General features: G+C 44.9%; 2 protein-coding genes across 3 annotated transcripts; both read right to left on the bottom strand.

Moving 5' to 3' along the window:
- Positions 1-1458: 1458 nt before the first annotated feature.
- On the bottom strand, positions 1459-29732 carry LOC141273493 (glutathione S-transferase kappa 1-like). 2 transcript variants are annotated; one of them, XM_073685392.1, is made up of 8 exons: positions 29645-29732; positions 16592-16673; positions 15263-15391; positions 13609-13709; positions 12848-12883; positions 8489-8605; positions 3228-3321; positions 1459-2140 (listed from the first exon to the last, which is right to left on the bottom strand). In XM_073685392.1, exons 1-8 carry the CDS (start codon positions 29729-29731, stop codon positions 2097-2099), a joined length of 690 nt encoding a protein of 229 aa, XP_073541493.1. In that variant the 5' UTR covers position 29732; the 3' UTR covers positions 1459-2096. The 2 variants fall into 2 exon arrangements, with proteins under 2 accessions (XP_073541493.1, XP_073541494.1); XM_073685393.1 differs by lacking the exon at positions 29645-29732 and adding an exon at positions 18750-18909.
- A 15204-nt stretch (positions 29733-44936) lies between these two features.
- LOC141271267 (glutathione S-transferase kappa 1-like) lies at positions 44937-62876 on the bottom strand. The gene is made up of 8 exons (XM_073681387.1): positions 62723-62876; positions 60083-60164; positions 56029-56157; positions 55553-55653; positions 54176-54211; positions 50652-50768; positions 49034-49127; positions 44937-45148 (listed from the first exon to the last, which is right to left on the bottom strand). The coding sequence occupies exons 1-8, from the start codon at positions 62789-62791 to the stop codon at positions 45105-45107; spliced, it is 672 nt and encodes a 223-aa protein (XP_073537488.1). The 5' UTR covers positions 62792-62876; the 3' UTR covers positions 44937-45104.
- Between the last annotated feature and the right edge of the window lie 9213 nt (positions 62877-72089).

The following is a 72089-nucleotide window of genomic DNA, read 5'->3' on the forward strand; positions in this document are numbered from 1 at the left end:
GGGAAAGGGCAAGGACCAGCCACTGAAGATCACCCTGAGGCACAGTGAGGTGATGGGATAAGGCTCTGCCCCTCACACAGAGTCGGTGACACCACACTGCTCTCTCGTGTGTGGTAAAACATGGTGAGAATTTACACCGTTACCCTGAAGAGAAGAATCTGAAAGAAAAAAAAAAGATTAATAAAGTACAACAGGGACCTGAAAAGGAAGAGACTGATTTGGGATCAGATCCAGGTCCGCCTCCTACTGACAAAGCTTAAACTGACCAGCTTTGTGCCAGTCAGTGGGTGTATACTGCTGAGGAGGAGCGAATTCTTTTTTTTTTTTTTGCCCGACGGCACAGTAATGGCCCATCAGCTGCCCGGGCATGTGCACTGAATCTGGGTGTATGTCCGCAGCTTTTCACATGTGCACATACTCCGGAGTGAAAAGAAGCTGGGTACATACACACATTCAGTGCGCATGCCCAGGGAGCTGATGGGTAGTGCACAAGTGCGGGATTTCCGAGGCTGTTGCTGTGACATCAGGCCAGTTACGGCAATCAATCACAACGCGGTGGGCACGAATAATTTGGACCAGGACTGAAGCGGTAAAAAGCACCACCCCTAAGACTGAAACTATAAAAGGTATGTGATGCAATCTACTAATGATATAAGGTATTATTACACATATACTGGGAGCTTTTCTTTGGGAAAACAGTGTTAGTGATGCACATTGCATCACTAGCATCACACTGGGCCAGTTTAAAAACACAAAAAGGACATGACAAGTTCCCTTTAAGATAGATGGGCCGGACACAGATTTTATGGAGAATCTGCCTCCAGAGCTTATTGTAAATGAAAGGAGGAGTTACCGGTGAGGCAGGCAGATCAGGAGAGCAGACTGTCAGTCATCACATAACACGATGGATGGCTCTTCTGAACTTCCGATCACGTGCAGTGCGCCTCTGAAGCCGGAAAACGTACACTCGGCTAGAGGCGCAGTAACACTGCCAAAATGAGTGGCGCACATGCGTGAGATTTGCATGAGCTGGCGATGACGCTGCCTCATGCAAATTATGTTATCACACCCACAGGGGCATAACATGGAAAAAGGACCGACTAGTCTGGGGAAACCAACCTGACAGGTTCCCTTTAAGTTCCAATGAGGAGTTTTTGATGCGGTGCATTTTCACGGAGCAAAAAAAAAAATCACAGAGTCTTACATTTCCAGCAAAGTGTTATGGATTTATAGAAATCTCATGATCATGGATTTTTTTTTTTACATACGCAGCATAAAACTGGCCTGCGCGGTGTGTTTGAAATCTGCAGCATGTCAATTCCTCTTGCAGGTGCGCTGAGTTTTAGTGCAGATTTTTCCCATAGAAAAATGGGAATCATATTAAATGGGAAGAATTTACATGGAAAAAATGCAACAACATGATTATATAAATAAAGGTTTGTCAAAGCCAAATACTAGGACGTTTCCAAAACAAAGCAACTTTATTTAGAAACAGGACATACCAAAAAGACAAAAACCGCAGTGTCAAAAGTGCACTCGAAAATGCAATGGAAAAAAACCCGCAAATAACCTAATAAGTGCAGAAATGCTGCAACATAAAAGGAAAAAAAAAAATCAAACACTCATCGGGGGGAACGGAGCCTGGTGATACATTCAGCCAACCCATTAGAGGTGCAGAGGAAATAATCATACATGCACAGCAGATCATGGAAATGTTGTCAGGTCTGACAGTGTGGAAAGACGCTGTGTAAACCGCTTAATACACGCAGTATCACAATCATCTTCTTTCATGAAAACACCCTTATGACAAACCCACATGAACTGTACTAATAGTTATGTAACCTTATAGACCTTTATATGCATAAAGAAGCCATGACACTGCAAATACATAAACTGACTTTATTAATTAAGGCAGAAATGGTGGCAGCTATAGGTCCTTACTCCATTATGGTCCATCTTTATAATAACATCCAGCTTTGGTGATGACTCCACCGTGTACAGTTTAGTTATACATTCACTATAGCAAGAGGTAATGTAGAAGCCAGTAATACAACATCGGTAACTCCACCTTTACTACTTCTGATCTGATGTGGTCCTCACAGCTGGGATTTTTGTGGCACAGGACCCAGCCATTTTTCACCTGCAAAAAAAAAAACTGAGTGTTTTCCAGTGTTAGGGCAAGTTCACACAACAGATATTGCCACTACAAATTTTGATGTGAATACATAGCAGAATTCCCTGGTATTACAAGCTGCGTATTCACCACAGATTTCTTCCTACAGTGATGTCTAACATTGCTCCTTGTGGAGAGTGACAAGCCAAGCCTGGCATGTCAGAGTGAGGAGACTTAGAAGCCATGCATGCTCCTCTGGGAAATTAAATATGCAAACTGTCTCTTCAGAAAGGAGGACGACTAGAACTCTAGTGCCACCTACTGGAAGCAGCAATCCTAAAAAAGTCAATATCGTCTCTTTAACGAGCCTTGTAATATGACTTCGCATAAACGCCAAACCAGAATCTCAATTTGCAGACACCATGTTTCGGTGGTGTCCAGAGCCTCTCACCATGCCAAATCAGATCTCACACTTTGCACTACGGAGAGGAAACATCCCGAAACACAGTTTCTGCAAATTGAGATTCTGAGTTGGCTTTTATCCCAAGTCATATTACAAGGCTCATTATAGGGTCGCTAGTGACTTGTAGGATTGCCGCTTCCAATAGATGATGCTAAAGTTCTAGTCCTCTTCCTCTCTGATGAAGATGCAATTTGCATATTTAATTTCCCTGCAGTGATAAAACCCATATTGAAAATCCAAAATAGAATTTCTACTATGGTGTAATTTTCCTTATTGCAAGTAGGGGGCGACATAACATCTTTACTTAGGTTTTATGTTACAGCAGTAGTTATATGTCCAATTTATATAAAGACTCTGCATGTACGGGAGTTTCTATATAACAAGGGACATAATTAGGATGTCTTCACATTTAAAGTGAACCCCTCACAAAACAAACAACAGTATTTACCTGCAGCCATAGTGGTAGTCTGCAGCAAAATAAGGTATATTTATATTGTAAAAAACTGCTATATATGGATGGAACAATGAGACTTAGCAGTGACAAATCTGCCAATAAAACATACATGTACAATATATTTAATCACACGGTACATTAACTACATCATGATAAAAAAAAAACTGAAATAAAAAAAAAGCTTAGATTATACTGACCCAGCTGATGAGCTAAAATTTCATACCGATCAGATCCAAAAAACAATTGTGGCTTTTGATTTATATGAGCCACTACGGTGGGCATGCCAAAAGCCTGCACAGCAATGAAAGGAAAAAAACACATTAATGGATGGAGGATAAAATATAAAGGTAATATATTAACAGGGCACATAATGCAATCACATAGGAGTTAATGCGCAGGTCTATAGTTCATTACACGAGGCCATGGCTAGCAGAGGAAAGCACTGAATTTATAACAGAGGTAGCAGAATTTGGTTACTGGATCTAAATCACTTTCATATTGTGGGATGGAAATAATATAACCTAAAGGGGGAAAAAGATGATTATAAAACTGTAACCAACAGCTCAGAAAAGTAAATAACTAGAGAAATCAGCCCCAAAAAGTAAATATGGTTGACAGCCCACTATCTCCTATACCAGAAATCACGGGAAGTCTACAAAAAAATAAAATAAAAAAATCTAGAATTAGACTTACCGGTAATCAATAACCCTCCACAACAGCACCAAAGGAGGATGTCACCCCACCCTAATAGGGACAGGACACACAAATAGGTTAAATATCCCCTCCCTCATCCTCCCTCCAGTGTTTTCTAAAGGACCACACAAGTATGGATGCTTCAAATTATATTTATTCTTACTCAAATTAGATGATTTCTTGGCTAACCAAGCCTGGGAGGGAATTACCAGTGCTGTCGTGGAGGGTTATTAGTAACCGAATTACCGGTAAGTCTAATTCTATTTTTTCCAGTAACCCCCCACGACAGCACCAAAAGGAGGAGTACCAAAGACTCATGTTTAGGGAGGGACAATGGCCTGAAGCACTTTCTGCCCAAAGGCCAAGTCTTTAATGGACATTAAATTAAGTTTGTAATGCTTGGTGAAGGTATGGACCGAGGACCATGTAGCTGCTCTACATATCTTCTCGAGGGAAGCGCTAGCCTTTTCTGCCCAGGAGACGGACATGGCTCTAGTAGAGTGTGTTTTCAGTTTTTCTGGTGGTGAGAAATTTTGGATCTGATATGATTCCACAATTGCTTTCTTGATCCTAGTAGCGATGGTAACCTTTGAGACTTTATTCAGCCATCTGGTCAGAACAGAGGAAAGAAAGAGGTTCTGATCCTTCCTCCAGGCCTCTGTCTTTTGGAGGTAGTGAAGAACAACCCACCTCACGTCCAAAGTATGGAATTCTTCTTTCCTTTTATTTCTTGGGTCTTGACAGAAGGAAGGCAGAATTATCTCCGGTGATCTATGAAAGTCTGAGACTACCTTTGGCAAGAAAGATGGGTCCAGTTGTAGAATAATCCTATCATCCAGGATTCTCAAATATGGGTCATTCACTGAGAAGGCCTGAATTTCTCCCACTCTCCTGGCAGTGGTAATCGCTACTAGAAAAGTTGTTTTCCAGGCTAATTTATCCAGCTCTATTGAGGCCAAAGGTTCAAACGGTGGTAGTGTCAGACCTTGAAGGATGATATTAAGTTCCCAGGAGGGAACGTGGTTGATTATTCTGGGACGCAGACGAGTAGCTGCTGTCAAGAACCTTTTTACCCATCGATGTTCGGCTAGGCTCCGGTCGAAATAGGCACTCAGCGCCGCAATCTGTACCTTGAGGGTGCTGGGTCTAAGGACTTTCTCCAGCACCTCTTGTAGAAAAATCCAAGATCTGGGTCATGTCAGGATGCCAAAGATCTGGTATATTTGGTTTATGCCATGTTAGGAAGGTCTTCCATATCTTGCTGCATATGGAGTTTGTGATTTGTTTCCTACTTTTTTGTAGGGTATGAATTACTCGGTCTGAGAGCCCCTTGGCTTTCAGGATTGTGAACTCAGAAGCCAGGCCGCTAGATGGAGGTTCTCTGGATCTGGATGGAGATGGAGAAGGTTTTTGATTGCTGGCAGAATGAGGGGGTCCTTCTATGCTTAGACTGTTTAGTAAACAGAAACACCTCCTTTTGGGCCAAAGTGGAGCTATCAAGATTATCTTGACCTCCTCGGTCCTTTCTGTAAGGTCTTGGGTAGCAATGGAATTGGGGGAAAAGCGCAAGCTAGACGGAAACGCCACGGGTGAGCAAATGCATCTATCCCCAGGCATACGTCGTTTGGATCTAGGGAGAAGTATTTTTCTGCCTTGGTGTTCTGGCGTCTTGCAAAGAGGTCCACCTCCGGACGACCCCACTGTCTGGTCAGCATGCGGAAAATGTCTAAGTCCAGCTCCCATTCCCCCAGATGGATATTCCTTCAGCTCAGAAAATCAGCCTGGATGTTGTCTGAGCCTTTTATGTGCAGACCTGATAAGGAACAAAGATGTCCTTCTGCCCAGAAGAATATTCTTGCCGAGATACTTTTTAGATTCTCGTACCTTGTACTCCCTTGATGGGACAGTAAGCTACGGTAGTCATGTTGTCTGAATAGAGTTTTACGTGTTTGTCCGTAATGATTGGAGCCGATATTTTGAGTGCCTCCTCCACTGCCTTTAAATCGCGGAAGTTGGCGGATCTCCTACTGGTCTCTTCTGTCCAGACCCCTTGGAAGGGGGTTTGAGCGACGACGGCTCCCCAACCCGTCTTGCTGGCGTCTACCGTGACTGTTATCAGAGGGAACTGAGACCATGGAACCCCTGTTCTTAGGTTTCTTGGGCTGAGCCACTATGACAGGGATGTCTTCACATAATGAGGGATCATGATCTTCCTGTTTAGGGAGTCTGGGGAATCCGTCCCACTGTGCGAGAATATGGGTTTGCAATACCCTGGTGTGAGCCTGAGCCCAGGCTACGGATTGAATGCAGGCTGTCATGGAGCCGAGGGCTGACATGGCAAATCTTAAGGACACCCTGTTCAGGGTCTTCAGATTCGATATCTTGGATCTCAAAAGTATCTCTGTCTGTCCTTTGGTAGGAAGGAGGTTTGACAGGCGGAGTCTAGTCGAACACCCAGGAACATTTTTTCTGTGGCAGGGACGAGGTTTGACTTTTGAGGATTTATCAACCACCCTAGGGTGGTCAGGATTTGGATTGTTCTTTGCAGATCTTCCTGGAGTGATGCCACCGAGGGACCTACTAGTAAGAAGTCGTCGAGGCAGGGAATGATGCAGATTTTCTCCTTTCTGATAGAAGCCACTACCCCGTACGGCAATACGTTGAATTGAAAATGTAACATTTGATCCTCTTGAACCACCGCAAACCTTAGAAATTTTCGGTATGTTGGATGTATAGGGACGTGATAGTATGCGTCCTGTAAGTCGATGGTTGCCATCACATATCCTTGTCCAATCAAGGGAACTGCTGATTTGATGGACTCCATTTTGAATCTTCGGTAGATGATGTATTGGTTTAAGGGTTTCAAATTTCTTATTATTCTGTAAGTGCCGTTTGGTTTTCTTATCAAACAGGCGTGAATAGTGGCCTGTGTGTCTTTCTGTTTTTGGGACCGGTGAAATAGCCCCCAATGATAGTAGGTCTCTTAGGCCGGACATCAGTGCGGTTTTTAATCTCAGGGAGGTTAGACGAGTTATCCTCACTTTTCTTGGAGGATATGAGGAGAATTCGATCTTCACCCCTTCTTGAATTACGTTCAAGACCCATTGACTGGAGCAGATCTTTTGCCATTGGGGAAGGTATTTCATGATTCGTCCCCCCACTGCTCTGGAGTCCTTTTGGGAAAAAAATATTCATATCTTTCCCTCCTTTGGGGTAGCTCCACCGACCAGACTTCCCTTTCCCCTTGTACTGGGGATTCTGCTCCCGAGGGTGGTCTTCTTGTAGTGTCTGGGTTCTAGCAAGGACTTCTTTTTATCAGCCGCCTTCTCCAGGAGGTCGTCAAGGGCCTGGCCAAACATATATTCTCCCCTGAAGTGAATGGAACAGAGTTTTATTTTGGAGGCCACATCACCGTTCCACGATTTCAGCCATAGTGCCCGCCTTGTGGAGTTCGATAGGACTGCTGCCCTGGCGGTTACTCTCACAGATTCAGCTGAAGCATCTGCCAGAAAGTCAGTGGCCTTCTGCAGCAAGGGTAGGGAAGCTTGTATCTCTTCTCTGGATGTACCCATAGCCAGATGCTCTTCAAGTTGGATGAGCCATCTCGACATGGATCGTGCAACACACGTGGAGACTACATTAGTGTTCAGAAGGGCTGCTGATGTCTCCCAGGATTTCCTGAGAAGGCTGTCCATCTTGCGGTCCAGAGGATATTTCAGTTGCGACGAATCCTCGAATGGCAATACTGTTTTTTTTTTAGAGACTCTTGCCACTTGAATGTCGATCTTAGGTATCTCGGTCCAACTCCTCCCCCTTGGACCTATTGGAGAAGCAGGAACACCTGCGATCACCTGCGGATTTTTTTTTTTTGCTTTTTATTATTTGTATTTTCACTTTCAGAGGCCCCCATTGTCCTAAACGGACCGGAAGTAACCTAAGGGACCCTGTTTAGGCATCCCCCATCACTTTCCGGACGTTTTTAGGTAACTGCGTTCCAGGGTGGAACGCAGACCGGAAGTGACGTCATCAGCGGTCCGCGTCACTTCCGGGATCCGGTGCGCGTCTCTCCCGCTATGGAGAACGCCAGAGGCTGCCTGAGAGGGGGAAGGAGCTGGGCTGGAGAGCTCGAGGAGGCCTCCAGCCCGACACCCACCGGACCTTACCTGCAGGCACGGACTCGGTGGGGATGGGGGTCCCGAGTCCCAGAGGAGACGGGAGCAGCATAAGGGGAGGAGGAGAACACACCTCGGTCCCAGCTGCCCGGCTTAAAAGGTATGCTGGGTCTCTGCCGCCGTCACAGAGCACCCAAGATGACCTCTTCATCCCAATAGGGACAGGAAAAACACTGGAGGGAGGATGAGGGAGGAGCTATTTAACCTCTTTGGGTTTCCTGTCCCTATTAGGGTGGGGTGACATCCTCCTTTGGTGCTGCCGTGGGGGGTTATTGGAGAAAAAAAAGAAAGCCAAGCTTACAAAATCCTGCACAGAACTCCTGTATAGTTAGAAATATATGCAACTAACTTCATTCATAGGCAAATCAAAACCACTCAACTTAAAAGTACAATCGGACCGCCCTACCTTCTTTTTATATATCACGTACAACCAGCAGTGCATAAAAATTATTTTTTACAACCAAGATAACGTTTATAGATAGAAATACTCCATATATAGATATAAATATAAACATAAACAAAATACTAATTTTGGACATTGTGGTATCTTTACAAAGAGGAAAAAAAACAACATTGATAATGCTCATAATTACCCCATATGTCAAAGCTTTGTCGGTTGTCTCCTTGAGCTTATTCTTGATTTCAGGTGAGGTGATTGTGGACAGTAATTTTTTAGCCAGGTCTTCAGGCACCCCAGCTTTCTTAGCAGCCTAAAAAAAGTTAGAAAATTTGACAAAAAAAAAAAAAGGATTAAAAAGAACCTATGTTAGTTAAAAGAGTAAAGTAGTTTCGGTTTTCTTTTAACTTTAAAGGTGCATTATTTTTGGAGCACTATGGTCAACCCTCCTAATTAATCAATCCGTCAGAGATCTTTTTCGGCTCATATGTATATGGGAATCAGGTTACAGATATCAGAGCATCATTTGACTCAACTTACTATGACCTGTATGCCCTTATGAGGATTGATCCTACTAAAAACCGCCCTTTAAAATCCTGTTGGACTGCACATACTAGAAAGACTTTGAAAAAAGTTGCATTTCAATGGCTAAATAAATCATACACCTTCTGAGAAGAAGCCTACAAAAGGTTTACTTTCTTTTGTGCTATGAATATAGAAGTATATCACAAGAACAAAGGGGGAAAAATGGCTTGGGATGGATATAATTTACATTAATGAGAAAAAGGGGAGAACCCCATAATTAAATCCCTCGCTAACAAGCCATAATACTTAGCTCTGGGCTATAGCATGCTATAGTCCCATCCCTTGATGATGCCGCATTTGCGGTAAAACATGTTGGGGGGACGTGTGCTTTCAATTATATGTCCAGTTCTGCCAGATAGCGATGACACCCTGGGGTGTCATCATCCGTTAACATAGTTTTATGGCTTGTTAACCCCTTTACAGCCCATGACGTATTAATACGCGTCAGTGCCCTGGGCTTTAAGAGCCTGACCCGTATTAGTACGTCATCGCGATCGCGAGCACACACAGGCTGTGCGGGTGCGATCGCCGCCGGGTGTCAGCTGTGACAATGTGCAGGGAGCGGTCCCGCACCGCTCCCGGCACATTAACCCCCGCAATGCTGCGATCGAAGTCGATCGCAACATTGCGGAGGTGATCGCAATACTCACCTCCTCTTCCGGCCTCTAGCGCTGTCTGCCGCAGCTTCCCGTGTGTTGCCATGACGACCCGATGTCGTCATGACAACATCCGGGTCACCAGGCAGCAGGAACATTGTTTGGTCATGCGCACTGCACGACCACACAATGTTCTCACTGTGCAGCGGTGACCGCCTGCATGGCACAGGGATGGTGCTCCATCCCTATGCTGTGCAGGCGATAAGAATAAAAAAAAGTTAAAGTCCCAGAGTGGGACAAAGTAAAAAAGTGTAAAAACTCTCAGAAAGTGAAAAAAAAAAAAAATAAATAAATAAAAAATAATTGTAAAAAAATTTTTAAAAAAAATAATCCACCAAAAATAAAAATATAATGTACCCATCAATAAATATTATTATGGAAAAAAAAGCAAAACAAACAATAAAAGTACACATATTTGGTATCGCCGCGTCCGGAACAACCTGACCTATAAAACTGTCCTACTAGTTAACCCCTTCAGTGAACACGGTAAAAAATAAAAATAAAAAACAATGCTGTATCATCATACAGCCAAACAAAAAATGGAATAAAAAAGGCGAATATAAATAAAAATGGTACCGCTGAAAACGTCATCTTGTCCTGCAAAAAACAAGCTGACATACATCTCCATCATCCGAAAAATCAAAAAGTTACAGCTCTCAGAATAAAGCAACGCAAAAAAATATTTTTTTCTATAAAATTGCTTTTATTATGTAAAAGTGCAAAACATAGAAATACGATATAAATGTGGTACCGCTGTAAATGTACTGACCCGAAGAATAAAGCTGCCTTATCAATTTTACCACACACGGAGTAGAATAAAAAAAAACAATTCCTGAATTGTTAGTTTTTGTTTATTCTGCCTCCCAAAAATCGGAATAGAAAGCGATCAAAAAAAATGTCACGTGCCTGAAAATGGCACCAATAACAACGTCAACTCATCCCGCAAAAAACAAGCCGTCACATGACTGTCTGCCAAAATATGGAAAAATTATAGCTCTCAAAATATGGCGATGCAAAAACTAGATTTTACAAAAAATGCGTCTTTTAGTGTGCGACAGTTGTCAATCATAAAAACCCGATATGATTCTGGTATCACTGTAATCGCACCGACCCGAAGAATAAAGTCGTCTAATCACTTATACCACACGAGGAACGGCGTAAAAAATAAACTCTCGGGTTAGGGTTGTGCTAGGGTTAGGGTTAGGGATAGTGTTGTGCTAGGGTTATGGTTGGGGTTGGGATTTTTTTCAAAAGTAAGAAAAAAAGATGACGATATGGCGACTAGTGTTGAGCGCAAGTGCTCGCTACTTGAGTTTGCATCGGGTGCTCTGGTATGCATTGAGTATCGTGGGTATTTGAGTGACATGCTCGAGTCTCTGCCCCATATGCTTCGCGGCCAAAAAACTTTACGGGGATTGCCTGCCATGCACGAGCGATCCCCGCATGTTTTTTTTTGGGTGTCTAATAACCGTGAAACATGCGGAGCAGGGACTCGAGCACACGCTGTACATGGTGCATACCCGAGTACCCGATGCAAACTCAAGTAGCGAGCACTTGCGCTCAAGACTAATGACAACTTATTCAATATGATGACCTAATGTTATCAAATTCTGTGTCGTACCTCTGCGTTCAAAATGTTCACTATACCCCTTAATAAAATCCTTGAGGGGTATAGTTTCCAAAATGGGGTCACTTGTGGGGGAGCTCCACTGTTTAGGCACATCAGGGGCTCTCCAAACGCGACATGGTGTCCGCTAACAAATTGAATGGAAAAATCGGCTCAAATTGTTAGCGGAGACCATGTTGCGTTTGGAGAGGCCCTGTGTGCCTAAACATTGGAGCTCCCCCACAAGTGACCCCATTTTGGAAACTAGACCCCCCAAGGCACCTATCTAGATGCATAGTGAGCACTTTGAACCCCCAGGTGCTTCACAAATTCATTCGTAAAAATGAAAAAGTGGGAAAAAAAACACTTTCATTTTTACAAATCAATTTGTGAAGCACCTGGGGGGGTTCCAAGTGCTCACTATGCATCTAGATAGGTGCCTTGGGGGAGGGGGGGGTCTAGTTTCCAAAATGGGGTCACTTGTGGGGGATTTCCACTGTTTAGGCACATCAGGGGCTCTCCAAACGCAACATGGCGTCCGCTAATTATTCAAGCAAATTTTACAATCAAAAAGTCAAATGGCGCTCCTTCCCTTCAGAGCCCTGCCGTGCGCCCAAACAGTGTTTTTTCCCCACATATGGGGTATATGCGTGCCCAGGGTAAATTGCACAACAAATTTTGGGGTCCATTTTTTCTTGTTACCCCTGTGAAAATAAAAAAAATTGGGTCTAATGTAACATTTTTGTGAAAAAAGTTAAATGTTCATTTTTTTCTTCCACATTCCAAAAATTCCTGTGAAGCACCTGAAGGGTTAATAAAGTTCTTGAATGTGGTTTTGAGCACCTTGAGGGGTGAAGTTTTTAGAATGGTGTCACATTTTTGTATTTTCTGTCATAAAGACCTCTCAAAGTGACTTCAAATGTGATGTGGTCCCTAAAAAAATGGTTTTGTAAATTTTGTTGGAAAAATGAGAAATCGCTGGTCAACTTTTAACCCTTATAGCTCCCTAACAAAAAAAAATTTTGGTTCCAAAATTGTGCTGATGTAAAGTAGACATGTGGGAAATGTTATTTATTAACTATTTTGTGTGACAAATCTCTCTGATTTAGGGGCATAAAAATTCAAATTTTGAAAATTGCTAAATTTTCAGTTTATTTTCACAAATAAACGCAAGTGATAGCGAAGAAATTTTACCACAATCATGAAGTACAATATGTCACGAAAAAACACTCTCAGAATCAGGGGGATCCGTTGAAGCGTTCCAGAGTAATTACCTCATAAAGTGACAGTGGTCAGAATTGTAAAAATTGGCCTGGTCATTAACGTGCAAACCACCCTCGGGGGTAAAGGGGTTAAAGAGGGATTTAATCCTGGGGTTTTCCCCTTTTGGTCATTAATATAGAAGTAATGAACACAAAGCGCAAAATCAGTAAAAGAAGAGTAAATGAAATCATTGACAGTTACATAATTCAACAACCAAATTTTACAAACAAGCAAAAATATACAGAGCTACAAAGACAACTGTATATTGCTGTATGACAGAATACCTCCATGGTATGGCATCTGGTGGATTATAAATTGCAATATAAATACAATAAAATAAAACAAAAATCCCTGTGTGTCTGTTAGAAATCAGAGGCATCTGGTGCAGTGAACCACATAGAAGTCGGGCTGTAACATTTCCAATTACAGGAGGCTTTATTCCTACCTGAAGTATGCTCTCTGGTTCTGTGATGTCTTTATCCTGTAACAAAAAAAATACAGTTAAATCAGACTGATCAAACAACACAAAGGAGAACGTGTGTGAATCCATGGAAAAAAAAAAAAAAAAGGTTGAAAACAGATGTTTCCTTTATAGGCTTTTCTATTAATTTAAAAATTGTTGCATTTTTTGTGTTAAAATATTTTTCCTATTAAAGGGAATCTGTCACCAGGTTTTTGCAACCTCATCTGAGAGCAGCATAATGCTGGAAAAGAGACCCTGAATCCAGCGATGTGTCACTTAGTTTACTGGGTGCAGCAGTTGTGACACAGAGGTCCTAGATGAAGCAAAGCTCAGAAAGCTGCCCCCACCACAGTTCTCCATGTACATTGTCTATCGACAGTGAGCTGCTTATCACAAGAGGGGGCGTGGTCAGTCTAGCAGGCATGTGAGCACCAGTCCAGGCAGTGATAATGTCCTGGTGATAAAACCTTCATTGTAAGTCAACAACAGCCTAATAAGTGACACATCGCTGAATTCAGTGCTTTTTTGTTCCCTAACTCATGCAGTCCTCAGATTACATAGCAAAAACCTGCTGACAAATTCCCTTTAAACAAAAGTGATTTTCTGACAATAAACCTGATAATTGATGACATCAGTTTAACTGGTATAAGACAAATACGTTTTTTTTCCTATTAACATCATAAAAGTAAAGTGATCAGAGCCCTATGGGCTGTATATTATAAAGCACATGATGTCACACCAACCTCAGACCAGATCCGCAGCCACAATTGCCGGGAGACCTCCTCGAGAAACTCTGGATGTGACATATCCACAGCTGTCACAAACCGCATGGCTGAAAGGCTCCCTGTAAATCGGACCCAACATTTGAAAAAGCTTAACTTTTGCAAGAGCAATATATATATTTCAAGTGGATTAAAGCTGTGCAGTGTATTGTATCAGTATAAGGCCACGGCCTCACTATCAGTATTTGGTCAGTATTTTTTCTCGGGAGTGGGAACCAAAACCAGGAGTGGGTGATAAATGCAGAATTGGTGACTTGTTTCTATTATACCTTTTCTCTGATTGTTTCTCATCTGGTTTTGGTTCCCACTGGCAAGAATAAAATACTGACCGAATACGGATAGTGGGGCCGTGGCCTAAAACCTTTTATAAAGCACCACTCCAGTGGAGTGGTACAACTAATCTAAGGTCCCAGACCCTAGTATTATTCTCACCAGCTGCAGTCTTCACCTTGTATCGGTTCTGCTCAAGTCCTGCAACACCATTTTGTGACCGCAACTTCTGACTAACCGAAAGTGAGAAATAATGGTCAAAAGCTGTCAATGTAAGTCTATGAGAGCCAGAACCAGGCCAGAACAAGGCTCTCATAGACATGCATTGAAAAGGGACCGCCGGCTCATCCAGAAAACACCGAAGCTGCCGGCAGGTCACAAACTACTAGCGAGCGACCTGAGGTTTACTGATAAAAGGAGAAGACGGCGGCAGGTAAGCATAAGACTAGGGTCAGGGACCTTAGATTAGAAGCACCACTCCAGCTTTAATAAACAGTTATTGTTTATGTATTGGTATTCTTGCATATGTAAAATTATTGATATTTGCCCAATTACTTTCATATGTAGAGGAAAGACACCGTGCTGGTCACAGTATGTACTAGTTTCTGGACACCAATCTTAGACCAAAAATTGGACCACTAGTTAAGAGAGGACTTCTGATATATGATTGAGGTATGCTTAGTGGGAGTCTGGGCACCAGGGCTAGAATAAAGGGGCTGCAAATATACTATGCCTCTTCACATCTAATTCGAGCCCAAATGACCTGAAGTTTAGGGCTGTGGAGTCGGTATAAAATGGGCCGACTCCTAAAATATATAATAAATTGGGTACAGTAGTACAATGCAGAATGTGCTGTAAATGTTTTCATAAGAATTTGGGAAAGTTGTGAAATGTCCTATAAATGTCTGTTCTGTTCCTGATCTAAGGATCTCTGCTTTTAGTTGAGATGAATCTGTGCGGCACTTTATGTACACGCTCAGTAGTGACCAGCTCTGTGGAGTTGGAAGTCAAGGAAATTGAGGAGTCAGTCGGTGGTTTGACTAACTGACTCCACAGCCCTGGTGAAGTCACATCATAGACTTTCATTAGAGTAAATAGCCCGTCATTGCCTCTCCTGTTACGGTCCCCATTTTCTACATTGCTAAAAACAAGATCCAAACCGAGCTCAGGACACCATTTACCCCATGAAACCTATGACAGAATTGTACAGGATTGCATATTAACAATGGAGCACAAGTCATAACCGGATGCAAAAATCGAATGAGAATCCATTATTACTGCAATCAAACGATGAGCCTTCATTTTGCACCGCACGGCCTATTTATTGGAGTGAAGTAACACTGACCTTTCTTAATAACAACGTTAAAGAAATCACTTGGCAGTCGTAAGGGAACTTGATAAAACTCAGCCACTCTTTCCAAGTCCTGAAACATGTACGCTCCTTTATTCGGAACCATAGCCGGTGCAGAGTTACCTGTTTGAGGGGAAAAAACAAAAACTAATTTCTGGTATTTTGATATTTCATCACATTTTAGTTTAATTATCAATGACTCTGTATCTGGGCATCACAAGCAGCAGTGTCATCAGCGCATGCCAGCCATTCATGGCTGTGACAGCTCTTCTGGCTCGTATAGAGTAGACTTTCCTCTCTGATGGGCATTTGGGCAGAATATGGCATTAGGTTACCTCCCATCTAACTGATCTACTGCCCCTTTAAAAATTCAGACTAGGATCAGATCTAATCCCATCCAGGATGGGAAAAGCTTTGGTAATTTCACAAAACCCAATTCCAACCCTGGCTTTACATGGAACTTTGATAAGATGATGGGTGTGCGCCATTTTTTTTTCATATATTGATGTAGTTCTTTGAGCCAAAAGCAAAAATGGATCCAGCAAGGAGAATGTCACGGGTGTGTCAGATGTATCAGACAGTCGTTTTGCAGCTGGTTGCAGAAGGTCACTTTGTTTGCCATTGCAGACACCTTCTTAAATCTGTCTTACTCTAGCACCCAGCGGCTACCTCCCTCCTGCTCTGATTGACACTCTGGCCAGGGTGTTTAAATACTTTCAGTTTGCTATACGGAGGCGCTGGTGATATTCACATGTTCCCTTGAGAAGGCTTGGAGCCATTGCAGTCGGCTTACTTCCTCTCTGGCACTTGGAGGACGTTTAGTGTTATTTCTCTGAAGTTGACTCAAGCTAAGTTGCTTCCCTCTGTGTTTGTCTCTCTTGTTGTCTTTAGTTGTTAGTGAGGACTGACCAGTGCATATTCTCCCTTCCCTATCCAGGGCCTAGGTTTCCTGTTCTGCGATTGGTGAGGAACCAATATAGGGACGGTAGAGGAGACAGGATGATATTAGATTAGCCTAGGAGGTCTCCACTCCCCCTTTCCCTAGTGTCTGGTCTCCCTTCCCTTCATCCCTTCATGTTGCACTTTGTCTTTCCTACACTGTTCATGACAGAGAATCCACATTCAATTTGACTCCAAAACATAAAAAACTGCATTGGTGTTCCCCTCTTTCTCCACCAAAAAAAACAATTTGGGAAACCACCATAATAAGGATAAACGCAACTACAAAACTCATTGTCTACCCCGTCAGGACCACTGAGCAATAAAGGAGTGGTTGTGTCGGGTACTTGTCCATTGCATGCTCTATTTTCCAGTATAACATACCAGATGCACTGATTACTCCTCCAAGGAACCCAGGGCGAAGACTAATGTCTACCTTCCATATGTTCTTGTAGCGTAGCAGTACCTGTAAAAAAAAAATAAAAAAAATTTATACACAAATTCTACATTTTTTTTTATTGTAATTTCATTTTTTCATTTCTGTTGATGGAGCTTCCTCATACATAAAAAACTTCAATACCTTTGAATTGCAATGTATTATGCAGAAGCATGATGCTGAAGTCACTTTATTAGGCCTTGCAACCACTGGGGCCATTGTTAGGCCCTCAGCTGCTGTGGCAATGCAATGTCACTAGAGACAGGTGAAGTGGGTGGAACACGGCGCCCCCTTCCTCTAACTGTAGATAGTTTCGCCTCGTGCAGACAGGTGCAGAGACTGTATGGCAGCGGGTGCATAAAGAGAGCACAGATATTTAGTAAGGAGTCATAATCATCCGTGAGCAGACTCCATAAACTCAGCAAGAAGGGACATGGAGGTCCAGGTCTCATGTAATTATGAAGTCCAATCACAGCTCTGTAGACAGTGGAGCTGTAACAGCAGAGTGCAGGAGCCATCACACATCTCTGACGTTTCTTTTTACCAATACATTATCCCAAAACATTACCCCAGCTTCAGAGAGCCTTATACAGACACACAGACGAAAAGCACAATCAACAATGCACAGAAATAACACCGCACTCCTCAGCTGTAATACTGACACACCATAGTGCACAGGACGAGGGAAATAAGTGACAGTTGCATTTGACAACTTTGTACTCCATTTCCAAAAAAGCACAGTATTATTACAGTGTGTAAATGTAGACACATCATGAGGAACAGCACTGCAAGCAATTCCCCAATACGTATTTTACCAGGATGGTGGATAGAAATAAACTAAATAAAATTCCAGCCTTCGTCACCCAGCCATGCTGTGAGATATAGCTATCACCACGTTTCCAGGAAGAGGCGCAAGACCCATAATTACAAGAGACTAAAAATAATGATAAGGGGCGCAGAGAGGGCGACAGGCCCCGCGCTACGCCGAGGGCCAAGGGGCGCAGAGAGGGCGACAGGCCCCGCGCTACGCCGAGGGCCATGGGGCGCAGAGAGGGCGACAGGCCCCGCGCTACGCCGAGGGCCATGGGGCGCAGAGAGGGCGACAGGCCCCGCGCTACGCCGAGGGCCATGGGGCGCAGAGAGGGCGACAGGCCCCGCGCTACGCCGAGGGCCATGGGGCGCAGAGAGGGCGACAGGCCCCGCGCTACGCCGAGGGCCATGGGGCGCAGAGAGGGCGACAGGCCCCGCGCTACGCCGAGGGCCATGGGGCGCAGAGAGGGCGACAGGCCCCGCGCTACGCCGAGGGCCATGGGGCGCAGAGAGGGCGACAGGCCCCGCGCTACGCCGAGGGCCATGGGGCGCAGAGAGGGCGACAGGCCCCGCGCTACGCCGAGGGCCATGGGGCGCAGAGAGGGCGACAGGCCCCGCGCTACGCCGAGGGCCAAGGGGCGCAGAGAGGGCGACAGGCCCCGCGCTACGCCGAGGGGCGCAGAGAGGGCGACAGGCCCCGCGCTACGCCAAGGGGCGCAGAGAGGGCGACAGGCCCCGCGCTACGCCGAGGGGCGCAGAGAGGGCGACAGGCCCCGCGCTACGCCGAGGGCCAAGGGGCGCAGAGAGGGCGACAGGCCCCGCACTACGCCGAGGGCCAAGGGGCGCAGAGAGGGCGACAGGCCCCGCACTACGCCGAGGGCCAAGGGGCGCAGAGAGGGCGACAGGCCCCGCACTACGCCGAGGGCCAAGGGGCGCAGAGAGGGCGACAGGCCCCGCACTACGCCGAGGGCCAAGGGGCGCAGAGAGGGCGACAGGCCCCGCACTACGCCGAGGGCCAAGGGGCGCAGAGAGGGCGACAGGCCCCGCGCTACGCCGAGGGCCATGGGGCGCAGAGAGGGCGACAGACCCTGCACTGCATGTGGGAGATGTTGATGGGTGGTATGTAACTTATACCCTTCAAGCAAAAAAAAGAGTCCCCATTTTCAGGAGACCTACTGCTGACAGATCACCTTATGAAGATCTCTCCCAGGCTGCATCTGCAGTAATAATGACGGCCCGTGCACATGTGTAATGTACAGGACAGGACGCACCTTGTGCTGCAGAAAAATCTCTCACCTCAAAGCCCAGCCAGGAATAAGGGGAGACCACATCGTAGAACAGCTCCAGCACCTTCTTCTTAGACATGTCTACTGCTTATACTGCAAGGAGCATTGTGGGAAGAGAGAATGTTCCTCCCGCCTCTTGTATTTGTCTGACCTTCGGAAGTCTACAGATAGTAAAGCTCATCACTGCCCTCTGCTGGCAGCTTTCACTATTGCACTAAGCTAGGAGCAGACAAAGGTCACAGCACAGTTTGAAGTTGTTTTTAAAGGGAACCTCTCATGTCCAAAATCATTGTTTACCTGCAGCTATAGGGATTCATCTGAAGGTAAACAGTGTTAAAATACAGCCTGGCCATCTTAATGAGAGCAAGCGTATAACACAGCTGAATACTATTCAATGTTTTATAGGATAGCACTCAGCCCAGTGTTATACTATGAGGCAGTGCGATTTTTTACTCATTCTGAGAGTGCATCCAATAATTTGATCACACACACCCATAACATCAGACTGCACTCGGAAGTCATCCAAGTGCAGTCTGATTTACAGAGACAGCGGAGAAGATGGAGAAATTAAGTTCTCCATCTTCTCCACACCTGTGCTGCGAATCTCTCATGCGAGAGAATCGGATCACACTGAGAGCACACTCAGGTCAGACTCTGACAGAGTTTGAGCCAAGTGTCATTAGCATAAGACAGGGATGGCGAACCTTTTACAGACCGAGTGCCCAAACTGCATCCCAAAACCCACTTATTTATCGCCAAGTGCCAACACAGCAAATCAACCTGAATACTGAGGTTGTAGTTTAGAGAAAACAACACAGTACAATACAATACAGAGAGCAGGCAGGTGGGGCAGAGAGCAGCCACAGGAAGGAGCAGGGTATGAGACTGCAGAAGTAAAGAATGTGACCACCCCCATCTTGGTATATGCCCCCAATCCTTGTATATATGCTGCCCCAATCCTTGTGTGGCGCCCCTGAGGGTTCAGTCGCCACAGAGGTACTACACCTCACCCAGAGGTGTGGTATCCCCTTCTCTCAGGTAAGGAGGGAGTGCTGCCCGGAACCCCAACACCTGCACCCAACACTACACTGCTCCAGGTCGGCTGGAGGGGCAACATGCAGAGCGCAGCTGCTGAGCTCTGACCCTGGCTGGAGTGGGGGGAACCCAAAGGTAGGGGGAACCAGTAGTGGGTGTGGGTGGAGGAAGTAGTTAGGGGAAGCACTTTGGTAGGAGTATAAGTAGGGAAGCCATCTTAGGGTGGCAGACTAGTAGAAGGAGAGCAGTTCTGAAGAACAGCTCGAGACAGTTCAGAAGAACAGTCCGGGAGCAGAGGCTCATTAGGAGCTCTGTTCCACAAGTAGGGCCAGGTCAGGAGGCCCAGGAGGGGAGCAGGGAGTAGGCTCCGTTCTAAGAAAGGATCCTTGGGGGTACGGCGTGTGCAGGACGGCACCTGTACGCCCTGCATCTGTCAGAAGACACAGGGATCGTAGCCGCATTCTAGTCCCCTGAGGGTCAAGCAAGTCTGTGTAACTCCGACGGACAGGAGGGACTTCAGAGTACCCGAACAAGACTCAGAGTGGGCAGCGCAGGGCAAGAGGGAGAAGGACCCAGTGTGAAGACGGTCAAAATAGGAACATGAGAAAGTGGGGTTCTGCCAGATATTCCCAAGCCGCCTGAGGAAGGATTGAACCCCTGCCCGGTGAACGCAGCGCGACGCGGGAGGCCTTTACCTGTACAGTGCACCTGTGAAGTGTCTTAAGAACTGTGAGTAAAATCTTGGATGACTGCACTGCCTCCGTCCATTCTTTCATCGGCGCCATTGTTCCCCCTGCACTACAAAGCCCAGTGCAACCCACGCTCTACCACTTCGCTGCCCTGAGGCCTGCTCCACCTGTGGGGAGCCGTCCCATCACAAGCTGCCCTAACATCTGCCTCAGACGACTGTTGCAGTGCTGGTGATCCTCACCAGGCACCACAGGTGGTGTCACAAACTTTCCCAAATCTCCCCTATTTAATATCCCCTTTTGACTGACCGCCCTGGGTCACGAACCGTGCCAGCCCCACCGTAATATCCCCTATACCGGCAACCAGAGGCCCGGCTGCCGAGTACCCCACGGCCCTGGGGGCACGTCAATTGTATATATGCTGCCCCCAATCATTGTATATATGCTCCTGTGGCACCCCAGGAGTCCGGTTGCCACAGTGGCATTGCCTCCCTCACAAGAGGTGATGCCATGCCTGGAAGCAAGCAGGGGTCCCCTAATTAGGTTCTGCTAAGCATGCAACACTGTCCTGGCTCCAGACCAGCAAGGGGAGTCCCTCCCCTTGGCAACTGGGATCTGAGGGCGGGGTTAGTTAGACTTAGTGTGAGGAGTTGAAGTGAGGACTTCGAGAGAGGAGCTGGGGAGTGGAGCTGCGCGGCAGTTCACCACAGAAGGAACCAACACAGAGGAACCGGACACGGGAGTCCGAGGCTGTGGGGCACTGAAGGCCCAGCAGCAGAAACCGGAGGTCAGGAGACTGCAGGTCTCCTGGCCCCATCAGATGTCTGGAGGCTCAGCAGCACCGCAGGGCCCAGCACCGCCACGTGGGAGCTACGCATCAGCAAGGCCCGAGCTGCCTGCCATACGGGTGAGCACAAAGACGTTGCACTCAGGGACGAGGGCCACCGCACAGCTACAAGCAGCAGGGCCAAAGAGATTAGTGGAAAGGGAAGGCCTCCAACTTCACCCGGTGAGGTGGATTCCTTACTTGCTTCCAGGCTGCCCAGACTTCCACTTCTAGCCAGTACTCTAGTCCCGGTTTGCCTAATCACCGCCAGTAAAGATAAGAGGAAACGGCCATTAAGTTGTGGACTGATTATTGCTGCGCCATCAAACCCTGCACTACAACGCCCAGCATCACCTATAACATCTACACTGCCCTGGAGGTAAGCTCTACCTGTGGAGAGCCACACCAGCTTTGCTGCACTAACATCAGGTCCATAAGACCTGCTCCGCAGCGGCGGCTCCCTTTAGCCGCATACCACAGGTAGAGTCACGAACTTTGTACATAAAAACTATAAAATCCCCTTTTTACTGACCGCCCAGGGTCACGGACCGGGTCACCGCCACTGTGACATCTCCCCTAGCAACGACCAGCCCGGCACCGAGTACCCCACGACCCAGGGGGCGCGTCAACTTGGCGTCACGAACAGGATTCACGAAGCCCGGTATAACCGGGTCCTGTGTGCCATAGACTTTACTAAACAGTGTTATCACGTGGTTTGCCGCCCGCCGAGGAAAAGCAAGAGGCCCGATCCGGAACCGCCAGGTAAGAGATTCCTCCACCTGCAGAGCAGCATACTGGTACGTCAGCAGACGCCCAGGACCTGGCTGAGGTTCACTAGTGGGGAGGAAGATGCCCAACGGGGGGAGGATTCAGCCGCAGGCGCGGCCGCCGCCACTGTAATGCCGTTATCAATGCCATTATCAATGCCTTACATACCGGGGGGCGGCGTGGTTGCCCCAGTACTCAGGGGAGTCGCACACCCTGAATGACTTTGAGGAGAGACTGCGCAGTTTGTTTAAAGTGTACCCCCTGTCTGAGGAGCAGAAAGTCAGCAACCTCATAGGCCAGCTAATCGGTGCAGCCCAGAGAGAGGTGAAGTCCTGGCCGGGCAGAGGCAAAGGCACTGTAAAAGAAATACTGGCCCGATTGAAAGATACCTTTGACACCCGCAGCAGAAATTAAGATGAAGTTCTACGGGTGCAAACAAAGGATGCAGGACAGTGTACGGGACTATGCTCTAAACCTGCAGGAGGCACTGCAGGCCATCAAACAGGTAGACCCCGACAGTGTGCATGATGAGGACAGATTGCTGACTGAGCATTTTATTGAGGGGCTCCTGTCTGGCGCTCACCGGACACAGCTGCGCATTATAGCTCTGCAAACCCTTGATCTGGACTTTGCGCAATTTAAAGACAGAGCCATCCGGGTGCTGCGAGAATCAACCCCAGGCGGCACTGCATCCCTCCGGCGCCCCGCGATCACATACCACCAGGAGGTGGCGTCCTTTTCCCCAGCACCTGTGGAGGCTGACGCGCAGACCCTAGATAATGATCCATCTGCAGACCTGCGCCTTCAGGTCCAGGAGCTGACCAAAAGTGTGGCTACACTAACCAAAACCGTGCAGGTCATGCAAGTGTCTCCCAAGGAAAAGATCCAGCTGGCTTCCAGTCCAGATGACGTCCCGTGGCGACGACAGAGAAGAATTCCACCGACCAGAGGGAGGAACAGCAATCGCTACGACCAGGACGGACAACCCATCTGCCGCCGCTGTCAAAAGGCGGGGCACTATGCAAGGTTCTGTAATTTAAACGAGCAACCCCCAGGAGTAAGACGACCGGGCCCACAAAGCTGGCGAGACAAGTATGTGGGAGGACGACCGGTCCTACCTGTCGTGCTTGATGGCATCCCAATGAACGCACTGCTGGACACTGGGTCCCAGGTGACCACGATGTCATATATCCTTTATAAGCAATACTGGACTGATTCAGACATTACCCGTCGTCCAGATGAACATCTTAGTATCTATGCCAGCTATGGTCAGCCCTTGCCTCAGGTGGGGTATAAAGAGGTGACCATAAAAGTTGGCAAAGTAGAATTGCCATCACAAGGAATGATTATTGTTGATATTGATAGCCGAGAAAGTCATCCCATAATAACCTTAGGCACCAATGTGATAGAGAATTGTCTTGGAGAAATTATTCTTTTGTTGCAACAGGTCGCAGAGACTGCCAGTTCCAGTCAGCAGCGAGTTCTGCAGAAGGAGATCAGAGCCCTGATGAAAAGACAACAGGTAGAACTGTCTGGTGGAGAAGTTGGCAGTGTCAGAATGAGTGATCCATTCCCCATTGCAATGCCCCCTAGGAGTGAAATGTTAATATGGTGTCGGGCAGCAATTGGTCTCAGGGGTCAAGATTATCAGGCCCTGGTAGAACCCGTGTACTCTGATAGTAGGCCCACCATCTTGACAGCCAGGGGGGTAGTTGATGTCCGCAAGGGGAGAGTACCGATACGCATCCTGAATTGTGGGGAGAAAGAGGTCCATTTACCCCGGTATGCTACCCTTGCTAAGCTGTTCACTGTCAGTAACAACGCAATAAAGGCAGTGGTACCCTTGCCTCCGTCCAAACCGGCGGAGGATAATGGCTCTAAGGGGCAGATGGAGGATTGGTGTCAGAAGCTACAAGTGGGCACTGACTCCACCCCTTTGCACCAAAAGCATGGAGTATACCGGGTGGTCCAAGAGTATGAGCGAGTCTTCAGCAAACATCCACTAGACTTTGGGCAGGTAAAAGAGGTCCAACATCATATCCCCACGGGAGATCATCCGCCCATTAAAGAGAGGTACCGGCCTGTACCCCCAGCTCACTATCAATGTACCAAAGGAATGTTACGGGAGATGAAGGAGGCTGGGGTGATCAGAGATAGTTGTAGCCCCTGGGCAGCTCCATTAGTTCTCGTTAGAAAGAAGGATGGTACAATGAGGATGTGTGTTGATTACAGGCAGATTAGCCGCATTACACATAAGGACGCCTACGAATTACCCAGAATTGAGGAATCATTAGCAGCATTGAAATCAGATAACTATTTCTCCACTTTGGATCTCACCAGTGGGTACTGGCAGGTTCCTGTGGCAGAGGCGGACAAAGAAAAGATCGCGTTTACAACACCAATGGGCCTCAGCGAGTTCAACTGCATGCCATTCGGGCTCTGCAATGCCCCAGGAACCTTCCAGCAGTTAATGGAGTGCTGCCTAGGACACAAAAACTTTTAAACCGCCCTGCTGTACCTAGATGATGTAATTGTCTACTCAAAGACATATGAAGACCACCTGGAGCACCTGGCCGAGGTGTTCGAAGTCCTATCTGGTTTTGGCCTGAAGGTAAAGCCGTCCAAGTGCCACCTGTTGAAGCCCAAGGTGCAGTACCTAGGTCATGTAGTAAGCGCCGAAGGTGTAGCAGCAGACCCTGAAAAAGTAACCGTGATCAAAGACTGGCCAAGACCCTCCACTATTAAGGAAGTGCGGCAGTTCCTCGGGCTGGTAGGCTACTACAGGAGATTTATCAAGGGTTTCACCAAGATAGCGGCACCAATGCAGGACCTCCTAGTGGGCCAGTCCAAGAAGGCCAAGAACCAGAAACCTCCATTCAAATGGAGTAAACCAGAAGACGAATCCTTCACCCGAAAGAAAATGGCTCTCACCGGAGACGAAGTCCTGGCCTACTCCGACTATGGCCAACCCTTTATACTTCATACAGATGCCAGCAACGTCGGATTGGGAGCGGTGCTGTCCCAGGTACAACAAGGCAGAGAGAGAGTGATTGCATACGCCAGCAGGAAGCTCAGGCCTACGGAAAGGAACCCCGACAACTACAGTTCCTTCAAGTTGGAGTTTCTCGCCATAGTCTGGGCTGTAACAGAGCGCTTCAAACACTATCTCGCCTCCTCCAGATTTACAGTCTTCACAGATAACAACCCGCTGACGCACGTGGAGACTGCGAAGCTTGGTGCCCTAGAACAGCGATGGATTGCCCGACTGTCTAACTATGAGTTTACCATCAAGTATCGGGCGGGGCATAAAAATGCAAATGCTGATGCGTTGTCCAGGATGCCCAACTTGCCAGATGGAGAAGACCCGGAAGAGCTGGAGGAGATAGAGCTACCCGCTTCCATCGTCACGGGGTGACCCAGTGCTCCCACTGTGTGAGGGATAAGTGCTCCGCCAACAGAGAGGCCACGTTCAACTCATTGCCCCAACATGGATGGGCAGAGAAGCAGGATAGCGACCCGGCTGTCCACCTGGTAAAGGAGTTGCTGACACAAGCTGACTTGCACCCTGATCCAGATGCTCCACAGGAGACCCAACAGTTGTGGAAGGAGAAGGGCAAACTGTTCATCTACGAGGGAAAGCTGTGTCGAACAAGTATCAACTCCCAGACACACGAACTGGTCTGGCAGGTGGTAGTCCCGAGGCGGGATGCGCCAATGGTCTTAGAAGCGTACCACGATGGAGCAGGACACTTCGGATGGAAGAAGTTGGAAGTCCTGCTACGTGAGTGATTCTACTGGGTTGGCATGAGGAAAGAAATCGAGAGATGGTGTCGAGAATGTGGTCCATGCAACCTGAGAAGGAAAGACCGTGATAGGCAGAGGGCTCCCCTGCAGCCCATAATCACCAAGCAACCACTTGAACTGGTAGCCTTGGACCACGTGAAGCTAGCCCCAAGCCGGTCAGGCTATGTCTACGCTCTCACCATAGTAGACCACTACTCCCGGTTCTTGGTAGTAGTGCCAGTGAAAGACCAGACGGGCCAGACGGCAGCCAAAGCGTTCCAACAGCACTTTTGTCGCCCGCACGGTTACCCTGAATGGGTGCTTACCGACCAAGGTCTAGCCTTTGAAGCAGAGGTGTTCCAGGAATTCTGTAACTAGTACGGCTGCAAGAAAATAAGGACGATGCCATATCATCCCCAGACCAACGGGTTGTGTGAGAAGATGAACCAGGTGGTAATAGACCTGTTGAAGACGTTGCCCCTTGAAGAAGGTAGCCTGTGGCCAGAGAAGTTACCAGAATTGGTGGACCTATATAACCACATCCCGGTGAACTCCACCAACTGTACACCGGCTTACCTGATGAGAGCAAGACCTGGTAAGCTACCCATCGACTTAGACATGGGAGTCTTAACACCAGAGACGACATCACCAGATGCAGATTGGGATACAGAGCAGCAGCAACAATACCGCAAGGTGCAAGAGTGTGTTGAGAAAAGTTTGTCCCAGGCGAGACAGAAGCAAGAGAAAACTTATAATCAGCACGCACCTGCCGTTCCCTTATCACCTGGAGAACAGGTACTTAAGAGGAAAAGACGAGTCCACAAGTTAGATGACCAGTGGGAGGTTGAGCCATACACCGTCCTACCCTCGAATTACGACAACACCAAAGTGTGCCTCATCAGCAAAGATGGAGGGGAAACTTCAGCGGCAGTCTCAAGAGACCACTTGAAGATACTGTATGTCCTGAACAGTTGAAACACACAGAAGACGATCAAGACAGCCCTCGGCCCACAGAAAAAGTGGAGGAAATGGTTCAGACAGTCCTCGGAGAATTTCCCCGGTCTTGGGCGCAGGTGAACAAAGCGATTGTGGTACAGGTCCTGACCTTTCTCCAAGCGGCCTCACCGGAAGCTGCAGAGGCTCCAGAAGATCTGGAAGACCAGCCGATCCCAGAGACAGATGTTTCATCAGCAGCAGATCAGGAGAATCTAGCCTCTGCTAGCAGTGAACCTGTCAGTCCCATGGTGGGTTTAGGAGTCCGGAGAAGGCAGTCCGGTATACCAGTACGGAGTAGGTCCAAGAGAAATGTAGAGGATCGTGAACCCACCACACCAGGGGTAGACAATAGGGACCAGGGTAGGACAGTGACAACAAATGTACTACGTAGGTCGACCCGGAGTACAAAAGGTCAGCTTCCTGCCCGCTGGAGGAACTAAAGTATAAGAGAATTAAAGCGTATGTTGTATATAATTGTAACCGTTAAACAATCCTGGATATAGATATTTGTTAAATATATGGACAATTGGACCACAGGACTAGGTGTGGTCAGGACAATGTTGGATATAGTTACTAATTGGCCTAGAAAATAAACTGCAGGCGTGGCTGAAGACCAGGCCCACCAAAAGAGTGCCCTGAAGCCACGCCGAGGGACGATACACAAAGTGGGTTGATGCGGTTCGCACCAGCCAAATTTCAGTTACCCGGGTTGTGGTGTAAAGACTAAGTGCCGCAGTGAATGCTTTCAATTTTTGTTGGGTTTTTGTAATTTTTGACTTTTTAACCTGTTTGTAATGTGAATTGTTATTTGTTAATTTTAAAATGTATCCTCAGTATGGGAGTACTGAAGTTAACTAGGGGGGAATGTGGCACCCCAGGAGTCCGGTTGCCACAGTGGCATTGCCTCCCTCACAAGAGGTGATGCCATGCCTGGAAGCAAGCAGGGGTCCCCTAATTAGGTTTTGCTAAGCATGCAACACTTCCTGGCTCCAGACCAGCAAGGGGAGTCCCTCCCTTTGGCAACTGGGATCTGGGGGCGGGGATAGTTAGACTTAGTGTGAGGAGTTGAAGTGAGGACGTCGACGAGAGAGGAGCTGGGGAGTGGAGCTGCATGGCAGTTCACCCCAGAAGGAACCAACACAGAGGAACCGGACACGGGAGTCCGAGTCTGTGGAGCACTGAAGGCCCAGCAGCAGAAACCGGAAGGCAGGAGACTGCAGGTCTCCTGGCCCCATCAGATGCCTGGAGGCTCAGCAGCACCGCAGGGCCCAGCACCGCCACATGGGAGCGACGCATCAGCAAGGCCCGAGCTGCCTGCTATACGGGCGAGCACAAAGACGTTGCAATCAGGGACGAGGGCCACCGCACAGCTACAAGCAGCAGGGCCAAAGAGCTTAGTGGAAAGGGATGGCCTCCAACTTCACCTGGTGAGGTGGATTCCTTACTTGCTTCCAGGCTGCCCGGACTTCCACTTCTAGCCAGTACCCTAGTCCCGGTTTGCCTAATCACCGCCAGTAAAGATAAGAGGAAACCGCCATTAAGTTGTGGACTGATTATTGCTGCGCCATCAAACCCTGCACTACAACGCCCAGCATCACCTATAACATCTACACTGCCCTGGAGCTAAGCTCTACCTGTGGAGAGCCACACCAGCTTTGCTGCACTAACATCCGCTCCAGAAGACCTGCTCCGCAGCGGCGGCTCCCTTTAGCCGCATACCACAGGAGGCGTCACAAACTTTGTACATAAAAACTATAAAATCCCTTTTTATTGACCGCCCTGGGTCACGGACCGGGTCACCGCCACTGTGACATCTCCCCTAGCAACAACCTGCCCGGCACCGGGTACCCCACGACCCAGGGGGCGCGTCACTCCCCCCAATCCATGTGTATATGCTACCCCCAATCCATGTATATATGCTTCCCCAATCCTTGTATATATGCTCCCCCCAATCATTGTATATATGCTCCCCCAATCCATGTATATATGCTCCCCCCAATCCATGTATATATGCTGTATCCAATCCATGTATATATGCTCCCCCCAATCCATGTATATATGCTGCCCCCAATCATTGTATATATGCTCCCTCCAATCCATGTATATATGCTGCCCTCCCCCAATCCATGTATATATGCTGCCCCCAATCCTTGTATGTATGCTACCCCAATCCATGTATATATGCCTGCCTCTTCCAATCCTTGTATGTATGCTGCCCCCAATCCATGTATATATGCTGCCCCCAATCCTTGTATGTATGCTTCCCCAATCTATGTATGTATGCTCCCCCAATCCATGTATGTATGCTCCCCCAATCCATGTATGTATGCTCCCCCAATCCATGTATATATGCTGCCCCCAATCCTTGTATATATGCTCCCCCACTCCTTGTATATATGATCCCCCAATCCTTGTATATATGCTGCCCTCCCACAAACCTTGTATATATGCTCCCCCAATCCATGTATGTATGCTGCCCCCAATCCATGTATATATGCTGCCCCCAATCCTTGTATATATGCTCCCCCATTCCTTGTATATATGCTGCCCTCGCCCAATCCTTGTATGTATGCTGCCCCCAATCCTTGTATATATGCTCCCCCATTCCTTGTATATATGCTGCCCTCCCCCAATCCTTGCATATATGCTGCCCTCCCCAATCCATGTATGTATGCTGTCCCCAATCCTTGTATATATGCCTCCCCCAATCCTTGTATGTATTTCTGCCTCCCCCCAATCCATGTATATGCTCCCCCCCTGCCCGCACCGCTGTTCATTGCATAAAGAAAAAAAAAACCTCCTTCTCACCTTCCTCTCCCGCACCTCGTCCTCTCCTATAGCTGACTTCAGCGTCCTAGCGATGGGGGCGCATGACGTCACTGCCATGCGCCTCATCGCGTGTACGCTGAGGTCAGCTTCTGACCTCTGATTGGCCAGCAGCGTGCGTGTATTGCGGCACACGGGCCTGGCATTTCGTGCGCTGCAATACACTTCAGCTAGATGTGTGTCAGAGAACACACATCTAGCTGAAGTAGGGGCTGGCGTCGGCATTCGGCGGGTTCAGAGTACTCACCCGCCGGGCCCAGTCCAGGAGCGTTAGTGCTGAGGCTATGGCGCGCGTGCCCTTAGGGAGGGCTCTGCATGGCATAGGTTCGCCAGCACTGGCATAAGAGAATCGATGGCCATGTGACCTCAATGCACCATATGCACAGCAGAGCAGTTCATGGCACCTTGCCAGGTTTTCCATCTGACTTTTTTCCAGGCAGAGCTGTCATACAAGAAAGGAGGGCACAGATAGATGGAAAATAATTAGGTGTGAAGGTGCACTGACCTGCAGACAAGTAAATTATTACCACAAAGAATTTTTTTACCAGGATGTATTATAATAACCCAGTAAAACATGAAGTACCAAAATAATTTTAAAATAAATATTTTATTTTAGACACGTTAAAATCCAGAATTAAACCATAAAAAGAGAAAGGTACCAAACATGAGGAGGCAGGAGAAACAATATTAAAATCTTTAGGAAAGCTTGAGTAGTCTTATAATGATTTAATTATGCTGTGGATGAAGCACTCATCATAAAGAAAGAGGTATAGTAGTGTTATATGTAACAGCATGGAGTGTCAAAAAGGAATCAATTTATGCCACACATTGGACCGAATCAACAGGGCAGCAGTGCTATAGGATACTGGTGTTCTCGTGCACAAAGGTGCATAGATCAGCACTATTTATTAATTGCATGACCAGCACCTGCGGCCGAAGTGATCGATCCAGTGCATATAAATATATAGAAATCTCCTGCTGTCACCAACACCTAATACTAAATGAGTACATTCAATACATAGGCATATCTAAACAGTAAAGTGTAAAGTACTTATTCCATACCAATGTAGATACTCCTGCTTCCTGCCCCGACGCGCACGTTTCGCATTAGCTTCTTCGGGAGGCGTGTCACACTAAGGGGTGTGCTCGTTTTTTATGTGGCAACCAGCCAATGAGGGGATAGTGGGCGGAGACGAAACAAATGATGCTAACAGCGTGGAACCAATGGCGCGTGCGAAGACTGAGGCGGCATCCAGGAAAGGAGTCCCGTGACCAGCGGTCACATGCTGGATGACGCTCTCGTCCCCAACAGTAAGTGAAAGCGAGGCGTGATCCGCATTAAAAGACCACGGTACTCAGGACTCGGGGCCGCAACAGTCCGCGCACGCGCACTTACCACATGAAGAGCAGATCATAGATTGGAACGATAAAGAATGAAGTGAATGAAGTAGAAATAAGAACAAATAAAAGAAAAATTAATAAATAAATAAAAGGGGAATGATATGAAGCTGAATAGATGTGTATATAGAAATAAAAGAATATATAAAAAAAAGATAAAAGAAAAAGGAGAAAAGCATAAACTCAAAGCGAATGTGGCTTAAATACTTATACCGCGAATGAATGTGCAAATAATCAGCAGATAATAATCTAGCTGATAGATTAATAACACGGATGGTGGTATAAAGTGACAGTGCGAACTAAAAAAGTATAGATAAGTGCTGATGTCATAAAGTACATATTGCTGATGTCATAATGTACATATATAATTATATACTTGGAAATCGAATGCTATGACTACATAAAGTGACTGTACATTACTCACATAAAGTCAACATTATAAAGTGGCAATGTGTTACTCACAACACCTAGACATTATAAAGTGACAATGTGAAATAAATTAATTGCAAAGTAGATAATATAAAGTGACAGTGCAAACGTAAACAGATGAATAAATGCTGATATTGTGATATACGTATGTATAATTTTATACAAAAATAAAGTGCAATGACAATATAAAGTGACTATACAATAATCACATCACATAAACATTATAGGGTGACGATGCAAAAACGCCAATCAAAAGGTATATTAAAAATAGTCCAAAGAAAAGGTTTATAATAATTTATTCTATCCAGATTCTTCATCGTTTCGTACATCAACAATGGTTGGCATCTGCGTATCACAGTCTCATCTCCATCCATATTTGCTAAACCCCAGGTACCAAATACTAAAGATTAAAAAAATTAAAATTAAAATCAAGACAAACAGCACACATCAAATATACGGTTTCAAATCTCATATATCTCAAATAACTCATATAGCTCACAGGAAGACCCCAAATCCAAAACTCTCATTCAAGCCTTGAGGGGCCAGAGAACCCAACCGATATATCCATCTACTTTCGGTTTTTGCTAATCTTTTGTGTAAATCACCCCCTCTAATGCCCATAGTGACTACGTCAATGCCCCTAATTTTTAATAAATGAGGATTACAGTTGTGATACCTCTTAAAATGTTTGGGGATCGTTTTAAGAAGGGAGTCATTAGTGTTAGTTTTGGCTTTCTCAATGTCTAAGCAGTGCTCACGAGTCCTTACCTTGAGTTCTCTACTGGTCAGCCCAACATAGATTTTATTGCAGGGACATTAGGCCAGATAGATGACACCCTTGGATGCACAGGTGATATGGTGGCGAATTTCAAATGTCCGAGACCCATCATGGTTTCTGAAGTTTGTTGTTTTGATTAAATTGCCACAAGCCTTGCATAGACCGCAAGGAAAAAAGCCATTTTTGTATTTAGATGTCTTCTGGGCCTTTGGTTCATAATGGCTATGGACCAGAATGTCATTTAAATTACGAGAGCGTTTAGCAATAATCTGTGGTGAGTCAGGTAGGATTCGTTTGAGAATTGGGTCAGTGGAGAGGACATCCCAATGCTTCAAGATTATGTTTTTAAATTCCGTCCATTGAGATTGGTAATTGGTAATCAGGCGTACTTGATTGTCAGCCACAGATGATTTTTTGCTGAGTTGATTATTATAGAGCAAAGAATTCCTAGGAGTGATTTTGGCACGTTGGTAGCCTCTCCTAATTGCTCGATGGCTATATCCTCTGGCCCTGAACCGTTCCGATAGTTCATGTGATTGTATTTCAAATTGTTCGTCATTTGAACAGATCCTTTTAATGCGTAAGAATTGTCCAATTGGAATGCCATTGATGGTAGATTGTAGATGTGATGACGATGCATGAAGCAAGGAATTTGTTGCTGTGGATTTCCGTAACAAAGTGGTGGATAACTGGCCATCTGGGTTAGTAGAAATAAGAATATCTAAAAATTCAGCAGTTCTGCCAAATTTATATGTGAGCTTGATATTGTATTCATTGCAATTCAGGCTATCCATAAATACTTTCAATTCATCGCTGGAACCCTCCCAAATGAACATAAGATCGTCAATATAACGAAGCCAGTTGTGGATTTTGTCGATACCAGGCCTTGTTTCGTCTTGCAATATTTGACGTTCCCAAAACCCCATAAATAAATTAGCGTAAGCGGGAGCACAAGATGCCCCCATGGCGGTCCCCTGTAGCTGTAAATAGGTTTTATTGTTGAAAGTAAACACATTGTGAGTTAGTATGAATTCCAGCAAAACCAAAATTAATTTAGTTAGAGAGTGATCAATATTGCTGGATTGAAGAAACCAGGAGACCGCCATGAGGCCATCACTGTGTCTTATAGAGGTATACAAGGCCTCTACATCTGCTGTCACAATCAGCATATTGTCATTTAGTTGTATATTGTCAAGGCGACGTAGGACCATGGTAGTATCCTTAACAAATGAAGGTAATTCAGAAACAAGTGGTTTAAGATAAAAATCCACAATCTTGCTTATAGTCTCACAGAGACTTTCATTTCCGGAGACAATCGGTCTCCCTGGAGGGTCCAGCGTGTTTTTGTGTATCTTAGGATTCAAGTATAGTGTAGCCAATCTAGGGTTCAGATTCTTATACAGATCCAGAAGTTTTTTGGGGATGATGTGGTCCTCAAAGGCTGATGACAAAAGGCCAAGAAGTTCAGAGTGAAATGCGGTGGTAGGGTTAAAGGTCAATTCTTTGTAGCATTTACGATCCCCAAGTAATTTATTGGCTTGTTTCTCATACATTGAGTTAGGCCACACCACCACATTACCACCTTTGTCAGCCATTTTGAAGACCACATCATCCCAACCCTTCATTTCATCTATAGCTTTTCTTTCTCTAAAACTCAAATTAGACTGGCCTCTAGATTTAAGGGCCAGTTTTTCAAGATCATGTGATACTATTTTAGTAAAAACTTCAACCGCCGGTACAAGAGATAGAGCCGGGAATTTTTTAGTTTGACCTACCAGATGTATAGGGAAGGCATTCACATCTGCAGAACTTTCTTCAGCTAAAGATTGCAAAGTAGCTAAAGCCTCCTGTTCTTCCATACTTGGGAACATATCAAAAACATCAGTTTTATAGTGAAATTTCTTTAGAATTAATTTGCGGGCAAATAGATGTATGTCCTTTATGGCCGTAAATGTGTCTAGATGAAACGAAGGAGAGAACGTTAAGCCTTTCTGTAGGACAGACATTTGAGTTTCAGATATGGAATGAGAAGACAGATTAATTACCTTTAAAGAGTCCTCACGGGAGTTTTTATTGTAGGTTCTTGTATTCGGTCTTCTCTTTTGAAATTGTCTTGAATTAGATCCTGTTTCAGAATCAGTTTCAGAGCTGAAGTCCCCCGGATAGGAGGACAGAGACTGACTGGATATGCTTCTAGGTAGATTCTCTCCACTGACCCAATTCTCAAACGAATCCTACCTGACTCACCACAGATTATTGCTAAACGCTCTCGTAATTTAAATGACATTCTGGTCCATAGCCATTATGAACCAAAGGCCCAGAAGACATCTAAATACAAAAATGGCTTTTTTCCTTGCGGTCTATGCAAGGCTTGTGGCAATTTAATCAAAACAACAAACTTCAGAAACCATGATGGGTCTCGGACATTTGAAATTCGCCACCATATCACCTGTGCATCCAAGGGTGTCATCTATCTGGCCTAATGTCCCTGCAATAAAATCTATGTTGGGCTGACCAGTAGAGGACTCAAGGTAAGGACTCGTGAGCACTGCTTAGACATTGAGAAAGCCAAAACTAACACTAATGACTCCCTTCTTAAAACGATCCCCAAACATTTTAAGAGGTATCACAACTGTAATCCTCATTTATTAAAAATTAGGGGCATTGACGTAGTCACTATGGGCATTAGAGGGGGTGATTTACACAAAAGATTAGCAAAAACCGAAAGTAGATGGATATATCGGTTGGATTCTCTGGCCCCTCAAGGCTTGAATGAGAGTTTTGGATTTGGGGTCTTCCTGTGAGTTATATGAGTTATTTGAGATATATGAGATTTGAAACCGTATATTTGATGTGTGCTGTTTGTCTTGATTTTAATTTTTATTTTTTTAATCTTTAGTATTTGGTACCTGGGGTTTAGCAAATATGGATGGAGATGAGACTGTGATACGCAGATGCCAACCATTGTTGATGTACGAAACGATGAAGAATCTGGATAGAATAAATTATTATAAACCTTTTCTTTGGACTATTTATAATATACCTTTTGATTGGCGTTTTTGCATCGTCACCCTATAATGTTTATGTGATGTGATTATGGTATAGTCACTTTATATTGTCATTGCACTTTATTTTTGTATAAAATTATACATACGTATATCACAATATCAGCATTTATTCATCTGTTTACGTTTGCACTGTCACTTTATATTATCTACTTTGCAATTAATTTATTTCACATTGTCACATTATAATGTCTAGGTGTTGTGAGTAACACATTGCCACTTTATAATGTTGACTTTATGTGAGTAATGTACAGTCACTTTATGTAGTCATAGCATTCGATTTCCAAGTATATAATTATATATGTACATTATGACATCAGCAATATGTACTTTATGACATCAGCACTTATCTATACTTTTTTAGTTCGCACTGTCACTTTATACCACCATCCGTGTTATTAATCTATCAGCTAGATTATTATCTGCTGATTATTTGCACATTCATTCGCGGTATAAGTATTTAAGCCACATTCGCTTTGAGTTTATGCTTTTCTCCTTTTTCTTTTATCTTTTTTTATATATTCTTTTATTTCTATATACACATCTATTCAGCTTCATATCATTCCCCTTTTATTTATTTATTAATTTTTCTTTTATTTGTTCTTATTTCTACTTCATTCACTTCATTCTTTATCGTTCCAATCTATGATCTGCTCATGTGGTAAGTGCGCGTGCGCGGACTGTTGCGGCCCCGAGTCCTGAGTACCGTGGTCTTTTAATGCGGATCACGCCTCGCTTTCACTTACTGTTGGGGACGAGAGCGTCATCCAGCATGTGACCGCTGGTCACGGGACTCCTTTCCTGGATGCCGCCTCAGTCTTCGCACGCGCCATTGGTTCCACGCTGATAGCATCATTTGTTTCGTCTCCGCCCACTATCCCCTCATTGGCTGGTTGCCACATAAAAAACGAGCACACCCCTTAGTGTGACACGCCTCCCGAAGAAGCTAATGCGAAACGTGCGCGTCGGGGCAGGAAGCAGGAGTATCTACATTGGTATGGAATAAGTACTTTACACTTTACTGTTTAGATATGCCTATGTATTGAATGTACTCATTTAGTATTAGGTGTTGGTGACAGCAGGAGATTTCTATATATTTATATGCACTGGATCGATCACTTCGGCCGCAGGTGCTGGTCATGCAATTAATAAATAGTGCTGATCTATGCACCTTTGTGCACGAGAACACCAGTATGCTATAGCACTGCTGCCCTGTTGATTCGGTCCAATGTGTGGCATAAATTGATTCCTTTTTGACACTCCATGCTGTTACATATAACACTACTATACCTCTTTCTTTATGATGAGTGCTTCATCCACAGCATAATTAAATCATTATAAGACTACTCAAGCTTTCCTAAAGATTTTAATATTGTTTCTCCTGCCTCCTCATGTTTGGTACCTTTCTCTTTTTATGGTTTAATTCTGGATTTTAACGTGTCTAAAATAAAATATTTATTTTAAAATTATTTTGGTACTTCATGTTTTACTGGGTTATTATAATACATCCTGGTAAAAAAATTCTTTGTGGTAATAATTGAGTGTTCGGAAGTACTATTAATTTATCAATTTGGACACTTCTTGTGAAATTTACTATTACTGTTATCCTAACAGATTGTCCTCAATATGGATTTTAAAGCCAAGGAAATTTCCTGGTTAGCTAAAGCTACTGATATATTCAGGAAAGGTACCAGTCCTGAGTCACGCTGTGTTTCATACTCCAATCAGGAGAATCTCAAAAAATACAAGAATTTACTCTACAGAAAGACCAAACTATGGTGGACGAGGACGTCACTACATAATTATTTAGATCAAAAAATAATTCCGCGAGGCCTGAGGATTCAGACCTTTCCTGCTTTTGACCTTGACGATGAGGCCCTCATCCAAAGATGGATTAATGCGGCCAACACATGCTCTTTACAATTTATCCAAATTATAATTGATAAAAATGATCAAACAATTAAATCCACCGAGGAAGAGATTGAGGCTCTTCAACGAAAATTACAACAAGAGATGGCAAGTGACACTTTTCAGGAAATCCTAAAAAACTTAGACAAGGATTTTGAAAAATGGGAGAAAAATATTAGTCTGGATAAGCACAAAAAGTATGAACGGGACATTAATGATTTTCAGAGTGGTACTATCTTTAAATGGCAGCTAAGGAAAAATACGAATAAAAGGAATCTACCTAGAAGCATATCCAGTCAGTCTCTGTCCTCCTATCCGGGGGACTTCAGCTCTGAAACTGATTCTGAAACAGGATCTAATTCAAGACAATTTCAAAAGAGGAGACTGAATACAAGAACCTACAATAAAAACTCCCGTGAGGACTCTTTAAAGGTAATTAATCTGTCTTCTCATTCCATATCTGAAACTCAAATGTCTGTCCTACAGAAAGGCTTAACGTTCTCTCCTTCATTTCATCTAGACACATTTACGGCCATAAAGGACATACATCTATTTGCCCGCAAATTAATTCTGAAGAAATTTCACTATAAAACTGATGTTTTTGATATGTTCCCAAGTATGGAAGAACAGGAGGCTTTAGCTACTTTGCAATCTTTAGCTGAAGAAAGTTCTGCAGATGTGAATGCCTTCCCTATACATCTGGTAGGTCAAACTAAAAAATTCCCGGCTCTATCTCTTGTACCGGCGGTTGAAGTTTTTACTAAAATAGTATCACATGATCTTGAAAAACTGGCCCTTAAATCTAGAGGCCAGTCTAATTTGAGTTTTAGAGAAAGAAAAGCTATAGATGAAATGAAGGGTTGGGATGATGTGGTCTTCAAAATGGCTGACAAAGGTGGTAATGTGGTGGTGTGGCCTAACTCAATGTATGAGAAACAAGCCAATAAATTACTTGGGGATCGTAAATGCTACAAAGAATTGACCTTTAACCCTACCACCGCATTTCACTCTGAACTTCTTGGCCTTTTGTCATCAGCCTTTGAGGACCACATCATCCCCAAAAAACTTCTGGATCTGTATAAGAATCTGAACCCTAGATTGGCTACACTATACTTGATTCCTAAGATACACAAAAACACGCTGGACCCTCCAGGGAGACCGATTGTCTCCGGAAATGAAAGTCTCTGTGAGACTATAAGCAAGATTGTGGATTTTTATCTTAAACCACTTGTTTCTGAATTACCTTCATTTGTTAAGGATACTACCATGGTCCTACGTCGCCTTGACAATATACAACTAAATGACAATATGCTGATTGTGACAGCAGATGTAGAGGCCTTGTATACCTCTATAAGACACAGTGATGGCCTCATGGCGGTCTCCTGGTTTCTTCAATCCAGCAATATTGATCACTCTCTAACTAAATTAATTTTGGTTTTGCTGGAATTCATACTAACTCACAATGTGTTTACTTTCAACAATAAAACCTATTTACAGCTACAGGGGACTGCCATGGGGGCATCTTGTGCTCCCGCTTACGCTAATTTATTTATGGGGTTTTGGGAACGTCAAATATTGCAAGACGAAACAAGGCCTGGTATCGACAAAATCCACAACTGGCTTCGTTATATTGACGATCTTATGTTCATTTGGGAGGGTTCCAGCGATGAATTGAAAGTATTTATGGATAGCCTGAATTGCAATGAATACAATATCAAGCTCACATATAAATTTGGCAGAACTGCTGAATTTTTAGATATTCTTATTTCTACTAACCCAGATGGCCAGTTATCCACCACTTTGTTCCGGAAATCCACAGCAACAAATTCCTTGCTTCATGCATCGTCATCACATCTACAATCTACCATCAATGGCATTCCAATTGGACAATTCTTACGCATTAAAAGGATCTGTTCAAATGACGAACAATTTGAAATACAATCACATGAACTATCGGAACGGTTCAGGGCCAGAGGATATAGCCATCGAGCAATTAGGAGAGGCTACCAACGTGCCAAAATCACTCCTAGGAATTCTTTGCTCTATAATAATCAACTCAGCAAAAAATCATCTGTGGCTGACAATCAAGTACGCCTGATTACCAATTACCACTCTCAATGGACGGAATTTAAAAACATAATCTTGAAGCATTGGGATGTCCTCTCCACTGACCCAATTCTCAAACGAATCCTACCTGACTCACCACAGATTATTGCTAAACGCTCTCGTAATTTAAATGACATTCTGATCCATAGCCATTATGAACCAAAGGCCCAGAAGACATCTAAATACAAAAATGGCTTTTTTCCTTGCGGTCTATGCAAGGCTTGTGGCAATTTAATCAAAACAACAAACTTCAGAAACCATGATGGGTCTCGGACATTTGAAATTCGCCACCATATCACCTGTGCATCCAAGGGTGTCATCTATCTGGCCTAATGTCCCTGCAATAAAATCTATGTTGGGCTGACCAGTAGAGAACTCAAGGTAAGGACTCGTGAGCACTGCTTAGACATTGAGAAAGCCAAAACTAACACTAATGACTCCCTTCTTAAAACGATCCCCAAACATTTTAAGAGGTATCACAACTGTAATCCTCATTTATTAAAAATTAGGGGCATTGACGTAGTCACTATGGGCATTAGAGGGGGTGATTTACACAAAAGATTAGCAAAAACCGAAAGTAGATGGATATATCGGTTGGGTTCTCTGGCCCCTCAAGGCTTGAATGAGAGTTTTGGATTTGGGGTCTTCCTGTGAGTTATATGAGTTATTTGAGATATATGAGATTTGAAACCGTATATTTGATGTGTGCTGTTTGTCTTGATTTTAATTTTAATTTTTTTAATCTTTAGTATTTGGTACCTGGGGTTTAGCAAATATGGATGGAGATGAGACTGTGATACGCAGATGCCAACCATTGTTGATGTACGAAACGATGAAGAATCTGGATAGAATAAATTATTATAAACCTTTTCTTTGGACTATTTTTAATATACCTTTTGATTGGCGTTTTTGCATCGTCACCCTATAATGTTTATGTGATGTGATTATTGTATAGTCACTTTATATTGTCATTGCACTTTATTTTTGTATAAAATTATACATACGTATATCACAATATCAGCATTTATTCATCTGTTTACGTTTGCACTGTCACTTTATATTATCTACTTTGCAATTAATTTATTTCACATTGTCACTTTATAATGTCTAGGTGTTGTGAGTAACACATTGCCACTTTATAATGTTGACTTTATGTGAGTAATGTACAGTCACTTTATGTAGTCATAGCATTCGATTTCCAAGTATATAATTATATATGTACATTATGACATCAGCAATATGTACTTTATGACATCAGCACTTATCTATACTTTTTTAGTTCGCACTGTCACTTTATACCACCATCCGTGTTATTAATCTATCAGCTAGATTATTATCTGCTGATTATTTGCACATTCATTCGCGGTATAAGTATTTAAGCCACATTCGCTTTGAGTTTATGCTTTTCTCCTTTTTCTTTTATCTTTTTTTTATATATTCTTTTATTTCTATATACACATCTATTCAGCTTCATATCATTCCCCTTTTATTTATTTATTAATTTTTCTTTTATTTGTTCTTATTTCTACTTCATTCACTTCATTCTTTATCGTTCCAATCTATGATCTGCTCTTCATGTGGTAAGTGCGCGTGCGCGGACTGTTGCGGCCCCGAGTCCTGAGTACCGTGGTCTTTTAATGCGGATCACGCCTCGCTTTCACTTACTGTTGGGGACGAGAGCGTCATCCAGCATGTGACCGCTGGTCACGGGACTCCTTTCCTGGATGCCGCCTCAGTCTTCGCACGCGCCATTGGTTCCACGCTGATAGCATCATTTGTTTCGTCTCCGCCCACTATCCCCTCATTGGCTGGTTGCCACATAAAAAACGAGCACACCCCTTAGTGTGACACGCCTCCCAAAGAAGCTAATGCGAAACGTGCGCGTCGGGGCAGGAAGCAGGAGTATCTACATTGGTATGGAATAAGTACTTTACACTTTACTGTTTAGATATGCCTATGTATTGAATGTACTCATTTAGTATTAGGTGTTGGTGACAGCAGGAGATTTCTATATATTTATATGCACTGGATCGATCACTTCGGCCGCAGGTGCTGGTCATGCAATTAATAAATAGTGCTGATCTATGCACCTTTGTGCACGAGAACACCAGTATGCTATAGCACTGCTGCCCTGTTGATTCGGTCCAATGTGTGGCATAAATTGATTCCTTTTTGACACTCCATGCTGTTACATATAACACTACTATACCTCTTTCTTTATGATGAGTGCTTCATCCACAGCATAATTAAATCATTATAAGACTACTCAAGCTTTCCTAAAGATTTTAATATTGTTTCTCCTGCCTCCTCATGTTTGGTACCTTTCTCTTTTTATGGTTTAATTCTGGATTTTAACGTGTCTAAAATAAAATATTTATTTTAAAATTATTTTGGTACTTCATGTTTTACTGGGTTATTATAATACATCCTGGTAAAAAAATTCTTTGTGGTAATAATTGAGTGTTCGGAAGTACTATTAATTTATCAATTTGGACACTTCTTGTGAAATAGACTAGTAAATGTAGATATTACTTTTTTTCTACTCTGAGCCCAATTAAAAATATTTTTTATTCCTTGAACAACCCCTAGGCAGTTGGTGCAATGCACAAGTTTAGCAACTGTCTACATCTAGCCCAGCAGAGATCGCCATTAATTACAGACTACAGATGAAAAAATGGCAAAATTAAAAGGGCCATAACACTAGGCAAAGGCTGAATTCTCGGTTTGCCTCGAGCCTCACTTTAAAAATCTTTAAGCCGCAGGCTATGACTATGTTCATACCACAATTTTCTTATTCTTGAAATGTAAGAAAAACAGATATAAAACAGGGTGATGCAATAGGATGCTGGTCCTTTGGCATCAGATTGTAATAAACTTGCTTCTGTCTTGTTAAAGGGAATATGTCAGCAGCTTTTGCTATGTAATCTGAAAGCCGCATAACATAGGGCAATAAAGCCTGATTCCAGTGATGTGTCACTTACTGGGCTGCTTGGTGCAGTTTTTATAGAATCCCTGTTTTATCTGTTGTAGATGTAGCAGTGGTTATATTGCTAAATGGTGTATAACCCCGCCCACATCCCTGATTGGCAGCTTCTTTTGTACATTATGCATTGTCAGCAAGCAGCCAATCAGTGGTGGGGGCGGGGTTACACAGATTAGCCTGACTGTTGTGCATGTGAGACCTAGTCCTGTACGGATAATCACCTGTTGATAAAATACTGATTATATTGAAAGTACAATACACAGCCTAATAAGTGACACATCGCTGGAATCAGGGTCTCTTGTCCTATATTATGCGGTTCTCAAATTAAATAGCAAACACCTGCTGACAGATTCCCTTTAATGAAATGGACTTTTAGGCTAGGGTCAGATGGCCATAGATTCTCTCATCCAAGAGAATCAGGCCGATTATGCTAATGACACTGATCAGAGTTTGATCAGAATGTCAGCATAGTGTGTTCTGATTCTATTGGATGAGAGAATCGGATCACACTGTGAAGAGAAGATAAATTTCTCCATCTTCTCCATAGTGTGAGTCTGTGGAAATCGGACTGCACTTAGAAGTCATCCAAGTGCAGTCAATGTTTTTTCTTGCACCCATAAACTTTTTTTTCACTGACAGATCCTGTACTGATAATATTCTGCTGAAAAAAAATGTGATTTTATCAAAACTAAAACAAGCAGCCCAGTAAGTGACACATTGCTGGAGTCAAGGTTTGTACCTTAGATTAGGTGGCAAAAAACTTGGTGACAGATTCCCTTTACTAGCTGCAATATAACAGATGTAAATGAAACTGAAGAGATGTGTTAACTTGATTGCAGAGGCCAAGTGTGAACAGGACTGAGAACAGTTGTAAGAAGTCAGTAATTTTTGTGCTGAGAGGTTGATGTGGACAACACCTAGTACACTGGACTTGGATATAATCCTGGTTGTAGCATTAAAGTCTGGATTAGCAGAAAAGACAACAGACAACTGGCTGGAGCTGAGCTAAGTGAAGCACACAAAACCTCCAATGAAAAGTGAACATAGGAGAAGTAACAATATCCATTCCATTAAACTCTTGAGCAAGTCACAATATTCTGCCACATTACATTGGTATATTTAGGCTATGTGCCCACGATGCAGAATTGAAGCAGAAATTTTCCGCAGCATTTCTGCATGTCCTTGGCAGTAGAAACGCATGTGGATTTTGCACGCATTTTTTTAAGCGTTTTTACATGCGGATTTGCCATGTGTTTTTCAAATGCATTGAGTAGTCAAATCCGCATGCGGAAACGCACAAATAATGGTCATGCTGCGGATTTTTCTGCACTGAAAATCCGCTGTGGAAAAATCCGCAGCATGTGTACAGAACAAGCGGATTTTCATTGGGGACCATGGGGCACGTATTACCAAGCGTTTTTAAAGCGTTTCTACTGCGGACATTCCGCAGCAAAAATTCTTGAAAAACGCATTGTGGGCACACAGCCTTAGGCTATGTTCACATGTTGCGGAAAATTTCTGCTGCAGATTTGGTCCCAAATCCACAAGGAATCTGCAGACAGAATCTTATTTGGCTGCGGGTTTCACCCTACTCCATTTACTAAGCATTGAATAGGGTGAAATCTGCAATGAAAATCCACCAATTAATGAACAAGCTGCAGTTTTGAAATACACACCATGCTTTCATTTTCCAGCGGATTTTTTTTTTTTCCACTTCCGACTGAAACTTTGTAAAAAAATCCATTGTACCGTAAGCTGATACGGATTCCGCACCACAGATCAGCAAGGAAAAATCTGCTACATGTGAACTTGGCCTTATGTAGTTACTCCTCAGTAATAGGACATTGTAAAGCTCCATGAAAGATAACAGCATGATATTAATAGTAATTTATACTGTAATGCTGGAGATACCAGGGAGGGTTAAGGTTTGCTTTATGCTACATTTGACATCTGTAAGATCTTTATTGCTGATGGTTTCTGTGCAATAAGCAGCTAATGCTAAGCAACAAGATAAATATACTCCGGATTTACTGACCGAGACGTTCAACAGCTCCTGCAACCTGGAAAATCATTAGAGTCCTAGATAGGATGTGCATAGTGACGCTCAGCCCTGGTGATCTCCTAGGTCACGTTCACATGTTCAGTATTTGGTCAGTATTTGTGTTTCAATGGTTTTTATTGGGATTAAAATTTGAAATTACATCAGTATTTATAAGCCAAAACCAGGAGTGGAACAATCAGAGGAAAAGTATAATAGAAACACGTCACCACTTCTGTATTTATCACCCACTCCTGGTTTTGGCTTACAAATACTGATGTAAAATACAGACCAAATACTGAACATGTAAATGTGGCCTTAGAAGACGCTGGCCCCGGCTTTTATTATCACTGTGTATAGTATTATTCCAGGAATGTTCTAACGTATGAAGAAGCAGATCAAGGAAATGTTCCTTGGATGTAACGATGTTGTATAAACCGCGTTTTACATGTGTGACAAAAATTACAAATTTCCATGAGAGCAGTATTAGGATCACTTCTAGAACTGATGGTAGCAAAACCTCAGCACAACGCAAAGTGTGACCTCATAGCTAAAAAGAAGAAAATTAATGACAAATATTTAGACAGAATTTATTAAATAAGGCATAAATGGTGATAATTATCAGATCTTAATGGCCCAGCACTGCCATAACATCTAAGAGACTCCAACCTATATACACTTCATGTATGAGATCGCTTAGTAACTCCTGCTATAGTATTCGCTTTCTAACATGGTTGTCACAGCCTTGATTTTTGTGGCACAGGTCCCAGCCATTTTTCACCTGCAAGACAGGACAGAAGACAAGAAAAGTGTATTAGGGTGTGTTCACACTGCGTCTTTTTCCACCATTTTCATGCGGAAAGGAAGCGCCGCAAAAAAAGGCTAAAAAAATACTCAAAAGTTAGATATAGATAGATAGATTTTGTTGTCCATATTTTCAGATTTTGAGCTTTTTAGCTGCTTAAGATTTTCAAAAGTTACCAATTGTCTAAAGCAGTGTTTCCCAAACCTCACGGCCCCCAACACGTCATGTTTTCAGGCTTCCTTAGTATTGCACAGGTGATGGAATTATTATTAAGGCATCTTAAATTGCCACAGGTTCTCTCCCTCATGTAACACTAAGGAAATCCTGAAAACATATTGTGTTGGGGGGCCGTGAGGATGGGGTTTGGGAAATACTGATCTAAAAGAAGAAATAGGAGTTTTCGGTCAGGATGACACTCAATTTTTACAACTGAAGTCAGTAGAAAAGGCTAAAAAGATACCCGGAAGGTTTTTTGCTCTTTTTTTGTACAATTTCTGCCGCAAAAAAAGCTAGCATTTTCTTTTATAAAGTCACGCCAAAAAAGAACATTCAGTAAAATGACAAAAGAAAAAAGTAAAAAAAAGCTGGAAAAAAACCCACTTAGAAATCATCCAAGTAAAACGATAGCAAAAGATGCTTCAGGATTACAAAACATCCGAAAAAAAAAAGTTTCCTGAAACGTTTTCTGCTAGGAAAAAAGGATGTTTTTGATCAATGGAAAAAGTAGTGGGAACATATACTTAATAGGAATCTGCCATCATAGTAAAGCAGACTTTAAAAGGGAATGTCTTGATACTGTGTTGATATTCATCACTTTCCAGGTGTAGAAAGATCTTGTACACTTGTTGTATTTATTAGAACAGGACACGAGCACCAGGCAGGCGGCCGTCAATGCAGTGCGTCTTGTTTTCTTAAAGAAGCATTCACATCATGGTTTTTATCCTCTTAATATATTGCTGTCATTATATAGCACTGTGTACTTACAATTGCTCATTCTTCCCGTTTACCCAGTTGATTCTTCTTTTTTCCATTGGGTCTATGACTACTTGAATCCTTCTAAGCGCTATGTAGAAACAGGAAATCTCTTTTTCCCTGCATGAGACATCATTAGAACTACAAATTGACATCACTGCAAATTCCCTGTCAGTCCAGCTCCACCCCCTCTTAAACTCCTGACCCAGCTGCTCCACTCTTCCCCACTGCCAGGGCAGGGACTTTGCAGTGATGTAGGATTGTAGGTCTAATGATGACTCATGCAGGGAAAAGAGACATCCTGTTTCTTCATAGAGCTTCGAAGATTTCAGCTAGTCTGTTTTTAATCACATGATGTTACAGGCCTAATAGAAAAGAGAAGAATTACTGTATTTTTCGGACTATAAGACGCACCGGACCATAAGACGCACCTAGGTTTTAGAGGAGGAAAATAGAAAAAAAATGTAAGTAAAAAATGTGTTCACGATGCACTTTTAAGGGGGAGGGGGTCTTCTGCTGACACTGGTATAGGGGTAATGTCCCCCAATTCTGACAATATCCCCTATCCTGGTATATATGCCCCCCCCTTCCTTTTATACGTGACCCCCATCCCCATCCTGGTATGCATGGAACCCCTCCATACTGGTATGCATGGCACCCCTCATCCTTATCCTGGTATGCATGGCACCCCTCATCCTTATCCTGGTATGCATGGCACCCCTCATCCCTATCCTGGTATGCATGACACCCCTCATCCCTATCCTGGTATGCATGGCACCCCTCATCCCTATCCTGGTAAGCATGGAACAGCAATCCCCATCCTGGTATGCATGGCATCCCTCATCCCTATCCTGGTATGCATGACACCCCTCATCCCTGTCCTGGTATGCATGACACCCCTCATCCCTATCCTGGTATGCATGGCACCCCTAATCCCTATCTTGGTATGCATGGCACCCCTCATCCTTATCCTGGTATATATAGCCCCTCATCCTTATCCTGGTATGTATGGCCCCTCATCCTTATCCTGTTATGTATGCCCCCCTCAGCCTTATCCTGGTATGCATGGCACCCCTAATCCCTATCCTGGTATGCATGGCACCCCTCATCCTTATCCTGGTATATATAGCCCCTCATCCTTATCCTGGTATGTATGGCCCCTCATCCTTATCCTGGTATGTATGGCCCCCTCATCCTTATCCTGGTATGTATGGCCCCCTCATCTTTATCCTGTTATGTATGCCCCCCTCAGCCTTATCCTGGTATGTATGACCCCTCATCCTTATTCTGGTATGCATGGTCCCCCTAATCCCCATAATGCTGCACATAAAAAAATAAACACTCCTACTCATCTTTCTCTCCTCTAGCGCTGCATCCTGTCTGCCCGCACTGATCTCTACATGTGAGCCGCGCATGACGTCACTGCCATGCGCGGCTCACAAGGAGAGATCAGCTGCCGGAAGTCACTGCTCCCCACGCCGGGACTGTGTGCGCGGGGAGCTGTGACTTCTTGCTCCTTAATAGCCGGCACACAGCGTAGCCGCAGCGCGGCTCCTGCTGCTGCCGCGTAATCGTGTGTGCCTGCTATTAAAGGGCATGAATATTCACCCCTCCCCATGCCCATGGGCGTGGAGAGAGGTTGAATATTCATGCCCTTTTACAGCGGGCACAGGCGATTCCGGCAGCAGCACGAGCCGCGCTGCGGCTACACTGTGTGCCGCTATAAAGGAGCATGAATATTCAGTGCTTTTCTTTAGCAGCGGGGACAGTGTAGGCTGCAGCAGGCGGCTGCAACCTCCACCGCTGCCGCTCCCCCCAAAGCATATATATATACCCCCTCCCCCCCAACATTCGGACTATAAGACGCACCCCCCATTTTCCTCCAAAATTTTGGAGGAAAAAAGTGCGTCTTATAGTCTGAAAAATACGGTAACTGGGTAGAAGGTGCAAAATGAGCAGTTGTGAGTACACAGTGATATATAATATGATGACTGCAGAATATTAAAGGGAAAAACACAAAAACAGGAACACAAAACACAAAAAAACCCCACTAAATTTCAGCTTGGTTTAAGTTGGTATACATGCAGCACATAAATGCATGTTTCACAATGATCAAAAACAGTGTTACTAAGAACTCTATTTTATTTAAATGCACTTGCTTTTTATTTATTTACAGCAGGGTTTTTGTTCATTTTGCTTCTTGCAGGTTTTTTAGAATATTAAAGGGGTTTTCCGGTCCAAATTGATAAGTCTGCAGTCACTCTGTGTGACTGCAGACTTATGAATCTCCCAGCGCACGCACTGTGGGGATTCGCCGGTTTCAGACCCGGGACCGGAGGGTCCTCAATTCCATACACTAGTGATGTGGCAGACTAGAGGGTGCAGCCTTGCTCCATACAAGTGTATGGAGAGCAAGGCCGCGCCGACTGTCTGGGATTATGTATAACTCATACATACCCTCTGGTCCCGGGTCTAAAACTGGCGAATCCCCACAGCGTACAGTGCGTGCGCTGGGAGGATTCATAAGTCTGCTTTCACACAGAGTGACTGCAAACTTATCGATTTGGACCGGACAACCCCCTTTAAGAGGATAAAAACTTTGATGGGAGTGCTTCTTTAAGCAGAAGTGAGAGGTGCTGGATAATCCTTTTAAGCTCTTATGCAAGCTGGGAATCAAAAGCGGTTTACATTATTATTTACAATGAAAGTAAGAACTTGTGGGTATGTCTACAGTTTTTACTAAGTACACATCGAATAATATAAATAAAAAGTGCAATAATTAGACATGCAAGAGACAAGTTAGCTATTGCACCACGTAACTACTGTACATTATATTTAATTAAATCTCACATTCACTACATAAAATGTTATCTGCACTGATATACTGACCCAGCAGATGAGCTAAAAGTTCAAACCGATCAGATCCAAAAAACAACTCCGGCTTTCCATCTATATGAGCCACTATGGAGGGCATTCCGAAAACCTGAACAGAAATGAAAGAAAAAAAGAATTACCGTATTTTTCGGACTATAAAACACACTTTTTTCCTCCAAAATTTTGGAGAAAAGTAGGGGGTGTGTTTTATAGCCCGATATACATAAATATTGTTGGCTGTATGTGGTGGGGAATGTGGGGGAAGCGACAGCGGCTGAGTAGCGGGGCACAGGAGGCAGCAGCTGCCTACTGCAGCCTACACTGTGCCCGCTACTAAAGAAAAGGAATATTCACAGTGAATATTCATTTTCCTTAATAGCTGGCACTGTGCCTGCAGCGTGGCTCCTGGTATGTATGGCACCCTTCATCCCTGTATGTATGGCTCCCCTCATCCTGGTATATATGGCACCCTTCATCCCAGTATGTATGGCCCCCCCTCATCCTCGTATGCTTGGCACCCCCTGATCCCCGTCACGCTGCACAGAAAAAAAATAAACAATCATACTCACCTCCTTTCTCCTCCAGCACTGTGTCCAGCTCTGTGCTGAATAGTCACTGCTCCCCACGCCAGGACTGCGTGCGTGGGGAGCAGTGACCATTCATCTGCCTAATAGTGCGCACACTGTAGCTGCAGCGCGGCTCCCGCTGCGCTCAGCTGTCAGCGTGCCTGCTATTACAGGTCATGAATATTCACCACTCCCATGGGTGTGGTGAATATTCATGGACTTTAATAGCGGACACGCTGACCGCCGAGCGCAGCAGGAGCCGCACTGCAGCTACAGTGTGCGCACTATTAGGCAGATGAATGGTCACTGCTCCCCACGCACATAGTCCCGGCGTGGGGAGCAGTAACTATTCCAGCACAGCCCCTCGCTGTGTGAGGGCACATGGCAGTTTCGCCATGCACGGATCACACAGTGAGATCCCTGTCGGCAACAGAGCGGGTGTGAGGGGGGCCATACATACCAGGATGAAGGGTGCCATACATACCAGGAAGAGGGATGAGGGGGGCCATGCATACCAGGATGGGGGATTGGGGTGCCATGCATATCAGGATGGGGATGAGGGCCACGTATAACAGGAAGGAGGGGGGCCATATATATCAGGATGGGGGATATTAAGAGAAATGGGGGACATTACCCCTATAACAGTGTCAGCAGCAGACCCCCCACCACCTTACCAGGGCATCATGACCACATTTTTTGCTTATATTTTTTTTTTCCATTTTCCTTCTCTAAAACCTAGGTGCGTTTTATGGTCCGGTGCGTCTTATAGTCCGAAAAATACGGTAAGTAAATCAACAAGGATAGGGAGTGATGGAGTGTCTTCCCTCATTACCACCAGAGGACCAGTCAAGGGAAGCTCAAAATCCCCATGGAATGGGGAATGTTTTTTTTCTGAGATGCCCTCGCTCTTTTAAAGAATATTAAACTTTATTAAAGAATATTAAAGGGCTTGTCCTATCTGGGAATTGATGGTATATCTATTGGATCTCGCTACTTTGACCCACATGGGGTTCCCAGAAGGAAAGGAGAGAGAGGACACCATTGATTACACTTATTATTGTACTTACCCCATATGCCAAAGCTTTTTCTGTTGTTTCCTTGAGCTTGTTTTTGACTTCTGGTGTAGTGATTGTGGACAATAATTTTTTAGCCAGGTCTTCGGGCATCCCAGCTTTCTTAGCAGCCTAAACAAGGTTACAAACAAATGAATTATTATGACGAAAAATAATCTATACTGTAGGAGACTAGATGGTCACTTAAAGGTATGAAATGCATCAGCCACGTACAGTTGTGCTCAAAAGTTTACATACCCCGGCAGCATTTTTGCTTTCTTGGCCTTGTTTCAGAGAATATGAATGATAACACAAAAACTTTTTCTCCACTCATGGTTATTGGTTGGGTGAAGCCATTTATTGTCAAACTACTGTGTTTTCTCTTTTTAAATCTTAATGACACCTAAAAATATCCAATTGACACAGATCAAAAGTTCACATACCCCAGTTCTTAATACCGTGTATTGCCCCCTCTAACATTAATGACAGCTTGAGCTCTTTTGTGGTAGTTGTGGATGAGGTTCTTTATTTTCTCAGATGGTAAAGCTGCCCATTCTTCTTGGCAAAAAGCCTCCTGTTCCTGTAAATTCCTGGTTGTCTAGCATGAACTGCGCGATTGAGATCTCCCCAGAGTGGCTCAATGATATTGAGGTCAGGAGACTGAGATGGCCACTCCAGAACCTTCACTTTGTTCTGCTGTAGCTAATGACAGGTCGACTTGGTCTTGTGTTTTGGATCGTTGTCATGTTGTAACGTCCAAGTACGTCCCATTCGCAGCTTCCGGGCTGATGAGTGCAAATTTGCCTCCAGTATTTGCTGATAACGTGCTGCATTCATCTTTCCTTCAACTTTTTACAAATTTCCTGTGCCTCTCTCCAAATGTAACGTTTATGGTTGTGGCCAAAAAGTTCAATTTTTGTCTCATCACTCCTAATTACCTTGTTCCAGAAGTTTTGAGGCTTGTCTCTGTGCTGTTTGGAGTATTGTAGGCGAGATACTTTGTGGCATTAGCGCAGTAATGACTTTCTTCTGGCGACTCGACCATGCAGCCCATTTTTTTTGAAAAGCCTCCTTATTGTGCATCTTGAAACAGCCACACCGCTAGTTTTCAGAGTCCTGAATTTCAGCTGATGTTATTTGTGGGTTTTCTTTGCATCCCGAACAATTTTCCTGGCAGTTGTGGCCAAAATTTTTGTTGGTCTACCTGACTGTGGTTTGGTTTTTACAGAGCCCCTGATTTTCCATTTGTTAATCACAGTTTGAACGCTGCTGACTGGCATTATCAATTCCTTGGATATCTATTTGTATCCCTTTCCTGTGTTATACAGTTCAACTACCTTTTCCCATAGATCTGTTGACAAATCTTTTGCTTTACCCGTGACTCATAATCCAGAAACGTCAGTGGCTGGATGAAAGATGCAAGAGTCTGTCTGGATCCCAGGAACTCACTCAGCTTTTATGCACACACACTGATTACAAGCAAACAGGTCACAGGTGAGGATGCTACCTTTAATAGCCATTCAAACCCATTTGTGTCAAATTCTGTGTATGTTATCAGGCCAAAATCAGCAGGGTATGTGAACTTTTGATCAGGGTCATTTGGATGTTTTTGGTTGTCATTAAGATTTAAAAAGGGAAAACACAGTAGTTTGACAATAAATGGCTTCAGCCAACCAATAACCATGAGTGGAGAAAAATATTTTTTTCTTATCATTCTTATTCTGTGAAACAAGGCCAAGAAAGGAAAAATTCTGCCGGGGTATGTAAACTTTTGAGCACAACTGTAGATGTGAAAAGGGATTATTAAGTTAAAGGCGACCTTTCACAGCTCTGCTGTACTACAGCACATCACCACTCTGCAGAGAGGAGAGCAGACTGATTGTCATTGCTTTTGTGGAGCTGTACTCTTCTCTCCCCAGTGTGTTCCTGCCTGCTTATGATTGGTCAGCATCAGAAAGAGGAAGAAATACATGCCCCCAGTGAAATCTCTCTGGTAACGCCCACTTAAAAAAAAATTAACTGTTTTGCTGCCAAATACTTTGATCGCTAATATCTATGCAATGCAGATGCAAAATGAAAACAAACAAAAACGTTCTATTCTGGTTTGCAGCGCTTATTACACTGCGTGTCCAGTTCATCAAGAAAAATTTAGGCTATGTGCCCACAATGCAGAAATGCTCCGGATTTTTCCTGCATCTCCCTGGCAGAAAAAACACATGCAGATTTAACATGCGTTTTTCCTGCCAGGGACAAGTGGAAGTGAAGCGTTCTTCACATGCATTTCCGCATGCGGGTCATCAAGCGCTTTCCAAGCGATTTTAGCATCACTTGGAAAGTGCTTGACAACTTGGTCACACTACATAAATCCATGCAAATGGCATGGATTTATATAGTGTGACCGAAAGAATGGTAAAAAATAAAAAATAAATATTATACTTACCTTCTGATGGCCCCCGGTGTCCTTGTCTTGGCTTGCCGGCAGCTCGCGGTAGACTAAAAGGACATGCCATGACGTCATTTAGTCATGTGACGGGTCACGCGACCGCCGACGTCAGCGGTCGTGTGACCCGTCACATGACTTAATGACGTCACCGCAGGTCCTTTTAGTCTACCGCGAGCTGCCGGCAAGCCAAGACAAGGACACTGGGGGCCATCAGAAGGTAAGTATAATGTATATTTTTTATTTTATTTGTTTTTTTACAGGTACTATGGTACCCGGGTCTGGAGGAGAGTCTCCTCTTCTCCAAACCCGGGTACCATCCGCACATTGAACCGCATGATATCCGCATGTACAGATGCAGTGATGCGGATTCCAAGCGTTCCAATGCAAGTCAATGGCAGCTAAAACGCAGCACTTCCGCAAAATAATTGATAGTTCTGCGTATTTTTCTGCAATGATAACCCGCAGCGGAGATTTCCGCAGCATGTGCACAGCACATGCGGATCATCATTGGGGAACATTGCAGACCTTCTACCAAGCATTTTTTAAGCGTTTCTGCAGCGAAATTGCCGCTGCGGAAACACTTAAAAAACGCATAGTGGGTACACAGCCATAAACATTTATCACCGGATAACAGGATAGGAGATACAGTAAATGTATTACAACAACTGAACCCAATAGCAATGGATCAAGTCTACGTGAATGGAGAAGTAGGGCGCACTGTGGGGTCCCTGCTCCTTTCACTTCTATGGGTCTAAAGGCGACTTAGTGCACATGTATGATCACAGCCCACCAGAAACGGTGAATCAGACCAAGGGCATGCACGCTCACTACTGCTTTATTTACAGAGGACTTTGGGACCCCCACTGTCATGACGGTTGGGATTCTCAGTGGTTAGACCCTCAGCGATCAGATATTTATCACTCTTCATCTTCTGCTTATAGGTGACGTTATTTCTATGACAACTCATTTAAGGTAGCAGAAAAAATGTTTCCTTTTGTATGAAATCACAGACATATGGAACTATAATAGGACCCCATAGAAGTCGGTGGTCGTACAGAGCTGTAATATGTCCATTTTCAGAAAGTCTTTTTTTTACCTGAAGAATGCTCTCTGGTTCTGTAATGTCTTCATCCTGGAAGAAGAAATCACAGGTAAATCAGAGAGATCAAACCATTCACAAGAGACCATAATATTAAAGAGGTTGTCTGGTCTTAAGCTACAATATCTGCAGTCACTTATGTGACTGCAGACCTGTGAATCCCCACATTATGTGCACAGTGCTCTATGAGGATTCTATGAGGATTCTCAGGTGTCAGCGCCCGGAACAGCCGTCGTGTCACCCCAAGTATGCTCTATTCAGACCCCCGACCACATTCCGACTAGACGTGGAAGCCTCGCTCAGAACACTTACATTGAACAAGGCTGGAAACAGTCTAGTCTCAATATGTGGCCAGGAATGACTGCTCGCTCTCGGTGCCGGCACCAGAGAAACCCTACCGCGTGCAGTTCATGCGATGTGACTATTCATGAGTCTACAGTCACATAGAGTGACTGCAGACTTGTAGTTTTAGACCCGAAAACCTCTTTAAGAACTTACTGAATGCATGCAAATGGATTAAAAACAAATGCTTCCTTTTCAGACTATTCAAAGATTTAAAAATTCTAAAAAAAATTGGTCCATTTTTTAAGAAGGCAGGAAATAATAATGCATTGCAAGATTTGGCACATTCTAAATTTGTTTCCAGTTTCTATAGACTCTTCAACAATGAAAGTCTGGAACAATGAAACAATTATCGAAATCACAGGATGGACTGACATTTTTTCAATGATGGAAACAAATTATTTAAAACATCTCAATTTATTCAATATGGACTATGAAATAGCAATGCGCAGAAATCCCCGCACTTGTACGCTTTGTCTGCTATCAATTAGGTTATTATTGGTTGTTCTGTCACTTTGGCAAATCATCAAGATCACCTGCTGGCAGCTCCCCATGTAATTGCCGACCAATGACATCACAGATGTGCTCAATGGGAGACAAATCCGGAGATGCTGCCAGACATGGTAGCACGCTTAGACCAACAAGCTTACGATTTTTCATCATTTCATCATATCAACATGTCTATCGATCATGCAATTTAATTAATTCCATGACTTTTCCTTCTTGTGTTGCAATTTTAAAGTTGAGGAGAGTAGTTGATACAGATGTATTATTATCTAACCTAAATCATGACATGGTAACTACACCATGATGTCGAAAAATATCCTGATGCAGAAATTGTAAATGGACACGTAACACAGCAAAAGTCATACGTGAAGCTAGGTGTGGACTTATCTCACTGTGGTATGTGCGATATGCCATCTTTACCCCACAGTAGAAGAATAGATCTGTGTTCTTGTCCTTTACGAAGTAACATAATGGAACAAAAATACAGTGATCAGAAGCTAATGGAAAGAATACTATAGCACCAACCTCAGACCAGATCCGCATCCACAACTTCCTGGAGACCTCCTCGAGGAACTCCGGATGCGACATCTGAACAGTAGTCACAAACCGCATGGCTGAAAGGCTCCCTGTAAAATCCAAATAATTCAAAGACCTGAACTGTGCAAGAACGGAACTAACATTTATACTTTGGCTTTTTGACAGGTTCCTCAAAATGTTCCTGAGCAGTTTTTGCAGAGTGGTAAAGGCATTATCCTGCTGAACGGATTGAGGACCATCGCTGCCATGAAGGGGTCCTTGCTCTGCAACAATGTTTAGGTGTGTATAGGGTTCCCATGCTGCCGGCTCACCACACTTATAACATATTCCTCACCCAGGAAAGGTGATGGTTACATGATACATAGGATAGAAGTGTATGTGTAAATGGTGGTTTTGCAGTCCCTGTTTAGCACCACACGGCCATCCCACCCTCCTATTCCTTCTCAGACAGAGCTAATACTAACCTTTATTAAACATAACATTAAAGACATCACTTGGTCTCCGTAAAGGAACTTGATAAAACTCATTCAGCCTTCTCAGGTCCCTTCCCATGTAGGCGCCTCTCTTTGCAACCAGGGCAGGGGGTGAGTTACCTATAGATAATAAAAGAGAGTCATTTCTGATACGGTAACATCATTGGATCGGCTATATTGTGAAATTGACACATTTTAGGCTATGTTCACACATCAGCGTTTTTTGAAGCAAATTTTCAGCTGCATTTTACTGTACCAGCAAAGTCTATGAGATTGCAGAAATCTCATGCACACATCATGTTTTTTTTTGTTAAGGATTTTGTGCTTCGCATGTTCTTTTGGAAAATAGAGCATGTCACTTCTTTCAGCGTTTTTTCACCTATTGGAAGTAATGGGTGGTGAAAAAGACACTGAAAAAATGCCCCAAAAAACAAGCAAAAAAGCAAGAAAAATCCTGAACAACCTCCCGGCAAGAGATCAGGTTTTGCTGCAGAAAAATAAGCTGAAAATCATGATGTGTGAACATAGCCTTAGAGTGCATTTCAATTCCGAGATAAATCTGACTTATGCAGCAACTCAGCACCAGTACACATGCATAATCAGCTTACAATCTTCAAGGGAATCTGTCACTAGGTTTTTTGCTACACCATCTGAGAGCAGCATAATATAGGGGCAGAGACCCTGATTCCAGCAATGTGTCACTTACTGGGCTCCTTGCTGTCATTTTGATAATAGCATTATTTTTTCTGCTTCAGATCTAGCAGTTCTCTGAATGCTGAGCTCTGTATAACCCCGCCCACACCACCGATTGGCTGCTTTCTGTGTGTACTGTGCATAGGCAGAAAGCTGTCAATCAGTGGTGGGGCGGGGTTATACAGAGCTCATGAATCTGGAGGGCTACATAGCAGCATGTTTACTAGTCCTCCAGTGATAAAGCAGTGATTTTATGAATAAAAGATATCAACACTACACTAAGTAGCCCAGTAAGTGTCATATTGCTGGAATCAAGGTCTCTGTCTCTACAGTATGTTGCACTCAGATTAGGTAGCAAAAGATCTGGTGACAGATTCCCTTTAATGAGACCACTGAGGTGGCGTAGGGAGACTTATAAACCAGGCAATGCTCCCTGGGAAATAAAATATGCAGAGAGCCTCTGCACAGAGCAAGCACAGATGGTCTCTGACTCTTGTACGCAGCAATCCCATAAGTCAACATTGACCTTATAAATTGCACAGGCTTTTGTATGGCTGCAACATAATTGAGTAATTCTGAACTAATATTTTAATGTTACACAGAGTTCAGGAGATAAGTAAAATGTAACTTGAGTAGTATTTTTCATTTTAGCATTTCTTTTGACCACATTTGTTGAGGCCCTGGGATCCCCTTCATGTTTCTCATGAGAAGTCCTGGTGTGGGGTAACCTATACGGTAAGTTGTGCTTGCATGCTATATACGGTAAATTAAGCTATTATTGGGTGATGCTTCTTAGCCTTATTAGTTAATAAACTGTTTTCAATCATATAATAGCTGTCTACAAATTGAGATTTTTTTTCGTTTTGGAGAAGATTTGGATTTGGTTGTATATCCTAAGTATATTGTTAAGGCAATTTCAAGGGTCGATATTGACTTCTAGGTTTGCGACCTCCAATAGGAGGCACTACAGACCCTGCTCTCTTCCGCTATATTTGCACAAGACTATTAAGAGACATCTGTAACATAATTCAACCATTTGCTCCCTTCCAGGCTGCATTCGCAGGACCCTAGTCCAGAGGATACGTAAGTGGTCCGCGGCCACCGGACGGGAGCTGAGCGCCTCGCCTCCTACCTGCCGATCCTAAGATTTGTAGTCACAGTGAAATATTATCGTTAAGGTGTGACACGCATGACATCTACTAATTGGGGCAGCCCGGTTGCTCAGTGGTTAGCACTGTAGCTTTGCAGCGCTGGAGTCCTGGGTTAAAATCCTACCAAGGACAACATCTGCAAGGAGCTTGTATGTTCTCTCCGTGTTTGTGAGGGTTTCCTCAGGTTTCCTCCCACACTCCAAAGACATACTGATAGTGAATGTAGATTGTGAGCCCCAATGGGGACAGTGATGGTCTAAGCATACCTCTGTCTGAAGCCTTTATAGACTGAGCAAGCGCAACACGCCTGCGCAGTCTGGCTCCAGACAGAAGAAAGCATGGAGCCGTTACAGGTAAGAGGAGTGTATGGCGCCGAAGATCACAGTATGTGTAGACACTAAACGCATACCGCGATCTCCGGCGCCATACTTACCTGACCGGGAGGAGCTTTGCCGCGGCGCCTCTGTTCTCGCAGGAGACCGGGGCAGGAGTGTGGCGGCGCATGCGCATAGCGCTATCCGGCGCCGTTTTGCTGAAGACACATTTGCAGTGTGTCTTCAGCAAAATGGCGCCAGACAGCGCGGTATGGGCACGCGCGAACTCCGGCGCCCCACTCTTCCCCCGGCCTCCGGCAGAACAGGACACAGCAGCGCTGGAGCACAGGGAAGAAAGGTGAGTATAAGTGTTTATTTATTTGTATGTGCGCAGCGTGAAAGGGATGAGGGGTGCCATACATACCAGGATTGGGTGGTGAGGGGGCCACACATACCAGGATTGGGGGATGAGGGGGCCACCCATACCAGGATTGGGGGGTGAGGGGGCCATGCATACCAGGATTGGGGGGTGAGGGGTGCCATGCATACCAGGATTGGGAGATGAGGGGGTACCAAGCATACCAGGATTGGGGGATGAGGGGTACCATGCATACCAGGATTGGGGGGTGAGGGGACCATGCATACCAGGATTGGGAGGTGGGGGGGGACCATGCATACTAGGATTGAGGGTGAGGGGACGATGCATACCAGGATGAGGAATGGGGTGCCATGCATACCAGGATGAGGGGTACCACACATACCAGGATTTGGAGGTGAGAGGGGGACTATGCATACCAGGATTGGGGGGTGAGGGGACCATGCATACCCGGATTGGGGAGTGAGGGGTGCCATGCCATATCAGCAATGAGGATGAGGGGTGCCATGCATACCAGGATTGGGGATGAGGGGTGCCATGCATACCAGGATTGGGGATGAAGGGTGCCATGCATACCAGGATTGGGGATGAAGGGTGCCATGCATACCAGGATTGGGGATGAAGGGTGCCATGCATACTAGGATGGGGATGATGGGTGCCATGCATACCAGGATTGAGGATGAGGGGTGCCATGCATACCAGGAATGGGGATGAGTGGTGCCATGCATACCAGGAATGGGGATGAGTGGTGCCATGCATACCAGGAATGGGGATGAGGGGTGCCATGCATACCAGGATAGGGATGAGGGGTGCCATGCATACCAGAATAGGGATGAGGGGTGCCATGCATACCAGGATAAGGATGAGGGGTGCCATGCATACCAGGATAGGGATAGGGGTGCCATTCATACCAGGATAGGATGGTGGGGACAGGATGGGGGCAGCACAAATACCAGCATGGGATACCATATACCAATAAAAATGTTTGTCACCCGGGCATAGAAAGGGTTCAATAGCTAGTAATAAATAATCAGAAGAGACACATCATATTCCAGCAGGCGAGAGGCGGCTCTCAGGGCTCCAGTCCGGCAGCCATAGATTACGGATATGGTCGCTGGACCAAGATCCTGAAAATTGATTTTCTCATCTCTAATAAACATGTCTGTCATCGTTGTACTATATGTCTGCTAATCATGAAAAAAATGTGCTGAACACTGCTGGAATTAAAGGGGTATTCCTAACACTACTACTTAGGTATCTGATTGGTGACCACCACCAATCAAGTTCCCAATTTGCATTGAGCAGAAGTTACGCATCAGCGGTGGCCATCCACCCAAAGTCTGACACTTATGGAGATAGCCTGGACAAAAACATTGATGGCCAATCCTTAGGACCTTCGGGCCCACCATACATTGAAGGTACGGATCAGCTTGATAGTTACAAGTCATCCCATTCATTTATGTTAGTACAAACAAGCTGCTGTGCTTGCTACACTTTCTAGTGTTACATACCAGTTGTATTCATTACTCCTGCAAGGTACCCCGGGCATAAATGAATGTCTACGTTCCAAATGTTCTTATATCGTAAAAGTATCTGAAACGTAAAAATAAATAACAGAATTTAGAATAGAAGTGTTAACTCCTAGTCCTGGAGCTGCCACGTTACAAATCATTTGTGCAAATCATAGGTCAGATATGATCGTGAACGTCAAACACTGAGTATTCTCATCTCATATATTTATGTCATATACCATTAATGTAAGGTAGAAATAGATCCTACCAATGGGATCTGTATATACAGTGGATATAAAGAGTTTACACACCCCTTAAAATGCCAGGTTTTTGTTATGTAAAACAAATCATACCGAGAAGAATAATTTCAGAACTTTTTCCATCTTTAATGTTTTCTATAATCTGAACAAATCCATTGAAAAAGAAAATCAGCAATCTTTTCAAGTGGAAAAATAAAGAACTAAAATAATACGGTTGCATAAATATGCGCAACATTAAACTAATACTTTGTTGAATTTATGACAGCAGTCAGTCTTTTTGGGTAGGAGAATATCAGCACGGCACATCTAGAATTTGCAATCTTTGCCTGTTCTTCCTTGCAGTAGATCCAAATCTGTCAGATTTTGAGGGCATCTCCTGTGTACAGCGCCCTCTTCAGGTGAACCCACAGACTTTCAATTGGATTCAGGTCTGGGCTGTGGCTGGGACTTTCCAAAACTTTGATCTTCTTCTAGTGAAGTCCTTCATTCGTTGATTTGGAGGTTGCTTAGGGTCTTTGCCGTGCTCAAAGGTGAAATTCCTCCTCAGATGAAGGCATTGTGCCAAAACACGTGTCGAGGCCTGGCACCGCATCCGCAGGAGATAATGTTTAACTCATTCAGATTTCACTTTCTTCACTTATTTAATTTGTATTAAAGGGGTTGTCTTGGACTTTAACTGTATGGTGGTCGCAGCCGGGTACTGCACATCACCCTCCCCCCCTATTAATTTGAGTAGGGAGTGGACATGCAGTACCCGGCCGCGACCACTGTGCTGTGCAGCTCCGTAAATGATAAATTCCGGTCGCCACCAACACCGGGAACAGCTGATCGGGGGATGTCAGGTGTCGCACCACCACTGATCAGACATTGATAACCTATCCTAAGGATAAGCCATCACTGTTAGGGCTCTTTCACACGTCCGTGTTTCCAGTAAGTGTCGTGACAGTTTCTACACGTACTGGAGACACACGCAGACCCATTCAAATCAATGGGTCTGTGCACATGTCAGTGTGTTTCCACGGTAAGTGTGCTCCACATGCTGACATGTCTGTTTTTTCCGGATGCACAGTCCGCAAAAGTGTCTCACACTGAGCACACACGGATGACATCAGTGTGACACGTACCGGCACCTAGGAATCACCGCTACAGTTAGCTCTGTTCCCAAGCGCGGAACACTGCCCTCATCATGGTTCTCTGCCAGCGCTGCGATCAGCACCAGCAGGGACAATGATGAGGGTAGTAGTGTCTGCTCCAGCAGTGTCCCTGTGTAAAAATAAGATTAAAATAATAAAATCCATATACTCACCTGTCCGAAGATGTCCCCCGCTGTAATCCTCTGACCGCTGATGCCGAGGAGCCGGGGAGAATGAGCCGCTCCAGCGAGCGGGGCCCAGAGCTGAGCTCAGAAGCGGTGCCCTGTCACTCACTGAGTACAGCTCTGGGGCTTGCTCGCTGGAGCGGCTCATTCTCCCCGGCTCCTCGGCATCAGCAGTCAGAGGATTACAGCGGGGACATCTAGGACAGGTGAGTATATGGATTTTATTATTTTAATCTTATTTTTATAGGCGGACACTGCGGGAACAGACTACTACTACCCTCATCATTGTCCTTGCTGGTGCTGATCACAGCGCTGGCAGGGAACCATGATGAGAGCAGCGTTTAGCACTTGGCATTTGGGAACAGCGCTAACTGTAGCGCGGATTCCCAGTTGCTGGTCCGTGTGATCCTGATGCGGCACACGGTTGCTACACGTGTGACTCACACAGACACAATATACGGACGTGTGAAACCGGCCTTAATGTCCTGGACAGCCCCTTTAAGTTTATTGGCTGTACTGGATTCCCTTGAGTTTTCTGACCCTGTCATTATAGATTGGAACAATGTCATAGTTTCATAATGATTTACCACATGCATTTACTTTGATTTATCTCACATACTGTGTTGTTCCACATGAATACTATGTCCATTGTGTTGATTTTACACTGATACTTTGGCCCATATTTATTTACTAATAACTTTATTGTTATATGTTGTTTCAGATTATGTAATACTGCTACTTTCTTGTCCTGTGGTGCCACCTGCTAGTCTCCCACTTTGTAATCAGTTTTCACAAAGTTTTTTTCTATTTTCAATAAAGCTTTACCTTTTATTAATTGTGGGTCCTTTGTGCACATTTTTTGTAAGCTCCTAGAGAAGATGACAAGTATAATATGCACTAAATCCATAGTGCACATAAATAACACCGCACTATAAAGCAATTTCCTATGATTATATTATCAGAAAGGGTAATCCTATTACAAATGACAGAGCCTAACCTAACACTGGGATATTCATGCACCTGTGCAATGTACAGAATAATGCAAAACACAGAACCGCTCACCTCAAAGCCCAGCCAGGAATATGGGGAGACCACATCATAGAACAGCTCCAGCACCTTCCTCTTAGACATGTCTGCTGCTTATACTGCAAGGAGCATTGTGGGAAAAGAGCAAAGTTTCCTCCCTCTTGTATTTGTCTGATCTTCTGAAGCCTGCAAATAGTAAAGGCTCTTACTGCCATCTGCTGGCATATTTCATTATTGCAATTTTTCAACAAAAAGAAATAATACATTATATGATAACTAATTTTTAAAGCTGCACTGATTTTATGGTGCTATACTAATAGAAGAATAAGTAGATGAAGGCTAAAATCACACAAAACATTGTGCAATGCTTTTTTTCTAGGCTAAAAAAACACTGATGCCAGATGTTAATCTATGTCTATAGAAAATGATTGAAATATATACATACAGTGACTTGAAGAATCTATGCAATGTTTGGGATCAGTTGTGTTATTTCTCTCCTGTGGCAGCATGCTTTGGATATGGAGGGTTATTTTTTCCATAGTCTTCTCTAGTGGACTTCAGAAATGCAAGAAAATACATTTTTAATGCTAGTCAATCCAAAATTCTGATGAAAACCTATAACTTTATTAGTGCTTCAGTTATAAAAAAAAATAAAACTGTACTAGTGATGCTCGGGTGCTCGTTACTTGAGTCGAGCAAAACGTAATGCTCAGGTGCTCGACCGTAGTAATGAATACAGTGTAAGTCAATGGGAAACGCGAGCATTTATCTGGTGTCCCCTCCCCCCCTTCCCTTCCCTTCCCCGGAGGTCTGGAGGGGTCTAAAAATTGCTCAAATCAATGTAATCAGCGCTGAAATGGCATGGGGAAGACCCCTGGAAGCATCTCTGAATCCCAGGTCGCTGCTGGAAACAACGTTGTCAGTATTACGCCACTTTTACAGACTGACAATAAAACATGCAAAACCAAAGCTAAAATGGATTTTGCTGGAAAGAATGTTAAGAAACATTTTTTTCCAGGATAATGACTTGTATATAGGGCAAAATAAATAAGAGGGGAAAAAAATGCTCCTCCACACCTTGGGATATGTGCAATAGAATTTATCCATCTGAGGTGGGTAAATTTTCTTTTTTCGGATTAATACTGTAAACTTTGAAACTTGGAGGGCTAGCAGACGGCCTTCACAATTTATAGAGGGCCAGCAGGCGGCTCACACTATTTTAGAGGGCCAGCAGGCATCTTGTGGACAGATGAGACCAAGATAGAGCTTTTCATAAAGCACATCATTCTACTGTTTACTGTAAATGGAATGAGGCCTACAAATAAAAGAACACAGTACTTACAGTCGTGGAGGTTCAAAGATATTTAGGGGGTGCCTTGACTGTGTGCAAGGCATCATGAAATGTGAAGATTCCCAAAGGATTTTGGGTCGCAATGTAGTGCCCAGTGTCAGAAAGCTGGGTTTGCATCCTAGGTCATGGGTCTTTAAGCAGGACAATGACCCCTAATATACTTCAAGAAGCAGCCAGAAATGGATGGAAACAAAGCACTGGAGAGTTCTGAATTGGTAATTCCAGCTCCAGTAGCGTAAAGTCTCCCACTACTACCTCTTACATACAGATACTACAGAGAAATTGTGAATGGACACATTAAATCAGTTAATTTTGCCTGCTTTGATGAATTTCTGAGTATAGATCACAGTAAAAAACCACAAATCTGTCAATGAGTGTATGTAAAAAAGCAATCAAATTATGGACTGTGGAAGGGATGTATGTAACCAGAATGGACACTCATTTCCAGCAGATGATACCTAACACCTGTCCCTACACTAAATGTAGCTAACAGCGGTATTAATAAGGAATAGAATAGATGTTACCTTGATATTTTTTTTAGGTTGCAGCAGCAAGGACTATAAGGCAATAATCCCTGACTAGATGCCTGTAACACGCTATCCCTACTGCGACAACTCACCCTACATGAATTACAGATAAGAGCAGTATCCCTGAAAAAAGCAATTAGTTTAACATAGCAGCACCAAGGACTGTTATTTCATCACCCTGCTGGGGAGTATAGTGGAGTACTTTGCATCTACTCATCCTGATATAGAGGAGACCAGAATCTTCTGTACTTATTGTACAAAGTCTCCAGTCTCTGTTGTGAAATCCTGTATGGAGTGTCAGAACTCCCAATGTGACGACCTCCTGATGGCCCACAACAAGGCTATGGATCATATACTAACAGAACCCACTGGCTCTTTTGGTTTCCAAAAAATGTTCCCTCAACAAGAAGATGGAGCCTTAGAAAAGCATTTTTTTCCCATTACTAAGGAGTGGATGTCCTAGACTGGTAGTGCATATGACGCGCCCCCTGGGCCAGTGTTGTTTGGGGGATACCCGGAGCCGGATCAGATGGGGGTTGTAGTCTCCAAGTGGCGGTGACCCGGTCCGTGCCCAGGGTGTCAAGCTCAGTGTGTGGCAGTCCTACAGATGTTGCTGGATGTTCTTTAGTGTCGACTACGCCACCCGTTGATTTGCGGTCAATACGGCCGCCGCTGCAGCAGGGTCCGCTGAGGCTGGTGGTGTGTGTGCAGCTTCTGGTAGTATAACCCCCAACGGGAGGGGTATAGCCTCAGGGGGTCAGTTGTAGAGGGTGGTGGTTGTGGTGGTGCAGTGAGGATGGTATTAAGACTCAGAGTCGGGCTGTGCAGTTCAGGGTTTTTACTTACTGCTGTTGTTCTGGTCACTCCGGCCTTGAGTGACCGCCCGAGCCGTGCTGCGTCCACCAGGTCCTGGACTCGGCCAACCCCCAGGTAATTCTGGAGCGTGATCCTGAGCTCCCTTTCTGACGTTCCTTTTCTCTGGCCTTCCCCACCAGGGATCCACCTATGTCCGGCTCCCTCGGGTCTCTTGGTGGGTACAACTCTTCTGGGTTCCCTGACCCTATACTTGGTCTGCCTTCCTGGTGGATTTAGTGGGGGGTCGTGGCAGATCCTGCCCACAACCTCCGGTCTCTGGCTGAGGATTAGTGCCCTCCACCAGCTTGGGATCCGGTACCCTTGTGCCAACCCTTCACCCTTTTGCTTGTATTTGGGCTCTTGGGGTTCCCTCTTCTTCCCCTCTGGGTCCTTCTGACTCCTCTCTCTCTTCTTTCAGGACTGCTTGACCCTCTACAACAGACTGACTAGTAGCTGTCTGCCTGTCTGACCCTGATCTAAGATGGTTCCCACCTTATATACTCCCTCTATGTGTGAGCTCAGGTGACCAGCACCCAATGAGCTCCTAGCATTACCCAGACTGCTCCCCCTATCTGCCCCTACACTACTGGGATGTTCCACCCCCCTCCCACTCCAGCCAGGGACAGACACTATCGTACCTGCACATAAACTGGTGGGAGTACCGTCGGTCTGTCCCCCGGAAATGGGATGTATGTAGTGTATGCAGCCTACTGAGCTAAGTTCCACACTCCATCCTTACCCGGGAGTGGAATACCACACCTCTGGCTTGAGGTGTAATACCCCTGTAGCAGCCGAATCCTCAGGGTGCTACATTCCCCCCTGGTAAATCACAGCACGTCCTCGGGCTGTAAAAGAATAAACATCCATAAACATACAATTTTTTTTTCATAAAACATAAACATATAAAACATCATATATACTATCAGCATAAAACTTTTTATAAATAACATTCTTGTTCCTCCGGCCACGGTGCAACTTGTGACCGGGTAAAGTGCGACAGTCTCTTCAAGAAAAACAACAGTTTCCTATAAAACCGGTAGGGGGCGCCTTAGGAAGCGCAACTATATACAAGGGGATATGGCCGCTCTCAGTCCTCGGCCAGGTATAAGGAAGGAATGACCGCTCTCAGTCCTCAGTCAGTTGGATTAAGGGACACACAGGTTAACAGTTTACACTTGTCCCAACGGGGACATATTTAAAGCAGCAACAGTTCACTGTACCCCGACAGGTAACTATTTACAGTCTCTTTACCGTACTTTAACGACGGCGTCCTCCTGCTCCTTCTTTATCTTCAGACCCGTCCGGGTCCTCTTGCTCCTCCTCACACCGCAGCTCCTCCTCCGTCAGGCGATGCACATGGAGGGCGTAGGGTCCTTTGGCACACTTGTGCCGGGTGAACGTGACCTCGTCCCCTACGTACAGGTCACGACCTCTGTGTCCCTCCGACAGATGGCTCTCTACATCTCTGCGGGTTACAAAGACGTCGCCGGGGGTATGATGGTCATTTATGAAGCCCCACCCATGCTGCAGGTTGAATTTAATCACAGTCCCGGTGGTACGGGGACCATGAGCTGCACGGGGGTTCCTCCTGGTCCGGCTCTTCTGCCCTGCGCTCTGTTCCTGCAGCCGCTGCTCACGGATCCGCCTCTCTTTCCGCTCTTGCTCGAAGGCTGCCAACTGCTGGCGGCAGCACTCCACTCGCTCTGCTGCGGCTGCCCGCGTTTCTTGAGTGAACCCCATGAGGTCTCCTCCGGTGGGGTCCCACTCGAATTGTGCTGCTTCTAGCGGGAGCGTGGTTCTCCTGACGGGCTTCGGAGCCGGAATCAGGGGCTCGCACAGGGGCCTTGCTCTCTGGAGTTCCAGTTGGTAGTACTCCTGGGGCCATACAAAGGGCTGCCCATCCGGGCACGTGTGCTGGGCAAATAGATCTTCGCCCAGGTGCGGCACTCGAGATGTTGAGGGCGCGTTGATGGTAGCGGCGCCCGGGTTGACCAGGCCTTGCGACCAGGCTTGGGGCACCCTAAAGGTAAAGGGCACCGTAAGGACGGCGGCGCCCGGGGGTACTCGGCCCTGCGACCAGGCCGGTGGCTCCGCGGAGGTAGGGGGCGCTGTTGGAATTGCGGCGCCCGGAGGTACTAGACCTTGCGACCAGGCCGATGGTATTTCCTGTTTCGCCGCGCTCAGGGTCGAGGCGTGTGACGTCACAGGGGTCGCGGCCGCAGCTTCTACTTGAGGCCTAGTCTGGCACGGTGACGATGCAGCGACGGGCACGGCAGGGGGAATTTCGGGCTCTGCGACGGGGAGCTGGGACAGGTACACGGTTTCTCGGCTCGGGGTAGTGACGTCCCCTTTACCTGCCTCCGTCCGTTCAGCTCCCTTCTCGGCGCCGTCTCCGGCCTTCACTCCTCCTGCACCATCCTCAGAGGCGGTCTGTCTCCTCGTCTCGGGTGGTGGGCTCCGCTGACGGGTTCCGGTCTGCTGGGCCATCTCACGGCTCCACTCCGTCAGCGTGTCTTGCTGCACCTGGGCCATCCTCCGTGCGAGGCCTGACCTGGAGTAGCACCTGGTCCCTCTGCTCGGTTCCGCCCTGGTTCACGGAGTCGACTGAGCCGCCGTGCGACCTTGGTTGGACCGGGTTAATACTTAGTTACGCCCCTCCAGGCACTCCTCGGTTCATCACGCTCACGCCAGTCAGTCTGGGCGTCAGCGTAACACACCACATGGCCAGATAAGGTATTAAAATGTTAAAATTACATTTACTGGTGAATGTGTTTTTCTTTCACTGTTGAAAGCCATGCGAACATGCAAAAACTGTTATGATCTGCAACAAGTACTAAGGAAAGATAGGGGAAAGCTGTCCCTACAGTTAGACTAAGCTGAATCCCTACGATGTAGCGGCCTGACTGTTCCTAGCGAACAGACCTGCTTTAGTCCTCGGCTAGTCTGAACGAAGACCTATAGCATAAGGGGAGGGGTTCCTAAAAGAACAAAGGACTGGGACAAAAATGGGACACCTCCTAAACAGAGAAGTTGTTGCAGAACACAAAAAGACAAACTGACAAAAAGGTACTAGAGGTCCCAGAAGGACCAAGCGAACTGACAGAGAAAGGCATCGAAGCACCTGGCTAGAGAAACAGTCAAACACTGGAGACCAGCACAGCCAAAAGGGCGGAGCTGGAATATAAAGGCAGATGGTCACGTGACCGCAAAACACAAGATGGAAAAAACAAACAGGAGGGTTCTAACAGTATCCCCTCTTTTATGAGGATCCTCCGGATCCTCCTGGCCCAGGCCTATCTGGAAACCTCTTGTGGAAAGCTTTAACAATCCTAGGAGCAGAGACATCATCCGTCCTTACCCAGGAGTTGTCTTCGGGACCGAAACCCTTCCAGGAGACAAGATACTGTAATCTCCCTCTATGCCATCTAGAATTCAAGATATGAGAAATTTCATATTTGCCGTCTTCCACCACAGGAGGAACTGTGACAGTAGCGTCCCTATCTGATACATCAGCCTTTTTCAACACGGAAACATGAAACACAGGATTAATCTTCCAGGAAGTAGGGACATCCAACCTAACAGCAGACGGGTTAACTACCTGAAGCACTTTAAATTGACCCACAAACTTAGGACCCAGTTTTTTAGAGGGAATCCTCAACCGCAGGTTCTTTGAGGACAACCAAACCATGTCACCCACAGTGTTATGATCTGCTACAAGCACTAAGGAAAGACAGGAGATCTGTCCCTACAATAGAACTAAACTGGATCCCTACGATGTAACGGGGAACCTGATCCTGCGATCAGACCCGCTAAAGTCCTCGGCTAGTCTGCACGAAGACCTATAGATGCAAGGGAGGGATCCCTACAAGAACTAGGGACTGGGATAAAGTTGGACACCTCCTAGCAGAAATTGTAGCAGTCAAAGACAAACACACAACAAAGAACATAGAGGTCCGAAGACCTAGCACAACTAACAGAGAACGGTAACAGAGCACCAAACTAGCTCAAGAGTAGTAAATACAATGAAGTCCAGCAAGGCCAGGAGGGCGGAACCGGATTAAATAGGCAAAAATGGTCATGTGACCAGCAAACTAGAAAAAAACTAACAGGAGAGTTCTAACAGTACCCCCTCTTCTAAGAGGATCCTCCGGATCCCCTAGGACCGGACTTATCAGGAAACCTCCTGTGAAACGCTCTGACAAGTTTGGAAGCAGAAACATCATCTGCCCTCACCCATGAGTTATCCTCGGGTCCGAAACCCTTCCAAGCGACGAGATACTGCAAACTCCCTCTATACCGTCTAGAATTTAGGATGCTGGAAATTTCATATTCCCCGTCCTCCACCACCGGAGGAACAGTGGCAGAGGTGTCTCCATCCGACACATAAGCTCTTTTCAACAGAGAAACATGAAACACCGGATTAATCTTCCAGGAGGTAGGAACCTCCAACCTAACAGCAGACCGGTTAACTACCTGAAGCACCTTAAAGGGCCCTACAAACTTGGGACCCAAATTTTTGGAAGGAATCCTCAATTGCAGATTCTTAGAGGACAACCAAACCATGTCACCAATAGCAAACGAAACCTCTTGCCGTTTCCTATCAAAGTACCTCTTAGATTTTTTGTTAGCCTCCTGAAGATTATCACGCACATCCGTCCAAACTCTCTCCAAATCACCGGAAAAACTCTCCTCCTCCGGCACAGCCGATACCAATTTGGAGAATGACCCAAAAGACGGATGTCTCCCAGTACAATAAAAAAAAGGCGAACACCCAGCAGAAGAGGATGTATGGTTGTTAAGAGCAAATTCAGCAAGTGGCAGAAACTCAGACCACCCCTCTTGATTGTCTGCCACAAAGCAACGCAAGAACTGCTCAACATCCTGGTTCTTTCTTTCTGTCTGGCCATTAGACTCAGGATGATATCCGGATGAAAACGACAAATGAACTCCCAACCTGTCACAAAAGGCACGCCAAAAACGAGCCACGAACTGAGGTCCCCTATCAGAAACAATGTCAGTAGGAATGCCATGTAGTCTGACAATTTCCTTGACAAAGGCCTTAGCGAGTGTCTTAGCGCAAGGCAGTTTGATGAAGGGAACCAAGTGACACATCTTGCTAAAACGGTCCACGACCACCCAGATGACCGTGAAACCTTCAGAGGGGGGAAGGTTAGTAATAAAGTCCATAGCCAGATGTGTCCAAGGTGCACTAGGAACCTCCAGAGGGCAAAGCAACCCCGCAGCAGGAGCATGCGAAGACTTAGATCTAGCACACACAGTACATTGACGCACCCACTTAATGACTTCCTTCTGCCATCCAGGCCACCAAAAACTGCGACCCACAAGTCTCTTGGTCTCAGAAATTCCTGGATGACCTGCCAACCGAGACTCATGACACTCAACAAACAAATCTCTCCTAAAGGTCCTAGGCACAAACAACCTCCCATGGGGAGTGTTAGATGGGGCATTCTCCTGAGCTTTAAGAATCTCATCCTCCAAAACGGAGTCCAATGCAGCAATCACAACACCTTCTTGTTAAATGCTCTCCTCCTCCTCCTCAGCACTGACCATGGGAGAAAAGCTGCGAGACAAAGCATCAGCTTTAACATTCTTGGTACCCGGGATGTAAGTAACGGAAAAATTGAACCGCGAGAAAAAAAGTGCCCACCTAGCCTGACGGGCATTCAAGCGCTTGGCAGCATCAAGATAGATCAGATTTTTATGATCAGTGAAAACCTGAATGGGAAATTCAGCACCTTCCAAGAGATGACCGCTGTGTTCAAATGCGAGTTTAATAGCCAGCAATTCCCGATTACCAATATCGTAATTAAGTTCAGTCTCAGAAAATTTTTTTGAAAAAAAGGCACAGGGATGTACTCCATCCTTGCTTTCCTGAGACAACACCGCACCAGCCCCCACAGAAGAAGCATCAACCTCAACCAAAAACGGCTTAGTCACATCAGGCTGCATAAGGATGGGAGCAGAGGTGAACCTCTCCTTTAGAAACACAAAAGCTTCAATGGCCTCAGAAGTCCACTGAACCGCATTAGCACCTTTCCTGGTGAGATCGGTCAGCGGTTTGACAATAATAGAAATTTTTTTTATGAATTTTCTGTAATAATTGGCGAAACCCAAAAACCTCTGTATCGATTTCAAACCAATAGGCCTAGGCCATTCCTGCACAGCTTGAACTTTAACCGGGTCCATCTCAAAACCTTCACTGGAGATAATGTAGCCCAAAAAACTAATTCTCTGTACAGCGAACTCACATTTCTCCAGCTTAGCAAAAAGCGAATTGTCCATTAATAACTGTAATACCTCACGTACGCTCGCTCCACCAATGAGACTCCAGATCAGGCGAATAAATCAGAATGTCATCCAAATACACAACCACATTTTTGCCGATCAAAGGTCTAAGGATGTCATTAATAAGATTCTGAAAAAGTGCTGGAGCATTGGTAAGACCAAAAGGCATAACCAGGTTCTCAAAATGACCCACCGGAGTGTTAGAAGCAGTCTTCCATTCATCACCCTCCTTCATGCGCAACAAATTGTATGCCCCCCGGAGATCAATTTTAGAGAACCACTTGGCCCCCACTAACTGGTTAAACAAATCAGGAATTAATGGCAGTGGGTAGGGATTGCGTACAGTAATTTTATTAATCTCACG

This window comes from Phyllobates terribilis, unplaced genomic scaffold (genome assembly GCF_046119375.1).
Source record: "Phyllobates terribilis strain yellow unplaced genomic scaffold, ASM4611937v1 Scaffold_5__5_contigs__length_657084704, whole genome shotgun sequence".
Lineage (NCBI taxonomy): Eukaryota > Metazoa > Chordata > Amphibia > Anura > Dendrobatidae > Phyllobates > Phyllobates terribilis.

Coding starts and splice junctions, on each gene's coding strand:
- LOC141273493 (XM_073685392.1), bottom strand. CDS start 29,731: ATGAGGCGCATGGCAGTGACGTCATGCGCCCCCATCGCTAGGACGCTG. Junction 16,674..29,644: donor ACGAGGTGCGGGAGAGGAAG/GTGAGAAGGAGG, acceptor TTTTTTTTACAG/GTACTGCTACGCTACAAGAA. Junction 13,710..15,262: donor TAACGTTGTTATTAAGAAAG/GTCAGTGTTACT, acceptor TCCGATTTACAG/GGAGCCTTTCAGCCATGCGG.
- LOC141271267 (XM_073681387.1), bottom strand. CDS start 62,791: ATGTCTAAGAGGAAGGTGCTGGAGCTGTTCTATGATGTGGTCTCCCCA. Junction 60,165..62,722: donor ATTCCTGGCTGGGCTTTGAG/GTGAGCGGTTCT, acceptor TTTACGTTTCAG/ATACTTTTACGATATAAGAA. Junction 49,128..50,651: donor AAAAAGCTTTGGCATATGGG/GTAAGTACAATA, acceptor ATTTCTGTTCAG/GTTTTCGGAATGCCCTCCAT.